The 72,089-nt window shown below is 37.2% G+C and overlaps 5 protein-coding genes across 10 annotated transcripts; 2 read left to right on the forward strand and 3 right to left on the reverse strand.

Annotated features, from left to right (window-relative positions):
- Positions 1 to 3,296: 3,296 nt before the first annotated feature.
- LOC104213482 (uncharacterized) lies at positions 3,297 to 6,874 on the reverse strand. Of its 3 annotated transcripts, none has more exons than XR_707650.2 (4): positions 6,395 to 6,874; positions 5,526 to 5,590; positions 3,729 to 3,867; positions 3,297 to 3,487 (listed from the first exon to the last, which is right to left on the reverse strand). XR_707650.2 is itself a non-coding variant. In XM_009763002.2 (3 exons), the coding sequence occupies exons 1-3, from the start codon at positions 6,537 to 6,539 to the stop codon at positions 3,419 to 3,421; spliced, it is 279 nt and encodes a 92-aa protein (XP_009761304.1). In that variant the 5' UTR covers positions 6,540 to 6,870; the 3' UTR covers positions 3,297 to 3,418. The 3 variants fall into 3 exon arrangements, 1 of the variants encoding a protein (XP_009761304.1); XR_707651.2 differs by having other exon boundaries at positions 3,729 to 3,872; positions 6,395 to 6,871; XM_009763002.2 differs by lacking the exon at positions 3,729 to 3,867 and having other exon boundaries at positions 6,395 to 6,870.
- A 2,496-nt stretch (positions 6,875 to 9,370) lies between these two features.
- LOC138874065 (uncharacterized) lies at positions 9,371 to 9,796 on the forward strand. Its single transcript, XM_070152569.1, has one exon. The coding sequence runs from the start codon at positions 9,371 to 9,373 to the stop codon at positions 9,794 to 9,796; it is 426 nt and encodes a 141-aa protein (XP_070008670.1).
- A 12,079-nt stretch (positions 9,797 to 21,875) lies between these two features.
- On the reverse strand, positions 21,876 to 27,249 carry LOC104248188 (UDP-glycosyltransferase 86A1). The gene is made up of 2 exons (XM_009804396.2): positions 26,626 to 27,249; positions 21,876 to 23,089 (listed from the first exon to the last, which is right to left on the reverse strand). Exons 1-2 carry the CDS (start codon positions 27,149 to 27,151, stop codon positions 22,125 to 22,127), a joined length of 1,491 nt encoding a protein of 496 aa, XP_009802698.1. The 5' UTR covers positions 27,152 to 27,249; the 3' UTR covers positions 21,876 to 22,124.
- Positions 27,250 to 34,783: 7,534 nt separating this feature from the next.
- LOC104248190 (uncharacterized) lies at positions 34,784 to 35,467 on the forward strand. The gene has a single exon (XM_009804397.2). It carries the CDS (start codon positions 34,784 to 34,786, stop codon positions 35,465 to 35,467), a length of 684 nt encoding a protein of 227 aa, XP_009802699.2.
- Positions 35,468 to 44,702: 9,235 nt separating this feature from the next.
- LOC104248187 (TSL-kinase interacting protein 1) lies at positions 44,703 to 56,024 on the reverse strand. Of its 4 annotated transcripts, none has more exons than XM_070150643.1 (14): positions 55,805 to 56,024; positions 51,317 to 51,652; positions 51,122 to 51,204; positions 50,974 to 51,021; positions 50,748 to 50,857; positions 50,232 to 50,316; positions 49,862 to 50,141; positions 49,026 to 49,160; positions 48,775 to 48,926; positions 48,438 to 48,676; positions 48,022 to 48,352; positions 45,997 to 46,404; positions 45,782 to 45,907; positions 44,703 to 45,608 (listed from the first exon to the last, which is right to left on the reverse strand). In XM_070150643.1, exons 2-14 carry the CDS (start codon positions 51,540 to 51,542, stop codon positions 45,378 to 45,380), a joined length of 2,454 nt encoding a protein of 817 aa, XP_070006744.1. In that variant the 5' UTR covers positions 51,543 to 51,652; positions 55,805 to 56,024; the 3' UTR covers positions 44,703 to 45,377. The 4 variants fall into 4 exon arrangements, with proteins under 4 accessions (XP_070006744.1, XP_009802697.1, XP_009802694.1 ...); XM_009804395.2 differs by having other exon boundaries at positions 45,997 to 46,416; positions 51,317 to 51,584; positions 55,805 to 56,023; XM_009804392.2 differs by having other exon boundaries at positions 45,997 to 46,416; positions 51,317 to 51,624; positions 55,805 to 56,023.
- Between the last annotated feature and the right edge of the window lie 16,065 nt (positions 56,025 to 72,089).

Here is a 72,089-nt window from a genome sequence, read left to right on the forward strand (position 1 = left end):
CTTTTTTATGTTTCCTTTTCTTTTTCCTTTACCAATTATAATTGATGTTGATTTATTTTTGGAATTATTTTCCTTGTTTTGATTTTATGTTAGAATTATTTTAATACGTTCTGAGGGAATAACCGACCAATTATATTATGCCATGTCAACATTTTGCTATCTTGGCATTCCCTTATTTGTTCACCAAACTAGTCACTCTAATAATTTAGTCTAAAAAAGAAATAGAAACGGAAAAGGATCATATTTATCCCTGTACTCTTTAAAAATTGTTATATTTGTCTTTCGTTATACTTTTTTGATATATTTATCCTTACCATTATACTTTAGGATCATATTTGTCCATGTACTCTTCAAAGAGAGTTACATTTGTCTTTCGTCATACTTTTTGACATATTTATCGTTACACTTATACTTTAGGATCATATTTGTCCCTCATCCATTAAATCCCCATGTCCCACCTTTCTTTTCCTACATGGTGCCTATGTGGATTTCTTTTTCCTCCAATTTAAATATGGTCAACTATTAATTTAATTTAACCATAAACCATAATTTGGTTGTTTGCATTTATTTGTGTCTTTGGGCAGCCAATATATAAATATAGTGGCTTCATTCTGATAATTCACATTACTCTAATATTATTCGTCATTGTAGGTTTATGTTAAACCAGATCGAAGATAAGGGTGGAGCTAGAGTATTAGGTATGGTTTGAATGAACTCTATAGCTTTTGTTTAGATTTGTGTTCTATTAGGAAATACATTAAATATGTATAAATATTTAATTACGAACTTAATAACTAAAATGAGCTATGAGCAAGATCAGAACCCATAAACTTTAAATCATGACTCTGCCATCCAAAAAGTTGAATTATTTAGATATACTTTTTTAAATATGTAATTTTATTTTATTTTTGAAAAACATGAAAATTATATACCCAAATCACAAAAAAAAACTAGATGTTTTGACCCTTGTAATCGAATTCTTTCATATAAAATGAGAGGAGGGAGCAATATTTTCTTTTCGAGAAAAAATATGTTTGAGGAAATCATCCTAGACAATATTAGGCTTCTGGCAGTGCTCTATTTTAAGCACAGACCTTTGTCATTAATTTCATTGTTGTGCAACTTCTCGTAATTTAATTTGGTTACTGCAATAATTGTAAGTTGTATCAGATTAGTGATTTTGATTTCAAAGTTCTTGTTTGCCAATATGTTGTCGCTGCTATCCGAAAAATATGGAGCTGAAAAAGAACATTATCTTAAATAGGTGACCATATTTAAATTGGAGGAAAAAGAAATCCACATAGGCACCATGTAGAAAAAGAAAGGTGGGACATGGGGATTTAATGGATGAGGGGCAAATATGATCCTAAAGTATAAGTGTAAGGATAAATATGTCAAAAAGTATGACGAAGGACAAATGTAACCCCCTTTGAAGAATATAGGGACAAATATGATCCTAAAGTATAATGGTAAGGATAAATATATCAAAAAAGTATAACGAAGGACAAATATAACCATTTTTAAAGAGCACAGGGATAAATATGACCCTTTTCCGAAATAGAAATATAGCCAAACTTAATACTCATACTAATAAATAGTTTTTCATTTACTTTTGAAGTAAACAGTCTTTAAATTTTCTTTTGTGGATGTAATATGTTAAGTAAATGAAAATTACCCGTTTGCTTGTAGTTTTGAAAGATTCATTTTTTTTTAGTTTTTCAAAAGGTGTTTATTTGAACTACTTTTTGCAAAACTAAGTTTTAAATATTTTATATACTCTTAAAATAATTTATTTCGGAAAAATTAAAACTAGTATTTGAGTTTCTGAAAAATTTTAAAATTTAGATTTTGAGAATTGTTAACAAAAAACTAATCCCTTTTTTATGCATAAACAGTTCGAACAACATATTTTATAAAAACTCAAAAACTGAATTTGCAATTTGCAAACAATAGTATCATCTCAATTAATCACCAAAGGGTTAACGTTTGGCTTTTAATAAAATAAACAATTCATAGGAATTAGAAACGTTTCCTTCAAATACAATATTCTAGAACGTTCCAACAAATTCTAGAATCTCATTTATCATAAATGGGCAAATATTGGTTGCATTTTTGCCTTTTAACGTATATGACAAAGCACCAACCGTTTGCAAGTAGATAGAAGTATGTATACCTTCAAACTCATTTTTTATCGTGGTCAGATGAGAAATTACCAAACGTCTAGCATTTTTTAACGGTGCCAATGAGAAGTTCAAATAAGAAAATGATTTCCCCAGCCATTAAAGGATAGGCTCGACGAAAGGAGGGAGGTGGGGCGGGGGAACGCAAACGCTTTGAGAAATCGAGAACTTTCTTTTATCGAAAACAAAGAAGACCGAGAATGAAATAATCTTTTTGGGTCCAACTAGTATTAATTTCTATTAGGTTCCGCATTTTTCTTTTCATACTGCCCCATCCTTATTAGTTGTCAATAGTTTTATATTGTTTTGCACATATGTAGTCTAAGAATTTAAGGCACCTTTGCTTGTTATGCGGTGCTTGGTAGATATTCCCTCGCTACTTTCAACAGTATTATCTTTTTGGAATCACATTACAAAGTCCACAACCACCAACTTTAACTATTTCCCAAGTTAGGCAGCTGAAACTCACATCCACTTCCTAATAGGTTCACAAGAAAGTAATTTAAAGAAGAAGAAAAAGACAACATCAAATAAATTAAAAAGAAACAGAGAAAAGTGCCGAGATGAAACTGCAACCCAAGAGGATGTGACGTATGCAGTCTACAAAGTCTACCCTTATACAAGCAGTGGTTGATTCCACGGCTTGAACCAGAGACCTATAAAGGCTTGAAACTTACAAAATGACAGAAGATTCATACAAATAGATGAACACCTTCACTAAATACATTAAAAGGCCTTTCTTCTACTAAGTCTACCCTTATACAAGCAGTGGTTGATTCCACGGCTTGAACCAGAGACCTATAAAGGCTTGAAACTTACAAAATGACAGAAGATTCATACAAATAGATGAACACCTTCACTAAATACATTAAAAGGCCTTTCTTCTACTAACTTTTTGTTCTTCCATTCATTCCCTGTGTGTTCTTCCCCCAATTGTTTCCATTTTAACAATGACTACTCTATTATAATTCATAAATCCAGATCGCCTAATTGTTCTCGCATAGCACCTGCGCCATTTCCAAGTACCAAATACATGCACAGAGAGTGTGGTCTAAGAAAAAGAACAAGGAGTTGGCTGATGACACCGTCTAAATGCAACACTTTGTGCAAAAGGAATGAGCTTATAAAACAGGAAATTGCATTTCGAAAACTAGGTGCACATTGAAAATCTGAAGCACAAAAGGAAGATTAGTAATAGTTGTTTGAGTAAGCACATCCCACTCAGCTTTTTGAAAGAATCATTTAGCAGCATCAGCAGCACCCATAGTTTGAGTTTCTCTAGCACACTGAGATACGTATGGCTTCAGCTGCAAACAAACATAACAAAGATAATTAACATGAGCACAAGCTATCGACATCACGAATAACTCTAATCCCAGTGTAAGGGGACGTAAACAGTAATAATTGATACGCCTCATAATCTCCTTTGAGAAACAATCTTAGTATCTTTCTCTTTTTTATCTTTTTTCTTTTTTCGTTTTTGAGCAGTAAGATATTAAGAAAAAGCTTCAATGTCTTAGTCATCCTTGAAGTGGAGCCTTGGCGTACCTGGTAAAGTTGCGGCCATGTGACCAAGAGATCACGGGTTCGAGCCGTGGAAACAACCTTTGTGGTCCTACGTACCATAGACCTTTGTGGTCCTACCCTTCCCCAAATCCCGCGCATAGCGGGAATCTAGTGCACCAAGCTGCCCTTTTAAGACATTGAGAAACAATCTTAGTTAAAGTTACTCTTCAAAATTTGGTCACCACCTCCATAATAACAAAGACGACCTCCAAAAATGTTGTTTGCTCATCTATATCCTGTACAACTTGTTTGGATAAAACAGATGTGCTATACGTCTTAAAGCATATCTTAACTCACCGAATATTATTAGGCATAGCCACCAAATTAAACTTGCCAGAGATTAAACAAGCAAAAAGGAAAAACAGCAAAACTTAATTTACAAATCCAACTTAACAATCCAAAACAAACCACAATGTTAAAAAGTGCAGCACCATACCCATCATAAGCGATTCATACCTCAAAAATCTCCTCAACCACTACCACTACGCATAGCAGTCAATTCAATTTTTTAATTAAGTTGAAAGTCCTTTTGAATAAAATTTTCTCATGATCGACAAACAACCTCTGAACGCTTAACTAGATGTCAATTGGCTGTTAACACGAAAGCGAACCAAATGTTCTTTTCCTCTTTTCTCTCCAAATCCTCCAAAATATACTCAAAGGCTTGACTTCCATGGGGAAGTGCCAGGGAGAATATGACCATCAGAGGAGAGTGAAAGTGCACTCAACGAGCTTATATGGCGGTAGTAGAAAGAATCTGGCACCAGACTGGACTCGCTAATGCAGTGTGACTCAAGCCCAGCAAGACGCGACCTATCGAAGATTTCACGCATCTGAAAACACCAGGAAGAGAGGCAGAATTTCCGGTGACTAATTTACACATGCCAGATCTTACACCTGGGTAAAAGCATTCAAGGGATCGATTCCCCTAGACTTCATCCATCTTGGTGCCACTCGACTCCGATGAGGCGATGACTGTAAAATGAGCAGATTCTCAAAAAAGCGATGGCTAGTGAGAAAGGCGCACACTCCGTTTTAGAATTAAGGAAGTTGTGCCCATGTCTTTCAAAGAAGTTCTTGCCTGGCCAGGAGCTGGAATGGACGCCAGAGACTCTACGCTGGCAAAGAACCTTCTTTCACACTCTCAATCCAAGACGGTCAAAAGAGGAAGAATTTCCCGAAAACTTGTTTGTAGGAAGCTTTAGGATTTTAGGTATCTTCTACACTCTCTCCAAGAGACTGACTCTAGATGAATAGGAATTGGCGTCTCATATTCTTTGTTCACAACTCCACCTATATGCTTGGGCATGTCTAATTAAAAGATCAAATACCAATACATCACTATCGCATTTCTCTAAGCCCCCAACCACATAGAGAGAAGAATAGTTCACAGATTTATTCTATTATTTTGAACTGTCAAAAATAAAAATGAAACAAGCGAAACCAACTCAAACTCGGACTATTTGCCTCTCTTTTAGCTCGTAACAAGCATATTGTGATCTCTTTTATCATTTTATTTTCTGATCCAAGAGAAACTTCAAGTCGGGAAATTAGCATTACTTCTGCCAATGCCAACATTAAGAGCACAAAAGAACAGTGGGCCAAAGGGCAATCGATTCCTTCTTAACTGAATGAAATCGCCTATATGCCATTCCATACTTAACAGGCTATTAGAGTTTCCACATCTTTTTTCTTTTTTCTTTTGGAACTTTCTGTTTTTAATCCAAAAAAGATAGCTAAAAACACAACTTTTTAAAAAAAAATTTAAAACTTCAGTACCTGAAAATCCCTCAAATTTGGAACTACATAATTTGGTAGTTTTCCTTGCACAAGAACATAACCACCTGCAGAAAGAGAAGTCCGCAAATTTCATAAACATCCAAATTTAGAACTTTAAAGCAAAAAAATATTAACGAAGGCAACTAAGCAAGCAAAATGATTTGGAAGAAAAATTTTCTAGTTACCAGCATTAATAAGGACTCACTAAACCAATTAATCAAAATCAAGAGTTTTATAGCTCAGTCAATGTAACAACCTAGTCCACTAGTGATATTGTCCGCTTTGGCCCAGCCTGCACGGCTTTAAAGTACGTTATTAGGGTCTACGGCTTGTTTACTTATATATCCAACCTACACCCTCTCTTAGGGACTCAACGTCCTAGCTGATGTTTGCCCCACCATCGTTCAAGGTTGCGCGTGGGGTGACTTTGATACCATATGTAACTGACCAGCCCACTAGTGATAGCTTTAAAACGCGTCACTAGGGTCTAAGGTTGTTTACTTATATACCCAGCATCTTTTCCGTGATTTGTCACATTCAATCAATCAAACTAGGGTATCCCTGCTGCTCTATTGTGATCCATTTCATTTCAATACCAAATAACTGTAAGCTCACATATCCCGTTCCAAGCCCAAACAAAGATCAAATATTAAAATAATCATAACATGAGAAATCCTCTCTAATAGCTCAGCAATAATCATAAATCAGCGGCCCTATAGCTCCCCTAAATCAATATAAAGGACAAAAGGGGTACTAAATCCAATCAAAAAGACTCAACATTTATAAGCTCAATTCCAATAACACTAAAGTGCTAGTCTCAAACGCTAAAAAGTTAGTATAAACCCAAAAAATAGGTGTCAAAAGAATACCTTTACGAGTATGAAAACCAGTGGGCTTGCAATTCTTTCCTTTATAGAAATTTCTTGGACCTGTTTTAGCAGTTAGAATGTCAAGAGACGCTGTGCTCTTCTTTCTGAAAGCTCTCCCTATACCCAGTAGCAAACCCAGTGCCATTTTCTCCCCTTTTCAACTTCAAGATGAAAATGTACGACAAAAATGAATGAATGGGATTTTAGAAGATTTATTTAGGACACAAAAGAGTGAAAAATTATAAGTATAATCTGCGTTTTGTAGGGGGTTTTAGGCGATTCCAAAGGGTTTTGGCTTCTCTTTTAGCTAAAAAAATGTCAACTGCATCAGAAGAAAATTGTATGTCACTAGTGCCCCCAACATGTTTTCATTTTTCACTTGTACCCCTGTAGTTTTTACTTTTTGGTTTACCCCTTGGTGTCCTGTACCCGTTTTTGGGTCGGAATACACCGTATCTCGCCGAAAAAATCTACTTCGAGGGCAAAGCCCCTTCATATCAAAGACACTTTCATTCTCAATGCCCGAGTCCGAGACTTCACTATAATCTTTGGTGGTGTAGTTTTGTATAGGATAAAATATGTTATGTCATGTGGCAGTCCAAAAGAGGAATATGTGGAACTCAAGACGGGAGATGTCCAAGATCGAAGGTAACTGTTCTGTCAGTCACCGGGAAGAATAACACTTATAAAGATGTAATAAATACTTTTTGTTCGGTAGCATTTAATAGAGAATATTTCATGGTATTAAGTACGATTGCCCGTTACAAGAAATTTGATATTTATGCTCAACATTACATCTTCATCAATTGCCCTCATAATTGACATTAAAGATTGGGCATGATCCTAGGACCTCCTTCCCTAGAGGTAGTTATAAATAATTAGCTCAGTTTCATTGTAAGGGACAAGAATTTTCTAGCAAATTGACGTTACACTCTATTCAAAGTTTAATACAATATTATCCTCTGGCTTTTGATTTCACTGTTGTTGTGCCTGAAATCCAGAACTACTATTTCTGCTATTTTGTCTCCATCCCAGGGCTAAGTATTGCATATTTCTTCAACTATTTTATTATTTCAGGATTAAATTAATTCACTTGTTTAGAAAATCACGTATAAATTCAATTGTACCGTTTAACGGGTAAACTATTTGGCGCCCATTGTAGGGCCTAGACAGCCGTTCACTTAAATTGATCCTTGCTTTTTTTACTAACGCGTTTGATTATTTTGTCTTAGAAAAATCATAAAAAATGGTAGATAACGGTGTTAACAACACGCACAATCTCAAGGTTCGAGGAGATCGGCCTCATTGCGAGGATTCAATCAGTGACACCCACAACGAGTGGAATGACGCCACGCTGGTGATTGACAGGAAATATCTTCAACATATTCGATAGACAACTCCCGATGATGTTGAGGAGGAACATGTCGTTGAAGAGATAAGAGTCTTGCAAGAACAACATGCGATCATTCTAGGACACCTTATGTGTCACGATAAGGTTATGATGAAGTTGAAGCACGCGCTGTCGGGGCTTTGAATAATGCGAATAGACGAGATCGGATTCTTTCTGGTGCTCCCACGAATCAAACAACACAGAGGGTCGACGACAACACCTTGAGGGGTAAAGTTGGCTCCGATAGGGCTGGGGGAGTGGATCCGGCCTCAATAACGAGAATGATCCTTTCAAGAATGAACTTTTAAGGTTTATGAGGGAAGTGAATGCCCACATGGACCAAATCTCGAATGCACCACCGGTGCTGAAAGGTCCAGACTCAAAGAAGTATACTCAATTGCCATACAAGCTAATTGCGGCACCAGAATTACTCCCGAAGCAGTTTAAAATGCCTTATGTGCCAAAGTATGACGGAACTTCAGACCCTCAAGATCATATTACCACCTACACAACGGGAAATAATTTAGCTCCTCACAAAATTAAATTTGTTTTGCTGAAGAAATTTGGAGAGACTCTCACGAGGGGAGCCTTGACGTGGTATTCATTGTTAGATGAGCATTCCATAAACTCCTTTGAGAAGCTCGTGGACTCTTTCATCAAGGCTCATGTCGGGTCCAGAAAAGTACTGACCCAAAAGGCCGACATATTCAGGATTGCGCAAGGAGAATTCGAGTTGCTACGGGAGTTGTTACCCGATTCCAGAAGGAGATAATGTTGCTCCCGGTTGTCCCGGATAAATGGGTGGCTGAAGCATTCACCAATGGACTAAATTTGAGAAGTTCAGATGCTTCCCAAAAATTGAAGGAAATCCTGCTTGAATTTCAAGCGACGACTTTAGCGAATGTCCACAATCAATATGAATCAAAGATAAGGATCGAAGATGATCAGGTTGGCTTTCCATCGTTGACAAAAGGATGAGAAAAGAACAAAGAAAAATCAAAAGACAATTACGACACGGACAGACGGGCTTTGAGAGGCTAGTTTCTACCCTACAAATGGACCGAAGGCCGTGGCAGAGGCTTCCAGACAGCAAACAAGTTCGTCGTTGACAGAATGACTGATCGCGGTCGGAACAATATATCACTGCAGGATAAAGAAGCGTCAGGGTCACGGGATCCTTCTTACCTCAAGCTATCGGAATACAACTTCAACGTCAGTGTAGTGCAGTTGGTGTCAGCCATGAGAAACATCAAAGAAGCACGGTTCCCGAAAGTAATGAGATCTGATCCCAGCTATAGGGATCCCAACTTATGGTATGAATATCACGGGATGAATGGCCACCAGACATGGGATTGTCGACACCTTCGGGAAGAAGTGGCAACATTATTAAAGAACGATCGTCTCAGAGAATTCTTGAGTGACCAAGCTTAGAACAATTATGGTCATAACTGGGACACTGTGGAACCGTCGAAAGCAGGAGAAGATCCCCCGTGCCAAATGATCAACATGATCTTCAGAAGGAACGAGATCAAGGTGGTCACTTTTCGGCAGCAAAGAAGATAAAAGTATGAATAACCCATAGCAAAATGCTCCTAGAAGACGATATCACTTTTACAGAGGAGGACGCATACAGATTGTTGCTACTATACAACGACGCACTGGTAATTTCTTTAAATGTGCTAGATTTTAAGATTAAACGTGTTTTAGTGGATCCAGGAAGTTTGGCTAATATAATACAATGGAGAGTATTGGAGCAAGTTAAACTCACCAGAAGCATTATTCCGGCCACAAAGCTCCTCGTCGAATTCAACCTCGCGAGCGTGATTACCCAAGGAGAAATTTTATTACCCACAAACGCTGAAGGAGTGATGAAAACAACTCTCTTCGAAGTGGTAGACGGTGATATTGGATATAACATCATTCTAGGAAGGCCATGGTTACACGAGATGAAAGTTGTACCATTAACATATCATCAATTGCTGAAGTTTCCAATGCCCAAAGGAGCTAAGTAGATAAGGGTGACCAACCGGTGGCAAGGGAGATAAATGCAATTTAGGTCTCCAATATCAAAGGAAAGGAACACGCAGCATAGCAATTACAGGAACCGACGCCTACTCCTGAACTAGATGAAGTTAGCCCGGCGGCATAGCCGTGGTGACCACTTTCCCTTTGCGGAACATCCTTTACAAAAACCCGAGCTCTCAGGTAGATTGACCAAATGGGCCGTCGAAATGAATGAGTTAGACATAGAATATAAACTAAGGACTGCCATTAAGTCACAAGTCTTGGCTGACTTTGTGGCCGATTTCAGTCCGAGATTACTGCCTCTGGCAACCAAAGAGGCAGTAATGGTGTCGGAATAGGCATCAGGGTTTTGGACCTTTTTATGGATGGACGTTCCAACGTAAAAGGGTCTGGGCTTGGTATAGTCTTAATCACGCCTTCGGGAGGAAACCATAAAGCAAGCCATCAGAACGGTCCTTTTAACTAACAATGAAGTAGAGTATGAAGCTTTGATTGCAGGGCTCGAACTAGCCTGGGGGCTTGACTCTGAGGTCATTGAAATCAAATGCGACTCACAACTGGTGAAAAATCAGGTCTACAAAATATTCGAAACCAAAGAAGAGTGCACGCAACAATACATGGTAAAGGTCCAAGCTTTGTTGGCACAATTTCGGGAGTGGTCGAATACTCATATCCCAAGGGAAGATAATGCGGAAGCAGACGCATTGGCTAACCTTGGATCATTAACGGAAGTAAAAGGATCGGAGTCCGGGATGGTAGTACAATTGATGAACTCAGTCTTGGATACATATGGTTAAAATGAGGTTAATGCGACCAATTTGGTATGGGACTGGAGGAATGAAATCATCGATGATCTCGAGCACGAGAAGCTACACAGACCCAAAGTGTCCAGGGCGCTGCGCACCAAAGCGGCGAGATATAGCTTCAAGATAGGCCAATTGTATAGAAAAGCTTTCCAAGGCCCGTTGGCCCGATGTTTAGGGGTATTCGAAGCTAACTATGTCATGTGAGAAGTCCACAAAGGGATATGCAGCAACCATTCAGGCGCAGATTCCTTAGTGCTGAAGTTGGTAAGGCTAGGATATTATTGGCCCCGCATGGAACAAGATGCCAAAGACCTCGTACGAAAAAGTGATAAGTGCCAATACTGCGCACCACTGGTGCAGCAACCGGCATAACCATTACATTTGGGTATGTCCCCCGGGCCATTCATGAAATGGGGGATGGACATCGTTGGACCACTGCCACCGACTCCCGAAAAGGTAAGATTTCTTTTAATTTTGACTAACTATTTCTCTAAATGGGTGAAAGCAGGTCCTTATTAGAATATCGACGAGTGCGAAGCGGTGGATTTCTTGTGGGACAATATAATTTGCAGGTTTGGAATACCCAAAGAGATAGCATGTGATAATGGGCCACAATTTATCGGTGCAAAAGTCACAAAGTTCCTCGAAGATTTAAAAATAAAGAGGATTACATCTTTACCCTATCATCTGAGCAAAAACAGTCAGGCGGAGTCAGCGAACAAAGTGATTATAATAAACCTCAAGAAAAGGTTAGAAGCGTCTAAAGGTAATTGGGCCGAGGAATTACCTGAAATTTTATGGGCATACCAAACAACGGCCAAATCGAGCATAGGAGAAACTTATTTTTCCCTTGTGTATGTAAGCACGTGATTTTTGCCCTATATGAGAATTATCCCAAAAAATTCAAAATAAAATGATTTTTTCTTGGTGTGCAATTTTTTGAATTTTTGTGGTATTTTTGTGTAATTATTTGCATATTTGTTTGTGCACGTTTATTTGTTAAATTAATAAAAATACAAAAATATGTCGCATTTTGCATTAGGATTTAATTCTACAATTTTTAGTAATTAAGTTTGTTTTCCAAAAATTAAAAATTACAAAAATAGGCATCTTTTGCATTTTAGCATTTAATGTCCAATTGTACAATTTCATGCTTAATTATTACTTAATTGTGTGTTAATTGTTATTGGGAGTTAATTTGCGCTTTTATAAATTAATTTAGTTCTATATGATAGTTTAAGGATTTTTAGAATTTAGTTTTAGAAAAATAAAAGAAGAAAAGAGAACAAAAATAAAGAAAATCGGAATTGGGCCTCTTCTTCAATATTGAACCACAAGCCCAAATATACCCAACATTCCCCTATGACTCGGTCCATTCCAAACCGGGTCGATCCAGTCCTGTACCAACAACCCAACTCCCCCTCTTCATTTTTCATTTTTTCAATTTTTTACCAAAAACAAAACAAAACAAAACCCTAAAAAAACACTACCTACCCGCCCCCCTCTCTATCTTCTTCTCCAAAAAAGCTCCAAACAAACCCATCAATGGCTGCCCTTCCCCCGCCTCTTCTCCTTCACATACACACACACACACACAACCACGGCAACGCAACACACACACACACCCGCTGCCCGTGTTTCTTCTTCTTCTTCTTCTTCAAAGATCGCGAGGGTTTCTTCTTCTTCAAGTTCACGTTGATCGTTGCTTCTTCTTCTCCGACGCTGCTGCTGCTGCGTTCTTCGTCCGACGTCATCCATGGCTGCTGCCCGTCACTGCGTTCCAGCTCATTTCTGTTGCTTCTGCTACGTCCAAATGGAAAATATAATAGCTGCTTCTGCTTTCTTCTTCCTCAACCTCACGTCCAAACGACCAGCTGCTTCTGTCTTCTGCTTCATCGACCTCCATCGCCATCACTGCTTCAGCTGTGTTGCTGCTGTATCGTCTGCTTCTTCTGCTCCTTCTGCGTCGTCCATGGCTTACCCTACTGTGCGTCGTCGAGCAGCTGAGTCTAAAACAAACCTCCACTGCTGCGTCGTCTGCTTCATCTTCTTCGTTTCGTCTGAGCTCAAGTTGAGTGGTCGAGTTCCCGAGCTCCAGCCATGGACGTGGGGCTTCGCTTCATTTGTCTCCATCCAAACGACCAGCTGCTACTGCTTCTTCTTCGCTACGTCCAAACAGACCCCATCGTTGTTGCTTCACGTTTGCTTCACCTCTTTCAGTTGCTTCTTAGGATCGTCTCCGTCGTTTGTTCGAGTTCGTCGTTGGTCAGTCGTTGTTCGTCGTTTCGATCCGGTTAGTGGATTTTGAGTTTTACATTTTGTCCGTATTTTATTTTTGATATTCTCAAATCTAAAATCGGGAAATTTTTGTTTTGTTTCGTGTTCATTGTTTTGTTAATTTTTCAGTTTGTTTCATGTTTGTTTTATTGTTCTTGTTTATTGTTTAGGTAGAAATTGTTAGTTTAATGTTTGTTAGATTCATATTGAAATTTAATTAATTATTTCTTCAATTTGTTTCATGTGTTTTATGTATTTTTCAGAAATTGTTAATGTTGTTAGATTCAAGTTTAATTTCATAATTGTTTCTTCTTCGGTTTTGTTTTTATTTTTCTAAAAGAATTTAGTTGTAATAGGGAAATATGTTGGTTTAATCATTTGAATCCGTCATGTTTTGTTGTTTAAAATAGATTTAATTCATGTTCATCTTTGTTTGAAGTTCGTTTTTAATCCAGTGATTTAATGTGAGTTTGTTTTTGTTTTTGATTTGTGGATTTAATTTGAATCATGTATTGTGTTGTTAATATTGTTGTTTCCTTGCTCATCCATTTTTGGTCTAAGTTAACCAGGATTGGTTCCCAATATGGTTAATTTATTTTCATTAATTTGAAGTTGAATGATTCATCTGTGTTCATATGGTTTGTTGTTGAGTTTGTTTAAGAAATTGGTCATATTGGCTATATTTTGGTTAAGATTGATTAGTTGAATTGGTTATAGCTGATGGGGTAGTTTGGTACATTGCAGTACGTTCAGGGGTAAAATAGTAATTGCAATAAGGTCGGAGGGGTATTTGGTAATTGAACATTTTGAATAATTCTTTATGTTAGGCATGGGGAACAAAATGTAATGGGGTGTGAGTGATATAATTGTTTAATATAATGGGGGACAAGACATAATGTAGTGGAGGAGAATATGGTAATTGTTTATGTTAGGCATGAGGGACAAGATGTAATGGGGTGGGGTTGATATATTTGTTTAATGTAGTGGGGGATGAGTGGGAAGGTAGTGGGTTTGGTAGGAGAAAGTGGTTATTTTATTAATGGATTAAAGGGTTTGGGATGCGATATAAATAAAAGAACTTGATCAGATTTTTGGGGGACACAGAAGAGAGAGGACAGAATAAAAAGAGAGGAGAATACAGAACAGAGGAGAGAAGAGATAAAAATTGGAGAAATTTCAAAACTAAAGGAGGGAACAAAAACTGAAAAAAATCTTCTACTTTCCTTCATTGTTTGAAATCAGCATTAATTGTTGTTGTTTCATCGAAGCTTGAAGCTTTTTTTTGGGATTACTACTCCACCGGTTTGCAAACTCTGTTCCTGGGTTGTTACTGTTGCTGGGCTGTTGTTGTTGTGCTGTATTGTTATTATTGCTGCTGATTCTCATCTTCATCTTCTTTTGTTTCCAATACCAGGTACACGACTGTAATACTAGCTATTGCAAGCTAATAATGTGGAAGCATGAATACATATGAAGAATGAAATTTTGAAGTTTTAATTTCATATTTTTTTGTTCCTTTTATTGATTGTATTTAAGCTATTTCATGTATTACTGAATAATAATTGGAATAAGAAAAAAAATAACATAAGTTAGTCTTTCATGAATCGGTTTGGCAAAACGGGTTAATTCACTAGTTATGAAGGTTTCAAGATTATCAACAGTAGGTTAATCATGAACAAGTAGTTAAATTTAGCTAAGGCATGAATTTAAATTAAATTTCGTAAATTAGGCATTAAGGGATGATTTGAGTTCAAGCAAGATTAGAAGAACGTTTAAGTCTAATAAACTTTCTAGTAAGCTTTAGTAATTATGGTTAAATTTAGTTTCAAATGGTTGTGAATAATTAATCTCAATAGTTTTTTATAACAATGTTGAGTTTTAATCTAGTTGTATTTGATTCTTTTGAATATTAGTTGTCGAATTTTTATTTTATTTATAATTTCGAATTTTTTGAGTAAAATTCCTTTTCATCAATATTTGTATTAATCTACCAATTAGTATGTCATGCTTTCTTAAATAAATAAAATAAAAACTCGTAATTAATTAGGATTTTCTTTCTTTATTTTAGAGACTAATTTTAATAGGAAAAATGTAGTCGCTTTAGGATTTGTCCATCTAAAATAAATGAGACGAGCCTCGCTAAATAAAACACACAGATTGCGGGGCCCTCACAAATGCATGCGTTAATTACTTAGAATTCGTGATCGGCCGCTTAGCAAACTCCACGGCCTTATCCAAAATAATAAATACGCTAATTGTTTTAGGCGCACATGTTAATAATCTTACCTTCTTAAACTCGGGTGTGCATTTCATGCGACCCAAATCCAAATCCCAAAACATTGAATAAAAATGTGTTCCGGATTGCGGGTGCATTTCATGTGACGCAATCCAAAGACATGTTTTTTAAACGATGTTCACATTCTTTCGAAATATAATAATAAAAGCGACTAAGGGATAAAATTTGCACATAAGTTTATAATATGTATTATATCAGATAATCAAGCCGAATATAACAGTTGAGCGACCGTGCTAGAACCACGGAACAAATGCAATGGTCCTAACACCTTCTCCTGGGTTAACAGAATTCCTTATCCGGATTTCTGGTTCGCAGACTGTAATACAGAGTCATTCTTTTCCTCGATTCGGGATTAAATGGTGACTTGGGACACCCTAAATCTCCCAAGTGGCGACTGTGAAATAAATAAACAAATCATGTTTCGATTGTCCTTTAATTGGAAAAAACTCCTTCACCCCTCGCGGGGCGGAAAAAGGAGGTGTGACAGTGTACGGTGCAGAAGCTTGAATCCCAGTGGAAGTAGGGGAACCCGCCTTGAGATATTTCCAAACAGTTGAAGAATCAAACAACGAAGCAATGTTAGTCAACTTGGAGCTACTCGATGAGCACAGGGACTTGGCGCATATAAGAATGATATCCCAAAAGCAGAGAATGAAGCGGTATTATAGTCGAATAACCTTCGTTATTTCAAAGTAGGGGACTTGGTCCTAAGGAAAGTAACTCAAAACATCCGGGAGCTCAATGCAGGAAAGCTAGGTCCAATATGGGAAGGACCCTACCGGGTTTCAGCTGTCACCGGTAAAGGCTCGTATGAATTGGAGAACCAAGATGCAGAAAAGTTGCCTAGCAATTGGAACGTGTCATACCTCAAAAGATATTATTGCTAATGAACATTATCCGAGCGGAAAGTATGTGTGTGCTCTTTTTCCCTTCGTCCAGTTTTTGTCCCAATTGGATTTTTCTGGCAAGGTTTTTATCGAGGCAGCAACAGAAAGCATACTACGAAGACAACATCAATAAGACCTTTAATAGTAAGGCATACAAGCAAAGATCCACTATAGGACGGTTAGATAATCTTTTGCTCTATAGTAAATTCCCACCGAGAAGTTAAGTTTGCTATTGAGCAAAGGTTACCCGACTGTTCACGAGCACAAACTAATAGAGGGTTGTTAGATAGTCCTCGCTCGATAGCATAAATTCCTGAGGAGAAGTAAAGTATGTAACCGAGTTAAGGATTATCTAGCAATTCATTAGTGGATTTTTCGAAGATACAACACTTCCAATGTTCCAATTCGCATTCTTCGGATTCGAACACTGAGGGACGATATGAGGATACGGCAAAAATGACTGCCAACAATGACTGCCACGTCGACCGAAAAATAAAAAATCTGAAAAGTAGTTGTATCATCGGGACCGGGGACTGCGCGGCCAGCCCCGTAGAAACAAGTTGTACAAGTTAGCCACAAGTAATGGAAATTGCTTTTAAGCATAGCAAATGCTTATGTACTTTTTGAAAATAGAAGGAATAAAATGAAATCCTTTTGTTTTTATATTGTTTCATGTCTGAACGATGAATTAACTTTGTCATTTGAAAGTTAAACAAGTACTTCAAATGTTAGTGCCATAATGAACATGAGACGTCCTCTTCAAGAGCATCGTAAACATAAGAGACCCCTTCAAGTTTAAGGGTTGGTTTCGAAAGAATTTATGCCCGGAATCAAAATGCCTTCGGGGGAAAATATACACGAAGCCGTATACGAAAGGACACAAAAGGTAAACTTGGGCAAATACTTATAGAAGCCCTCATGTAAATGGGTTGATGCCCAGAATCAAAATGCTTTCGAGAAGAATACACCCAAAGCTTCACATAATAAAACGTAGACGGAAAAACTTGCGCAAAACTCTTAAGAAAAAGGAAGAGAATGCAAAGATTAAAAACTTACATGAATATTCAAACGAAAGATAGACTCAAATGATACTTGAGCAAAAAGATATTTTTATTTACAATAACATGCCAAAACAGCACAAATACAAGAATTGGAAGAAGAAAAAAGGCAAAACTGCAGTATCTCCGGAACCCGGAGGAAGAGAAGTGTTCGCGCCCCTGGGAGAAGTAGATGGATCCACTGATGGCTCAACATTTTGGTCTTCACCAGTTGGCATTCAGCATCATTATTCTCCGATTCTTCTTCAGTTCCTGAGAACTCAGAACCGTAACCAGAAGGACCAGGAGCATCAGACCCTGCTGGGAGACCAATTTTAGCAGCTAACTCAAGCTCACGGACCTTAAGAATTTCGGCATCAAAATCAATGATACCAGCTTTGGCCTCTTCCAAGGTTTTTATCCTCATGTTGTACATAGCGTAAGTTTTCTTAATAATGAGGGAAGTCGCTCGGTGATTGAGTTCTTCTTTGAGTTGGGTGACCTCAGACAAAAGATTTTCCTGGGCGTATCTAACGGATTTGAGACTAACATCGATTTGCGGACAGTAAAGCTAAAAATTCTATTATGCTCAATGGTCCTCTTGTGCTTCTCCTCCATCTGGGCATATTTCGCCCTCGCAACAGCAAGCTCTTTATCCTTGAGATCCAAGGCTCCCTCTAAGTTGTTCAATCTTTCAGCAGCGTCAGCCTCACGATCGGATATAACAATAATGGCATTATGGACTTTAATCTATTTGGCCCTAGCCTCTTCAAATTGGGCTCTCAATGGGGTGATTCTTGGCTAAGGGTCTCCACTTCCTGCTCACTTTGCTGCAAACGAGTTTCCAATGCAACATCCTCGGCATCTTTAGTTTCCAATTTCGAGAGGCGAATAATGGCTTGGTCCCGTTCAACCAAAAGTTGATCCCGGCTCAAAGGTAAGTTCCCCCTTTTCTCTAATCAACCTTTGAAGTCCCTCAGAAGCAAGAAAGTTGGCCTACAAAGTGAATAAAGCAGACTTAGGATATGTTTAGGCAAAAATAGAAGAAACAAGAAAAGAATTAAAGAATATACCGTTGCAGCGTTGTGCATGGAGTTGTTCAACAAGCACTCTCCCGAGAGAGCCTGAATCTTTTCTCAATCCTTCTCTGAAGCCAAAGGCTTCTGGTAATTAGCAAGCTCCACCGGCCGAGATAGTAAGTTGCATCCGGTAGAGACTGAAAGAGTAACATTCCTCCTCCCTTGCGGATCTCCGGAGGGGGGAGCGTAATTTTGCCCAAATCCCCATGAACTGGGGACTAGGGAAGAGGAACACCTCCTTCATGATCAAGTGCGGCCATTGGAGATAATGTAGCAGTTGCTGGTGGAAGAGTAGGTGCAGATGGAAATGATGTTGCAGCTGCTGGTGTTGGCGAAGGTGGATATGAAGTTAATGGGGTTGAAGAGTGAGAAGCAGCTGCAACAAATGCAGTGCTGGTTTTTGGATGCTCGCCAACCAAAAACGACAGGGACCCGGTACTCAGTCCTCCAGTACCGGGCACAACAATTGAGGCCCGGAAACGGGAGTTGGCACTATCTACCAAATCAAACTCTCCTCAAAGTGCCGAGACATCATTCTCGGTTGGTGTAACTATCTCAACAGGTCGAGCATCCTATTGAGATAATGAGGATCGTCGTCTTATATGTAGAGAAGCTCCCTCATCACTAGCTTCTTCATCATCGTCGATCATTACGGTGTCTACGACCGGCCTGGAAAGAGGGTTAGTTACCACCACTACCTGAGATGACTTAGGGGCAACAATCTTCGCCCTCTTATTCTTCTCCCTATCTGCAGAGAAGGAATTTTTTTTGGTCGTTTGTCCTCTGGCCGAGGACTACGTAATGAAACAATTGTACTGAAGCAGGCCTAGAGATACCTGTTCGAGTAAGCTCCCCCTGAAGCAACCTCGCTGTATCAGTAGGATCAACCAAGATGTCCTCCTCGGGGACAACAATAGAACCCCACGGGTAGACCTGATTTCATAGACAAGGTAGAAGTGATCAATCAAGTTCTTCACATGAAAAATTGAAACAAGGTGAGTTTGAGTTACCATGATTTTTGTCTTTCCACCCATATTTAGGGGTCAGTTCTTTCTACAAGCGGGTTTCAAGCATCGTGACGTCCAAGATCTTCTAGACCCACCAGTCCAAACCTTCAACAACCGATGAGATCCATTGAGTTGCTGAAACAGGCGAAGGATGGAGGATCAATGCTGGTATAGAAGAATATTTAATAAAAGAAATATCAAATAAAGAGCTTACGAGTGCGGTTCTAAGCGTCCAGAAAGGATGAAGCCCTTGTCGGAATGATATCGTTTGTGGCAACTGCAATAAGTTGTTCCATTTATCCATGGTCGTTGTCATCATCCATGCTAGATAACGGAGCATGGTGTCCACGCTTGCATAGGGTTACCATTCCCCCGCGAAAGATCTTGGAAGAATAGAGATTCATCACATGAGCTAAGGTTAGCTCTTCTCCCTTCTCCTGGCACAAACGCCGAAGTCAAGCGATTATCCTCCACACAGAAGGACTTACTCGTGCCAAGCACACTTGATAGCAGAGACAAAACTCCGTAATAACAGAGTCAAGCTCTCAACTCAAAGAGAATGCACCCAAAGTAAAGGGATACATGTAGAAATATGTAAAACCCTTCTTGGGTAGGTCACTCACTCTGATAAATCAGGAGCAACAATATCCAAATAATGACAGCGACAGTCTTCCTTCACAATAGGAAGGACGGATAGAATAAGGGTACCTACTGACGGCCCATGTACGAGGGTTATCAGAAGGAAATTTCTCTTCGAAGTCTTTTGTGGTAACAAGACTTCTAGGAATGATGGAGCTTACTATTGGAGGAGCAGAGTCCTCGGCCTTGTTCTTGTTTTTTGAAGAACTAGTATTCTTTGAGGAAGAAGCCATTGTATGGAAGAAGGAAAAGGTTTTTCGCTTGAAGAGAATTAGAGAAAAATTGAAGAGTAGGATGCAAGTCGTATAAGGAAAGCTTGAAAAATTGTGGAATATAAAGGGAGAAGGTTGATGCGTATAAATAAAAGTTTTGGCGGCTAAATTCATGGCTACGATCACCTCGATAATCGGCAAAAGCTGTACTGAATTATGAGATGACGCGTATTCGGGGCATTAAATGCGGAGAGACGTGCATTTAACCAACCATTAGAAGCCTTCAGAGGGAGTTATAGTAATCCCCGCCAAAAGAGTATTTCTACCAACTTTCCGGTAACACAAAGTTATATCACCGGAAAGTAGGGGGACTATCTGTATAAGGTAAAATATGCTATGCCACGTGGCAGTCCAAAAGAAGGACACGTGGAACTCAAGACGGGGGGATGTCCAAGACCGAAGGCAACTGTTCCGCCAGTCACCGAGAAGAATAACGCTCATAAGGATGTAATAAATACTCTTCGCCCAGTAGCATTTAATAGAGAATATTTCATGGCATTAAGTACGATTTCCCGTTACAAAGAATTTGACATTTATACTCGATGTTACATCTTTATCAATGGCCCTCATAATTGGCATTAAAAAAGGGCATGATCCTAGGACCTCCTTCCCTAGACGTAGCTATAAATAGTGATCTCAATTATCATTGTAAGGGACATGAATTTTCTAGTAAATTGACGCTATACTCTATTCAAAGCTTAATACAATTTTATCTTCCGGCTTTTTGATTTCACTTTTGTTGTGCCCGGAAGCCTTGATCCTGGAACTACTGTTTCTGCTATTTCGTCTCCATTTCAAGGCTAAGTATTGCGTATTTCTTTAATTATTTTATTATTTCAGGATCAAATTAATTCACTTATCTAGAAATCACGTATAAATTCAATTATACCGTTTTACGGATAAACAAGTTCCTAACTTTCTATATATGTCGTTCAAAACTAGCTGATGGGTACCGTGGGCTAATATTGTCATACCACACAAGACAAAACGATGATAAAAAATAAATAAATAAAAACATTTTACACCACGTTAATCCCATATTCAATAGTCAAACGGTTTATATTTCACCAAATTGAGTAGGAAAGTTTAAGTTGTTTGCCTGCAAAATCTATTCTGGAAACCATTCCTATAGCTAAACCAAATAGAAAAGTAATCATTAATGCTTAAAATCTAATGATTTAAGATATACTTGTATTTCTTCATTTTTAAATTTACATATTTTGACAGATCATTTTGAAGAAATTAATATTTTATGATTTTTTATGCCGAGCAAGTAAAAATGTCACTGTCGATACACTGAAAAGAGCATTTAGAATCTGAAGTCAATTATAAAAATCGCATACCATAAAACAGATAGTGCAATTGTTCTGCAACTAATAAATACATTTCTTCATAACATCGAAATTATATCTTTAAGTAACAGGAATTCTTTTAGCAGCTTTGCAATAGATTTTATTAATAATTGTGAGTACGATTCTATTTGTTTTCTTGGTTTTTCTTTTCGTATTGTTTATTGTAGTTAGAGTGTTAAAGCAATATATTTCTTGAATGTAGGATGATATGCACCTTCTTGGAATATATTTGATATCCACAAAAGTCGAGTATTTTATAGATCTTATAGTATTTGATTTTCAAGAAATATCCGGTTATACTTCATTTCAAGTTGAGCTTGGAGAAGAACATCATTCTATCACTTCGGCTTTGAGAAATGTCTTGATCTTTTTGTAAATATTTTATGAAAATTTCGAGATAACAACTTTACGATGTATTCACTGTATCATCTCGAAATTTTGAAATAAACTCAATCTAAAATATTTATTGAACAAACAATATTTATACTCAGTGGCTTGAATTTTCCTAAACCAAAATAAAATTCAAAGATAAGAAAATAACGCAGCACAGCATTGCCGAAAAAGAAAAGAGAGAACCACAACCCAAATGCAATGGTCCTAACTCCTACACCTAACTTGGGCCTTTTGGCCCAATGTTTACAGTTAACATTAGATTTCAAAGATTCAATGGGCCAGCCCATTACCATTTTGGTGTAATGGACTAACATGTCCATTGGAAAGCCCAGCCCGTTTACGAATATTGACCTTAATATCTTCCATAAATTGATGAAAATTCTTCTCAGATGATCCATCTTGTCCTAATGCATTCTCTAATGTCTTCCTCACTTCCTTCATTGCCTTTCTCAACTCTTGAGTACTATCTCCACACATAAAATTACTAACCTTTTCGGCGACTTCCTCGTGCGTGACACGTTTTTTGTCGCAGAGATTAATCCCGATCTTCCAATCATTAACGACTAATTTTCGATTAGTAAATTGATCGGTCAACAAGGGAAAACATATCAACGGTATACCGCACCATATGCTTTCCAACGTCGAGTTCCATCCACAGTGAGTCAAGAATCCACCTATCGCAGGGTGTGAGATCACTTCAATCTGTTTACACCATGGCACGATCAACCCTCGATCTTTTATACATTCCTCGAATCCAACGGGCAAGAAATCGGTCTCGTCCGAGCTGACGATATCGGGCCTTAGGACCCAAATGAAGTTCACCCCACTAAGTTGAAGCCCATGGGCTATTTCCAAAATGTCTTCTTTACTAGTATGAGCATAGCTACCAAATGAGACATATAAAACTGAAGTATTGGGCTTGTTATTGAGCCATTGAGAGCAATCAGACTCAGACCATAGGCTAATACTAAATGGGGCCTTAGTAAGCCCAGATGGGAAAATGGGCCCAATAGCATAAGTGGGCTGTTTCTTGTTTAGGGCTGAAAGAGTATCAAATTCAAGTTCTTGGACTGTATTACAAATGATAATATCAGCCTTTTTAATATCTGTAAAAGCTTTGTAAATTACCCTGTGGACTACAGTCCAAATATCAGTTGCTTGAAGATATGACATTAAATCCCTTGGTTCAATTGCTTCAACTCCTGGTATATAATCTATAGTGTCCTTGCGATTATCTGATAAATAAAAATATAATTTAATCAAATTATAAAATTATAGCAATAGAAAGTGAAACGAAAGAATACAACAACAACAACAAATCCAATTTATTGCACGAGTGGGATCTGGAGGGGATAGCGGGTACGCAGACCTTACTCCTACATTATGAAAATAGAAAGATTTTTTCCAATAGACTATCAGCTCACGAAGGTCATTTACAGTCATTTATTTTCTATTCGTCTATGAAAATATTGACGTATCTATCATTCACCCTCACTTTTCTCAAGAGTTTACCTAGATCAGAAGTAAAAAAGGGCAGCCAAATACACAAAGTATTCCATATTTATGCAGGATTGGGAGAAGAGTCGCCTAATAATATCATGTAGACAGTTTACCCTAGTGCAAGTATTTGTAGTTGTTTCACGGTTCAAACTCATTATCTGTAGGTCACACGAAGACAACTTTATCGTTGCTCCAAAACTTCCCTTCTAGTAGGAAGTCCGAAAAAAACAAATATTTATGTGACCCTCTCTAACCATATACTTAGACAAATGAAAAGAAAAAACAAAATATCCAAATTGTATTGGGTTGGTGATGTAATCATAAGCTGAAATGGCTAATCATTAACATCAAATAATTTTCAAATACACTCACCAATACCATTCAATACCATAGCATTATTAGAATAAATGCTAGATTCTAAATATAAGAATGATTAGTCACCTTTTTAATATTTTTCTTCTTAGAAAATTTATAATTTTTTGTTCTAATCCTATAGTCCGAATTCAAAAGAAAAAAATATATTAAATGAACCAAGTGGGTCAACTCTCAAGGCTATGCTAGGAGGTCAAAGAAGGCAGCTATTAAACAGTAAAATGAAAAGTTAAGATAATGATCTCTGATTAAAATAATTTTTAGCCCAAGTTTATTTTCGAGAAATATGCAAAAGGATAAATGTTCAATTAACAGAAAGGTGTTCGGTCTATAAACATGGGATAATGCATAATAAATAATTTGTTTAAATAGTACTAAATTTCATATGAAAGAGATAAGCAATTACACGAACAAAGATTTGGATAAGAAGTTGACATGTATTAGAAAATCGAAACTTTAAATCTAATATTCTATTTTATTTAATTTAATTTTAAGGAATTCACAGAGTAGGTACTATTTATTACTTATAAAAAATATCTCCAAGTGTGAACACCTATCTTATTATAATCTCAAAGTAAATACTAACAGACAAGAGGAGGAAAAAAAAGGACTAACAAGAAAAATAATTAAAGACACGAATTGACTCACGATAACTGATTTTTTTTTAGCTGTTTTCACATAAATTAAAAAATTCATATTTTAATATTAATTAGCAATAAAATTGATCATAAATATTCCAGCACTATTTACTCCAAGGGTAACGTAGGAAAAAAATAATTAATTCATTTTTTGAAATCTGGAAAAATCTGATATTTTGGACCACAAAAAAAAGGACAAAAAATCACTTATTGTGGATCGGAGGGAGTATGTTTCACACAAAAACTTTTGTATTTGCATCTCAATCAGTATTGGCATCTCAATCAACTGAAGGGAGTCTTGGAGTAACAGTAAAAGTTGGGGGCATTTGCATTTATACCTGCTTTTAGGTCACGTTTTAACTTGTGTCCGCTTTGTAAAAAAATTGCAACCGTACCCACTTTTTCGCATATTTCAGCATATGAGGCTGAAGTAACAAAGGCAATCACGCAAAACTTCGGCATTCTAGTAGACGGGACTGAATAGCAAGTGTGTTGAACCAAGTGTGCTGAAGTTTTTATTTGTAATTGCTGAATTTAAGCATAATAGCTGAAGTTTTTTTCTCTATTTGCTGAAGTTTTTGTTTGTAATTGCTGAAGTTTTTGTTTTTGTAACTGGCGGAGCTGAAGTTTTTGTTTTGTAACGGACAAACTTCAACTCTAGAGCTGAAATTTTTGTTTGTAACTGGCGAACTTCAGCCTTCTATTGGTTCAACAAAAAGGACTCATAACTGTTGCTCCAGGCGTCATGAAACTAATACCGGACTTGAACTCAACGCCTTCGTTGGTGTAATGTTGTAAAGAAGGCAGACCAAGTACAACAGCTAAATGATCAGAAGTAGAAGCAGAGTCACTGTCTCCAAAGCTGTAAATGGAATAAAATGGGGAAGATTTTTTCTGTGCCTTAGCGGAAGAAGCAGCAAAAAAGACTAATAGCGAAATAGTGGTTGGAAGAAACAGCTCTTAAATCGAGCCATTACATTGTTAAACAGTTCCGGAGAGATATGGAGATCATTGGGAGAAGGGGAGGAGAAAGGAGGCTTATGTTGTTTAAAAAGTGGGTACAAGTTAAAATATTTTTAAAAAATGGGTATAGGTTAAATGGGGGCGACCAAATAGGACGCCCCGTGCAATTTTTACTAAAAGTTGTCTCTGTATGGCCTATAGGTCACGGGTTTAAGCTGTCAAAGCAGCCACTAATGCTTGTATGAGGATAGATTGTCTATATCACCATCCCTTGGATTCCGGTCCTTTCCCAAACTCTATGTGAATACGAAATACACTGCCACTTATCTCAACTAAGTGCCATGACTGTATTCTGAAAACAAAACAACAAAATGTCTACTCTTTAAGAAGAAATTATTTTTAGAAAATACAAGTTGTCTGTTCTGAAATCAAATGGAGGTTGGTGTCTCAACCAACCACCATTATTATTTATTACCACCAAACTTTCATGGGATCCCACAATGCCCACCACCTAAAAACAGGACAAAAACAATAAAAAATAAGGGAAGACCCACAAATTGTGTTGGTCCATTAATACAATTCGTGTTTGTAAGTAAATTTTAATCTAAAATAAGAAAAAGAAAATCTAACACCATGTTGATTGATTTTAAAATTTTAGTTTTTGATTGATACTTACTCCGTGTTATTTTTAATAGCAGTGTAGACCTATTGTATAAATTAATATTATTTCTTAGAAAAATACACATATATATATATTTTCCGAAGCAATATCGAATGACACTTTCAAAAGATAGGCAATTGCATATCTGGGAGTATAACACAATTTCAGTGTGGGCCCCGAAAGCGATATTAATGGGCTTCAAACTCAAAATTACTAGATGTGACCTCAAAATAGTAGGGAACAAGATCGTCCAGTGAAAGACCTCTAACAAGGTGAGATAAGCTTCATAATCTAGAGCAAAAGAGCGTAAATTACCACCTAAGTCCTCTAAATAATCGCTCCATGATAAAAGAGGTAGGGTTGCAGACAGAGGCAGACCTACGTTATAAAGAGAAGCGTCACCGACACCCAGAAGTTCAACACAAATTTCATATATACATTGTATATATGTTTAGAAAATATTGATATACTAATAGTGGCACTCCACATACAAAGCAGAGATTGGTTGAACGTAAAGGTATACCCGACCTTCAACTCCTAGGTCCGCCTCTGATTGCAGAGATAACCGAGCCAATCCACTCATAAATTTATTAAAAAAAAAGTAAAAAAGAAAGTTGAAAGTAAAGGGGCACTATACCTTGAGAAGCAAAATGGCCATTTTTCTTGAGAAGTTCCATATGATAATAAAGAGTTAAAACCAAAGCAGGCTCTGTCCAAAACGAAACATACACCAAATTATACTTCTCAGCAATCATCAATGGCCAAACATAGAAAGTATCAGCAATCAAACACGTCACAGGTGGATCAGACTTAACCAAATTCCCAACAACTTCATCAAAATGTGCTGAAAATACATGTAAAAGTCCTTCAACAAATTGGTCATGATTTAAAGACCTATCAAATCCCAAAGGAAAACCGTCGTTGACCGTTGCATAACGTATGTCAAGCCCATTTTCACGAGCCTTAGCAAAAAGATCATCTTTATTACTATGTCGTTGTGTTTGTGAATTCGAAATCTTGGAATGAATATAATGTGTGTTTACAAAAGTAATTGTAAAGCCATGAGAAGCAAGTTTTATGGCTAAATATACAAAAGGGGTAATGTGACCTTGATATGGATATGGAATCAAAATAGCATGAGGTTTTTGGTAATGACTTGCCATTTGATAATTTTTTCTAGTTTTAATTTGTTCTAATTGTGGAGAGGAGCTTTTGAAAGAAAGAAGAAGAAGATAATGATGATCAATTTGCCTAGTTTTTTGGGGGTCCTATGAGTTTTCAAGTGGCATTTATTTGTGCTCCATAATTGAAGGGAAATGGAGGGGAAATGAATTAAAGTGGAAAAGAATTTCTAGGAAAGGAATCAACTTTTTAAAAATTGTAATTTGAGCAAGTAAATAAAGTCCATTTTGTTTTTCTTTTCCATAGGTTAGACTAGTGGTGAAAAAATAGATTAAAAAAATAATTATCCATTTATATTATCCGTTTTAGATAATTGACTTTTTAAAAATGGATCAAATATGGATGATATCCATATTATTCACTTAAGAAATAGATATTCACTGAATAACCAATGAGTTTAATTATTACAATTGCAAAGATCAAAGTAGAGGTTCCTTAAATTTAGAAGCCTAGAAATTCTCCCATAAGTTATCCTATTCAAGAAAATTGGATAATATGAGCATTCATATTATCCGCAAATTAACCTATTTTCTATCCATATTAAATATAAAAGTATCAAATATTTTATCCGTTTTGTATAATCCTTTTTCGACCTGATTCATATACGATATGTTTTGCCCAGTTGCCACACCAAGGTATATAAGACTGTTCTTTTTTCTGGTTTAGCCATCTAAAATATAGGTCATCGGCTGCGGAGCCACATGTCTTAAGGGGTGTTTATCGACACCTTTTTATTGGAAAATTACATTGTATACTAGGTAACTTTTATTGTTATGTATATATAATATATATTGACACATCTTGGCTTCGTGGATTTATATTTTGACCCCCTCTTTAGTAAAAATTCTAATTCCGCCATCGGATAGCCATTAAAGGGGAAAGAACTTCCTATCGTAAGTTTCTTAATTACCCCAAAAATTAAAACCTTTAATTATGGATTAAAATATATCCTAATCATCCTACAATATTTCTCGGTGATGGTAAGGCCTAATTGGACCATAATGTATTTTAAATGTGATACTATCTGTTTATTAGTATGATTATCTCATCTTCGTTATTCTTTCATTTTCCGCTTTACCAAATCATAAATTTATAACATAGTTGCACTTGCACATAATAGATAATTAGATATTGAGTAATGAGTATACTGCTTAAAAGTCTACTTGGTCAACTAGTGAAGGAAACATAGTCTTTGTAGTAATTGAAGGTGAAGTGTGTGTTTAGCTGGATTTCAGGAATGGCAAAAAGTAGTTTCACGGGCGTAGATATCTTGATTGAAGTTTTGTCACGTGATACTATTTCGTTGAATTTTTTTCGTAATTTGTATGTACAAATAATAAATAAAAAATAATACCACTTGCCGTTACAATAATTTATTTATTTATTTACTTTTTTAAATATTGACATCGCTTACGGAAATTTGTGTACGCCACTCTGGGAAATGTGGAATTTTTACTTTGCTGAAAACATATAAAAAAGGGTTTTCTCACGATAGAATTTTAGAAGTTCTGATACCCTTTTTGAAATTACACAGAAAATGTAAAGGTTGTTGCACTTTAGTTTTAGTGTGTGTTAAAAACTTTATTGGATTTTAGTGGTTTAGAATTGGCATCTCAGAATATGCATATAAAGCATTAATGGAAATTGGAAAAGTAATTAAATTAAAATTTTGAAGTGACCAAACTCCAAAGAAAGAAAGGAATTGGTGGCTTAGAGGAAGTGGACCATTTGAGGTTTGGTGAGGGAGTACATAATAATATTTAAAAAAATAGGAAATTCTGCAAATAAATTATTGCATGATCGTACAGTTAACAATAAAAGAAATTGATTATATTTAATGGAATTTTTTATTTTGTGTCTCACACAATTGACATTAGTTGTGTGAGGTCTTTTTTTTGTCTCACAACTGTGTGAGTCCCAAAATTTTATAAACCTAAATATATAAGATATGGATCCACAAATATGTGTGAGAGACACACTTTATATGCTAATTCAAATTGTACTACTACTTCTTTCACTTTTAACTTTATTGTTTGACCTTATCATCATGTCCCCTTTGAATAAGGGGATAGAGTATTTGTAGTCAGTTCTCGTACTAATCCCATCGTCTGATATTATCAGTGTGATTATTAAAAATAATTATCTCAAATTATTTATTATTTTAGAAGTTCAATACAAAATTAATTATTTTTTTCCTTTTTTACCCTTATTAGTAATTATTCTTGAATAAATATCCAATGAATGAAGATTTTATCTTAAGACATAAATAAGGGTAAAATAGTCGAATCTATTTCCTAACTAATATTTCTTAAGGGGCGTGTAAAAGAGAAACACGACAGATAATTTTGTTAGGACCGAAAAAAAGGTGTCATGCAGAAACTAGTAAAGCAACACTTGAACGACGATAAATCACACAATAAAAGAGAAATATACCAAAAGAGACAAATATTTAACATAGTTCGGTCAATTGACCTACGTCCACTAGCGGAGATAAGCAATCCATTATAATAAAAGAGAGTAGAAATATCGAGAGAACAACCTCATGAAGAGGCAAACACAAGTGACACGCTAACACTTGTCTTGTAAAGTTCTCCCTCCTAAACACGACTTTCAAACCTCAATATGACTACATTGTAGATGCTACTGAATGAGAAGGAAGGATCCTTAATTTATAGAAGTCCAAACTTTTTCCTACCAAAAAAAGGACTAGCCAAATATGGGGGAGATTTATAGTTTCCTTCTAAAAGAAGGAAAACTCAATTATGGTAAATATATTGTCCTTTCCTTCTAGAGATAGGAAAATCAAATATGATAAGAAAATCAGGACAAACACATAACAATTCTCCCCCTTGGCTTGAATTTTCTGACAAAACAAACTTGATCCACCTTCTTCACATAATCTTCAACAGGTCGCATCTCCAAATCTATACCACAAAGTTTGTCTCAATGTGTGTAGCACATCGGTCAAAATTTTCAGACAAAAATCATGATTATCGTCAAATATGTTGCTGCTAGAACCGAACCCGCCAAGATGAACCTGTTTTAAATATCGCTCTAATACCACTGTTATGTCGAGGAAGAGGCAAACCCGAGAATAAAGAAAGAAGATAAAGAACACCAAATTTTAACATGGAAAACCCTTCAAATCGAAGGTAAAAACCAGGGGATCACAAAAATCCAAAAAGTTGCATTATAACAATAAAAAAAGTTACAAAAGTTTTCCAAATTGGCTAAACAACAAGTGCAAAACACGAGGCAATAAGAGCAACAACTAATCAATTGAAGAAAAAGGAGAATCCACCAAAAAAAACAAAGCTGCTATTCGAGGCTCGAAATCAGATGCTACGGGCCTCCAAATCCGATCTTCATCGTTCAAGTCAAAGACCAAGATGTTACGAACACTCAGTCAAAATTTCAGCTCGATACAACAATTAACGAATCGAAAAATGTGATTTGAAGTTGGCTGGTCGGAACAAAAAATCTGCAGCAAAAACAAATATTTTTCTTCTCTCTTCTCTCTTGATGAAAGTTCTCTCAAATGTCCCTCTTATGTGTTTAAGTCTTTCAAAAACTTGTATCAATGAGCATAGAACAATTTTCCAAGGTTGTCCTATTTATAGATCATGAGTTGTGCTTTCTCGTAAAGCCAAAACTCACTCAAAATAGGAATAAACACCGAATCCAATTCCGAATAGGAATGAAAACCAAAAGAGAATAGGATTAGGCCATTGGGCCTTTGGCTGGACAATATAGGCATGGGCCCAACAAACTCCTCCTCCATCCAGCTACGAAATCTTCAGGCTGCTCCATATAAATCTCCTCATCTAAATCACCATGAAGAAAAACAATCTTGACATTTATCTGCTCAACCTCTAAATCTAGACTTGTGGCTAAGCTTAGAACCACACGAATAGAAGATATCTTCACAACAGGAGAGAAAATTTTATCAAAGTTAACTCCCTTCTTCTGGCCAAAACCTTTAACAACTAATTTCGTCGTGTACCTAGGTGCAGAGGTATGGTTATCTTGCTTTATTCTGAATATTCATTTGTTAGATAAAGCTCTCTTACGACAATTTCACTAACTCATATGTGACATTCTCATGGAGTGACTTCATCTCATCTTCCATGACTTCGATCCACTGATCTTTGTGAGTATCTTGCATGGCTTCATCATAATTCTCAGGTTCTCCCATGTCAGTCAAAAGTACATACTCATCAGGAGGATAACACATGGATTTTTGCTTCTCCCTTGTAGATCTTCTAAGAGAGGTTTCAGGAGCATTCGAAGTAGTTACCTGAGCAGGAATTGGTTGATTATCAACCACAACTTCATCAAATGGAGCATCCATAACATCTACACCATGATGATAATTTTGATCTTGATCACTATCTCCATCATTGTCTTAAGTTCCTTCATGTGCAATAGGTGTCTTAGCAATAGAAACTGGACAATATCAACTAAACTCTCATTACTCTGAGAATCTATCTTCTCAGCTTTGTCAATATCTTCAATAGTCTAGTCTTCAAAGAATATTGCATCACAACTTCTAATAAGTTTATTGTCAACTGGATCATAAAAACGATACTCAAACTCATCTTGACCATAACCGATAAAGATGCACTGCTTAGTTTTGACATCCAGTTTCGATCTTTCATCTTTAAGAACATACACAAAAGCTTTACACCCAAAAACTCTCAGTTGATCATAAGAAACATCTTTGGTAAACCAAACTCTGTCTAGGACATCACCATCCAAAGCAACAGTAGGAAACAAATTGATAACATAGACAACAGTGATAAGTGCTTCCGCCCAAAATGTATTTGGAAGTTTAGCCTCTGAAAGCAGACATCTTCAACTAGAGTTCTATTCATCTTCTCTACCAAACCATTCATTAAGGTATTTTGGGCGGAGTTTTCTAATGACGAATTCCTTGTTCCTTACAATAGTTATCAAAAGGACCACAATATTCACCTCCATTGTCAGTGTGAATACATTTTAATTTTTTCCCCGTATGTCTCTCAGCTAAGGCCTGAAATTCTTTAAATATGCCAAGTGCTTGATCTTTAGATTTCAAAGAATACACCCAGAGCTTACAAGAATGATCATCATTGAAGATCACAAAGTAAAGTGCGCCACCTTTTGACTTTACTTTAAAAGAACCACACAAATCAGAGTGTACTAGCTCCAATAAATCGGGTTTTCTTGAGTGAGGATGGCAATAAAAGGAAACACTTTTCTGTTTGCCAGCTAAATAATGGATACACCTTTTCAGCTTTGCTTGTTTCACTCTAGAAAGAAAACTTTTCTTAGCCAAACACGTAATCCCCCTCTCACTCATATGACTCAATCTTCTGTGCCACAATTCTGATAAAGTGTCACTTTTTACCAGATTTATGGAGTTATTAAGAATAAAACCCCATGTCACATATAAATGACCAGACTTGACTCCTCGAGCCACTACTAACGAGCTCTTGATGAGCTTCCATTGGACATTAAAGAGGGCATTATGGTAACCTTCATCCTCTAATCTTCCTGCGGAGATCGAATTGAAAGGAAAGCCTAGAGCATGCTTGACATCTTGAAGAACTAACGTTGAACTATTATTAGTTTTCAAACAAACTGTGTCAACGCCAAACACCTTAACTTTACTGGCATTGCCCATCTTTAACACTCCAGAATCAACAGGAGTATAAGATGAGAAAAAGTCTTTTCTTGGTCTGACATGTGAGGTAGCTCCAGAATCTACTATCCAGCTCGTCTCATGGGATACCAAATTGATGACGTTTTCATCATAAGCAAAAAGAAGGTCATCTCGAACAATGGCAGCAACATTGTTCTCGTTATCAACTTTCTTTCCTTCTCTAGTGTCTTGCTTCAACTTGTGGCAAAACCTTTTAATGTGTCCTTTCTTGCCATAATGGTTGCATGTAATATTATGGTATTTGGACCTTGACTTACTTCTACTTTTACCTCTATTCCTCGAGCATCTTGTTCTATCTCTCCCTCGGTCTTCTGTAACAAAGATATCTGCTTGTGAGAACTAACCCTGAGATTTTCTACTTACTTCCTCATTGAACACACCACTCTTGGCATATTCCATGGTCACCTTACCTCCAAGAGATGAATTTGTTAAAGAAACACGAAGAGTTTTCCAAGAGTCTGGCAGAATATTAAGAAGCCAAAGTCCTTGTATCTCATCATCAAAATTAACTACCATTCTATACAGCTGATCAAGGACGCCCTGAAAATCATTTATGTGATCAAGGATAGGGCTATTTTCCTTGTATTTAAAGGACATCAATTGCTTTAGCAGGAACAACTTGTTGTTCCCAGTTTTTGAAGCATAAAGAGTCTCTAGCTTTTCCCACAATGATCTCGCATGTGTCTCATTCATAATATGGTTGCGAACATTATCTTCAACCCATTATCATATACATACACATACTTGTTGTTGCTCGAAATTCCAATTTTCATCAGATATACTCTCGGGTTTATGAGCTGCAAAAATGGGTAGATGCATTTTCTTCACGAATAACAAATCTTTCATCTTGCTTCTCCAAATATTATAATTTCTCTCATTTAAACATACCATCTTGATCATATTCTCCTCCATTCTGTAACAATCCGGATAAATAACCAAGACTCTGATACCACTTGTTAGGAACGAAAAAAATCAGGTGTCATGCGGAAGCTAGTAAAGCAACACTTGAACGACGATAAATCAGATAACAAAAGAGAAATATACCAAAAGAGACAAACATTTAACATGGTTAGGTCAATTGACCTACGTCCACAAGCGGAGATGAGCAATCTACTATAATAAAAGAGAGTACAAATATCGAGAGAACAACCTCACGAAGAGGCAAATACAAGTGACACACTAACACTTGTCCCATAAAGTTCTCCCCCTAAACACGACTCTCAAACCCTATATGACTACATTGTGGATGCTATTGAATAAGAAGGAAGGATCCTCAATTTATAGAAGTCCAAACTTTTTCCTACCAAAAAAAGGATTAGCCAAATATGGGAGATTTATAGTTTCCTTCTAAAAGAAGGAAAACTCAATTATGGTAAATATATTGTCCTTTCCTTCTAGAGATAGGAAAACAAATATGATAAGAAAATCAGGACAAACACATAACAAATTTGAGATAGAGGGAGTAGTAGATAACGACAATTAAATTACACAAGAAATATTACGGCAAAATACAAAATTGGCTGGTTGGTCAAAATTAATTTTATTTTTTAGTCAAAATGTGTGTGTGTGTGTATTCATATAGAAGAGGGGTCATCGAACCTCGTTAACTTTGGCAAAATTCTGAATATATAAGCGTATATATATTGAAAATGGGTATATTTTGCTTGGAACCCTAAAGAGTAAAGGTCCCATGGGGACACTGGTTGAATACATATATGTTTTATGTATATAATACACATATACACAAAAACAAATTGTCATCTACTATTTTTGAAAAAAGCTAGAAATACATATTTTTCAAACATTTCTAAAGACACGAAAGCTAGAAGGTTAAAACTATGTGGGGAATAAATTCACTTGGTGCAATAATAGAGGGGCACCTGATACTATTTGGAAAAGGCTCGATAGAATGGTATTCAATTCTAAATGGTTTGACTTATATAATGGAACTATTGTTAATCATTTAGCTAGTGCATGTTTTGATCATGTTCCTCTATTAGCACATTTTAAATCTACTTCTGACCAGTTTGTGAGGTATTTTAAATTCCTCAATTTCTTGACTGATCATGAAGGATTCATGGAAGTCATTAACAATATTTGGGATGATGCATGCTTTGGTAATCCCATGTGGAATCTGCACCATAAGCTAAAGTTAACTGCCTCCAAACTTAGCACATGGTCCAGAGAAACATTTGGAGATATCCATGAAGAGCATAAAAGACTAGAAAGTGAGTTGATTAGGCTTGAAGGTTTAATGATCTCTGATAATGATGGAGCTGGAAGATCCAATCTCAACAAAACTAGAGCGGACTATATAAAGTATCTTAAAATCCAAGATGCTATTCTTAGACAGAAAGCAAGGGTGAAGTGGTTCACTGAAGGTGATTCTAACTCAGCTTACTTTCATAATGTCATTAAGGACATGCGAAAAAGATTGAGCATCAACAAGATTCAGGATGAGAATTATCAATGGGTAGAAGGGACTAAAGAGGTATCTGAAGCCGCTATTAGATACTTTCAGGGTATCTTCTGTGAAGAACCTGAAGTTAATAATTACTCCGACCTTCATGACATTGACCCCATAATCACATAGGAGGTCAACAATGATTTGATTGCACTCCCAAATGAAGAGAAGATAAGAATTGCGTCTTCTCCATGGATCCAGATAGTGCTCCTGGGCCTGATGGTTTTACTGTTAAATTTTTTCAAGTAGCCTGGACAAAAGTTGCACCTACCGTCACGATGGCATTGAAATCTATTTTCTGTGGGGCTAATCTTCCTAAGTGGTTTACCCACACATGTATTGTTCTGTTACCCAAGGTTGCCTCACCTCAGCACTTTAATGACATTAGACCCATTAGTCTATGCAATGTTGTTAGCAAGATTTTTGCTAAACTTCTTAATGGCAGACTATCTAAAATACTACCTAACATCATTAGTAGGAACCAAAATGGCTTTGTTAAAGGGAAATCTTTAATTGAGAACATACTCCTTGCCCAAGAAATCATCCGAGATATTGACAAGCCTAATCGAGACGGTAATGTGGTGCTCAAACTTGATATGGCCAAAGCCTATGATAGAGTTTCATGGCCATACTTATGCAATCTGATGAGAAGAATGGGTTTTAATGAAGTATGGATAGATATCATATTCAGACATGTCTCTAGTAATTGGTATTCCTTACTTGTCAATGGTAATAGACAAGGCTTCTTTCAGTCCAAGAGAGGACTTAGGCAAGGAGATCCCATTTCCCCCCTCCCTTTTTATAATTTGTGCTGAATTTCTTTCAAGAAAATTACAAAAGGTCGCTATTCATAATGAGTTCATTGGATTCAGTATGAATAAGAGGGGGCCTCAAATTAATTACTTAGCTTTTGCTGATGATATTATTCTTTTTTCCAATGGATGCAGGAAATCATTGGAGTTACTAATGGAAGCCCTAACAACATATGAAAAAGTTTCAGGACAACTAGTGAATAAACAAAAATCTTGTGTTGTTTTGGCACCAAATTCATCTTTAGATTCAGTTCAGAGAATTAAGGAGATTACTGGAATGGAGCATAAGGAATTTCCTATAAAATATCTTGGTTGCCCCTTGTATATTGGTAGGAAAAAATAGCCATCTTCTCTGAGTTGGTCACTAAAGTGTTGCAGAAAATTTCAGGTTGACATGCCAAATTTTTATCCACTGGTGGCAGAGCTATTCTGATCAGACATGTTTTGTTAGCCTTTCCAGTCCATCTTCTAGCAACCATTCACCCTCCTAAAGGAGTCTTGAACCAAATAGAAAGAATGTTGGCCAAGTTCTTCTTGGGATATTCAGAAGAGAAGAAAAGATTTCATTGGGCTTCATGGGACAAGCTTTGCATGCCATACGCTGAAGGAGGAGCTAATTTTAGGAAGTTGCAGGATACTTGTAACGCATTCACAGCAAAGCAACGGTGGAATTTAAGGATTAGTGATTCTCTGTGGAAGAATTTCCTAATGGTCAAATATTGTCAGAGGTCACACCCTTTAATTAAGCAATGGTATTCTGGGAACTCACATTAGTGGAATGCTATGTGCAAGATTAAGAGGGAAGTAGATATGCACATATTATGGAAGATTGGCAAAGGAGACATTGCGTTTTGGTTTGACAATTGGACCAACTTAGGTCCATTGTGTAATTTTCTTCCAGAAGGTAGCAATCCGAGGAATATTATGCTCTCTGATGTTATAGTTAATGATCAGTAGTGGTGGGGTGGTTGGGATTGTCTATTACCTGACCATGTTATGGGTACAATTGAAGCTATGCATATTAGGTTGAGGCCATCAGTTCAAGATACTCCTGTGTGGACTGCCAATGAGAAAGGAGTATTCTCCGTAGCCGCAGCTTGGAATATATTCAGGAAAGTAAAAAGACAATCTTGGATTGATTCCAAGACATGGCAAAAACAGGTGCCCTTCAAGATGTGTTTTACTGTCTGGAGAGCATTGAGAGAGAGATTGTTGACTGACGCTAGGGTTCTTAGGATGGGTTTCTCTAGCACTTCTCGGTGTTGTTGTTGCATAAATCCTGTAAATGAAACTATAGATCATCTTTTTTGTTCGGGATCCTTTGCACAGAATATATGGAGGATTATGTGTGGTGCTAATTGAATTCCCTTTACAGGGGTGTCTTTTCGAATGTTACTAGTCAATTGGTGGAAAGCAAAGACAAAGAATCCCGTTGAAGCGTGCTTGATAAACTGTTTACCAATCGTCACAGCATGGAAACTTTGGAAAGCTAGATGTGGAGTTAAATATGGCTCTGAAAAACTCAATGTGAGGAGGACCATGTCCCTTATTTTTTTCTCCATTTCATAGATAGTTAACACCCAGTTCCCAAAATTCGATACCAAACCTATTTGGAGCAGTATATGGCATCTATTCAACATTAATATTGGATTCAAGAAGACCATCATTACCAAGTGGAACAAACCTCCAGCATTTTTTGTGAAATTAAACTCAGATAGAAGCTGTAAGAATGGTTTATGTGGTGAAAGAGGAGTTATAAGGGACAATTTGGGATGCTTGATTGCTGCGTTCACTATTAATTTAGGCCCTGGAACTAGCAATTGGGCAGAAGCACAATCACTGTTGTTTGGCATCAAATGGTGTATTAACAATGCTTTATATTGTATCTTGGCAGAGACCGATTCAAAGCTATTGGTGGATTGCCTTAATGGGAACAATTGTGTCCCATGGAAGATTTCAGATGAGATTAATGAGCATAGAAGTATAAGGGAACAAACAGTTTTTAATTTGAATCACTACTTCAGGGAAAGCAACCAAGATGCGGATAAATTAGCTTCTTTAAGCCACGAGTCTTTACAAAATCAACTGTTCCATAATTTTGATGAACTACCAAGGCAGGTCAGGGGCATAATGAACATGGACAAGTGGAGCTTACCGGCTTTTCGAATTGTTGATAAAAGAAGAACAAATATTACCTTTGAGCCACCATGAGTTTTAGATTCATGGATAGAATGTTATTTTTATTTTTATTGGTATGTTTTTGTTAGAGTTGGAAACTTTATTTGATAACTCATACAAACTAAAGTATCCAATACCCATGAGTTTTCTTCTACTCAGCTCTCACAACATTGCATGCTTTATCTTCGTGTTAGATAAGGGTGTTTGTGGATTATACACTCCACCCTCAAATCAATGTACTCTGTTTTGGATGGATGAATAAGAAATGCCAGTTATTCCAAAAAAAAAAAAACTATGAAAAATGTGCTTTTCTTAAATCCAAAGGAAACCATTACATTGCAGGAAAGAGATAAGGGATAGTATGCTTTGAACCCTTTACTTACAATGTGGAAGGCAAGGTGTTCACCAATTGAACTGCCTTCAACTTCTAAAAATTGAGCTTAAATAATAGAAAATCATTTTTATATATGCGTACACAATCTTTTTGTCCCATTTAAACATTTCGTTTTATCTTAACAAGACGATTTACAATCATATAAATATCTATAACTTGTTTTAAATTAAATTTTCTCTAAAAAGAATTTCATATGTAAAAGTATGGTTCGTAGTTTGCTGGGAATGACGCATTATTTTGATGCTAAAATCAACTTGTTTTGTTAATTACAATTTTTTAAATATTAAAAAATTGTAATAATTTTCACTATTTTAAAATTTTACCTAAGTAAATCGCATTTTTTATAAATCTAATTTATTGAAATGACATACAAATCCATTGTGCGAGATGCGACTTATAACTCGCATTTATCGGTTGCAATATATAAATCACAATTGGTAAATGCGACTTACACAATAACATTTGGTGATTGCGACTTACAACTCGTATTCATATTGCAACTTATTAGAGCTGTCAAAATGAACCAGCCTAGCCTAGCCCACCTCAAGCCTCACGGGCTTTAAAATTTAGTGGGCTAGGACGGGCTGACCCACTACATGAATGGGCCTTAAAATGGTCAGTCCAACTCAGCCCTAAGCAGAGGCGGATCTAGGATTTAAAGGTGGCAGGTGCCAAAATTTTCTCTAATGTACACCTTATAATACCTACTAATATATAGTTTGTTCGGAACGTTTGTCCGTTTCATTTTTTTAGTTTATTCGGACAATTTAATAAGCACTTTATTTGCAAATATAAAAATTACATCAATTTTTCAGACCCTATATATGGAATTTTATTGGATATATATGTTATTATTGTCGTATGAAAATGACATCTCAGACATTAAGAAGAAAATATAATTAGCATTTTAAAGAAGGAATCACACTTTTATTATTAATAATACAAGTAAATCAATATTTTTACTAGGGAACTATATTTTTTTTGTATGCTAAAAATAAATTTGCAAAAGTAAAATAAAATCTTTAATAAGGGAACTCCACCAATCAGAATAAGGAAAAAAAACATCTTCAATAAATAAATTATACCCCATAAAATGCAGAATTAGATAAACTACAAGATCTCAAAACTTAAAATCATAAATATAATTCTTGCGAAATATTTATCATAATTTAATACTAAAAGATTTAAATTATATTTAACAATCATAGAATAACACAATATCTATGTTATAATAAAAAAAGAAATTATAAATTAATTTTGATCTCAATCTAAATATCAAGACCCAAGTTTTTTTTATTTTGAAAGAAGAAAACTAAAAGATTTGAGATTAAGAGAAATGCTTATATTATAAAATTTTTAAAATTTGTTTAATGCTTAATAATAATCAACGCCCCTAGGCGCCTCTATCAAAAAAAAAAAATTAAAATTTTGGAGGCTCTTTTTTAAGTGTTCTTGCTAAATATCAAAGATAAAGTAATAGAATAGAAGAAAAAATCCAAAAATAATAAACGACAAATAGAAAATTGGGAGGTGGCCAAAAAGGAAAATGACCGGGACAAAAGAAATAAAAAGCACAACGAAATGGAAAAATCAGACAAGGTTCAAGATAAATTCGAACTTGAATTTTACACATTAGAAAAACTTCAAAAAGCTCTACCAGTCATGGCACCTTTGTCTAGTTTACGAATGGGGGTGACAGGATTATATATTTAACCTAGTTTAAATTTTTTTTACATAAATATATGATAATTTTACTAACTGAGCGGGTGCCATACCACCCCCACCCATAAGCGTGGATATGTTCCTGGCCCTAAGAGGGCCGCGGGCTAGGGCGGGTCGGCCCTTCAAAAATTTTTTAGAAAAAAAGAATTTGTTTAAATCCTTAAATATTTTTTCGTGACATAGTCGATTAATCATGTAAACAACTTATGTTTGCTTAGAACATATAAAAAACTTGATATTTGACGAGAAATCTCATAATTGAACTGCAAATTTTCTATAGCTCTAGCTCTTCTTTTGAAAAAAGATTATTATTGGTCACCTAAAACTTTTCGAGTTCGGTATTAATTAAGCAAAAGAAAAACTAATTTTGTCATATTACATGCATGTCAAAAATATAAATTGTAGTTGATATGGAAGGGTAAATGAGCAATCTAGGGGTGGAGAATGGAGATTATAGTTAATAGTTTTTTTAGTTTTTACTTTTTTTAAATATTAGATATTTAATAGTTAATTAATTTGGATTTAATTTAATTTTTGGCCCACGGGTTGGCCCAAACCCAGCCTCGATGAAGCCTCAAGGGTCAGCGGGCTAACTCTACTCAAATAGCAGGCTGGGTTGAGCTGACCTCACGGGCCAAGTCCATTTTAACGGCTCTACGACTTATATTGACATTTCTGCTTAGAAGTCCATTTATCATTTGTTTTGGGGCAAGAATTCTTTATTTCGTTGGAAGGTAGTGAAATCTAATAAAAGAAGAAAAAAGCCAAATACCAACACAGTTTGCTCCTCTCTTTCAACCAGTTATGATCTCAACCAGAGAACAACAACAACAATCCAGTAAAATTTCACAAGTGAGGGGTCTGGGGAAGGTAGTGTGTACACGGATCTTATTTCTATCCCGGTGAAGTAGAGAGACTGTTTCCGATAGACCCTCGACTCAAAAAAACGAAAAAGATGAAAAGAGACAATATATCAATACTATTAACAGAAACCATAGAAATAATAATAGCATTATAAGAACCAGAAAATAGTTGAAACGCAATAACCATAACAAGTAAATAAGTCTCGGTGCTATGAAAAAACGGAAGAATAGTGTGAACACAATATTAACCATTAGCAGTCTAAGAAAAACCCTATCAGACTAGCCTCACATCCGGAACGAAGTAGGATCTTAAACAGAGAAAGTTTGTAAAACTACCCGTTCAGATTATCAAATGATGTGGTCGGATGAACGGAATTCTGAGCTATTAATTAGAGATTTCGAGTTCGAATCACAAGAATAGAGTAATTCTTAAAATTGATCGAGTCACTGAGTTGCTAACACCCGATGATTAAGAAAAAGATGTTGAACAATATAAAATAGTTGAAATATAACAAGTTGAAGGATGAAAATCTTTGAGGCTTGGATTGTGTGACCTATGATAGTGGCCAAACAGATGAGTATGGAGTTTTCTTTATCAATATTTTCCACTTGCAGAATTTTAGACCTAGTATCTATTTGTTTTTAATTTCCAAGACATCATGGAACCAGCTGCCCTGTGGCAGAATATTCATCTATGACCATCTTCATCATGAGCATATTCCATTAAAATGATTAAGGAAAAGGGTCAAATTTGCCTCTCAATTGTGCGAAAAGGATTAAATTTATCCTTTGTTATACTATCGGTCTAAAAATGGCCCTAATATTATACAATTGGCTTAAATATATCCCTATTCCGGTAAAAAAGGACGAATACACCTTGCGACAAGTGGCGTAACGTGACATCGCTTCGTCACAATTTTTATCAAATATGTATATATAGATAGTATATAAAATGAAAATATTTGGTATAAATAAAAAAAATGACACCGCTTGCCATTATAGTGATTGTTGATTCGTTCATTTCTTCAAATATTGACATTGCTTAGCGAAAATCATGTGTATACCCCTGCCAGTAGAGCTGACCAAGGTAGACACTCAATCTCACGTGGCACTGACAACTTGGTAAGGTGGATATCACGTGGAATGCCATCTCACTTCCCCAGCCTATTTTAGGGGGAAGTGCACGGTTAGCCACTAATAATATATGTATTTACTTTTAAGTCACTATTTAAAATGTCTTTAGTCTTTAACCACTGCTTTAATAAACTTTATCTGCCCGGACGAAAACACCCTTCTGCTCATAAAGTTCAGGACCAAGTGTCCTTAACTTTTGAACTTGCAACTCTAATTTCAGGACTTCAGGACTAAATGTCCTTAACTTTTGAACTTACAACTCTAAGTTCAGGACTACATGTCCTTAACTTTTGAACTTAGAACTCGAAGTTCAGGACCACCTGTCCTTAATTGCTGTGCTTGTAACTCTAAGTTAAGGATTACTTGTCTTTAACTTTTGAACTTGTAAGTCTAAGTTCAGGACCTATTGTCCTTAACTTTTGAGCTTGTTGTTCTAAGTTCAGGACCAACTGTCTTAACTTTTGAGCTTGTAACTGTAAGTTCTGGACCAAGTGTCCTTAACTTTTAAGCTTGTTAGTCTAAGTTCAGGACTAAGTGTCCTTAACTTTTGAGCTTGTTAGTCTAAGTTCAGGACCTATTGTCCTTAATTTTTGGGCTTCTTAGCCTAAGTTCAGGACCTATTGTCCTTAATTTTTGAGCTTGTTAGTCTAAGTTCATGACCAAATGTCCTTAACTTTTGAACTTGTAATTGTACCAAGTGTCCTTGACACAAACAAAAACAGTGAGTCTTTCTTTCAATTGTACCCCAGTTAGCAGTTGCCCTGACTATATTATTTATGCTTCTGCGTTATAGTGTCCAAACTACACTAGCATCCAATTTGCCTTCTGCAGTTTGTTCAATTTTCATCCGTCCACTCTTCTTTTCTTCTTTTAGAGCAAACTGTCAAATTTCATGAGTGTTGCCAGTTAAAATTTGGTCGTCTGGCCATTTGCCTTGACTTCAATTATAGTATTAGTATCAGCTATCACGTTTTACAGACCGGCGGCACAGCTTCTCCCTAACATGAAAGAGATAGAAGAAAGGATAACACAGTTTTTTCATATTAATTTGAATAGACTAGTGGCTGCTATTGCTAAGCATTGAAAATGTTGGATAAAAAATAAATACTACTTTATAAAGTGGCTACCCCACACAATTTTTACCCTATTTTATCCCTCCCCACCACCACCAGCCCACCATCAAGGCGTGATTTTTGAGGAATAAAGAAGTCTTCTTAGAAATCAACCCAGTACTAAATTTCTTTGCAAAGATCCATGAGGTCTGCAATAATTTTGAGGTATTATCACTTTTAGCTCATGTCAGAAAATATTTATATTCGGTAGTCAAAAAATTGTATAATTTTTTTGTGTATATATATATATATATATATTCGGCTATTATTTTGAGAGCGGTTATACAGTGTCAATTTTTCAATAATTAATAATAATTTTCTCATCCTCAAGCAAAAAATCGAAAGTACAATTTTAAGCCTATGAAGAAGAAAAAATTAGGCTTTATTATTCGTGGAGCTTGATGGTTGCGGAAGGAATGATGTTATGATTAAGCTTCTTTTGGTGCGACGTTGTTCTTGTTTTGAAGGAAAGGAATTACTGTATGAGAGCAGATCTCTTCAAATTCCCCCTTAAACTGACATGCCGAATGAGTCCGATGCACAAAGTATTTCGCGTTCACGCAGGGAAGAGAAAGGACCGCACTCCAAAGTGTATGATGCAGACAGTTTACCGTACTGCAAGCATTAATGGCTGCTGACTTAAAACCGTGACCCATAGGTAACACAGAAACAACATTACCTTTGCTCCAAGACCTATTGGCCGGTATGCTACAAGCGGCTATCTGGTGTCATTTCTACCCTCTTGTAAAGTTGATGAATAAAGGGGAAGCCTTGGCGTAACTGGTAAAGTTGCTGTCATGTGACCAGGAGGTCACGTGTTCGAGCCGTGAAAATAACCTATTTCTGCAAGGTAATGCTGCATACAATAGACCCTTTATGGTCCGACTTTTCCCCGCACATAATGAGAGCTTAGTGCACCAAAGCAGCCAGTAAAGTTGATGAATGGTTTCTGATTCATGTTCTTGCTGTGTTACAAATGATAAAAGCCAGCTTCCTTACCGTCAATGGATGCTTTACTGATTATCCGACCTACCACCGTTAATGTATTCAATAGCCAGAATATAGGAAGGAAAATAAATCGGCTGGCGTTGCTGATCCATAATCTATAATGTTCCTGTTGTTTATCTAGCAAAGAGAGACAATGTAAACTTAAACAGAATATAAGGTTTTATACACATAATATTACAGCAGGATGGACCATGGAGTACATTTTGACAAAATTTCCTGGCGATAATCTGATGCCTGGATTTTGGAGAGGAAATAGTGAATATTTTGAAGATTTGTTTCCCAATGTCTATTTCATACAAAGCACGGGCAAAGTAAGAAAAGGGAACGAAAGGTGGAGACTTTTAAATGTCCAAACGCAAGAACATTCTTTAGTTTGAAAGTTTAGGACGTTCTTTTCAACCCAATTTCCTTTCCCCTTCCTCCAAACATCAAATACCTTTTTCAAACAAGTGACTTATTTTTCTAAAATGCACATTGTTTTTGTAATCGAATATCTTGTATCAATATCAATTTTGTCATGCCAAAGTCCAGAATATCCAAGATCCATCAGTGCAAAAACCAAATGATTTGGCATTTTCACCCTCTGCACATAAATCTACACAATGTACAGATCCAGAGACACCTGAAATATTCTCAAAGTTAATGTTCTGTACATTAAGAACCTTTGTCCCATTCAACCCTTCTCTTTTTTCAAGAGCCATGCTTACTTGCGCATGCAGGAAGTTCTGGACTTGAGGTTGCTGTGACACCTCTATAAGTCAGCCAAACTAAATTTAACAATAAACCGCGCTTACTCTTGTTCCAATTTCAGGAAACTTAGACTTTAGCACCGATCTTGTAATCTGCTAATGAAGTAGTCTCTACAGCTTCAACAGTAGATCCAGGCTCTTTCTTGTCCAACCCAAAGAACGAGCAATTTTGAAATGCATCCAGACTGCTAGCTATGAGGCGGTTCAAGCCACCAAGACTATTATCACTTAAAATTAGGTCTTCACTATGATATCTACATGAAGGTGCGTCCAACTCTAGCGGTCCTAAAGAGTCTGGCTGCAAAGTTGAAAAAGAGGAATTAGGTAAATACACGCCTGAAGCTGACATACTAGGTGGTTGTATGTATAAAGTAAACAATGCCAACACAACTAATAGCAAAAAGGCAGACGTTAATTATCCAAAACATCTCCATTCAGATGTATAAGCAGGACAAGTAAGAAAATATTTACCCAATATATGTCAGAGAGCCCACTAAGATCCTTTGTAGAACCACCCAAAGCTTGTGCATGACACTCATCCACTGGATCTTCATGAGCAAGTTCATCAGTTAAAGGTTCCATTTTCCCAGGCAAATCCTGCAAAAGAAAATAAAGTTGATGTATAAGCTCCACCTGTAACTAGCCAAAACTGATGCATGCTTGAAAAGATTCTCTTTGACATAAACCTTTACTCCTGCATCCAACAATAGGGAAGATGACTGAGAAATGTGCTGGCGGTTCTCTGCACCAACATTGCTGGATGAATTGTTCGCTGTACGTCTGAAAGCAACATCTTTTTGAAATGCAAAAGCATCACATGTATCTTCAGCATTCCAAATGGAAGATGCTTGAGGTGGAAGAGCCATCTGAGATTCAGCTTTGCTCTGATGTTTATATATATGAGCAGCAATCGCTGCGTCAAACGAGTCACAGCTAAATGGCATCTGCTGGAGAAAGTGAGAGCTTCCAGGTAAAGTTGATTCAATGCAGTCTGTTTCCTCATCGTCAGGTGCATCAGAGAGAAGATCTCCAACACTTATGTTGGTAAGGCTATCTTCCCAGTCCCCTGCTGATAAAGCACTGTTCTTGCTTCCCTGCATATCATGCTAACAGAAAGCAAAGTAAATATTCAGGAATAGAATAATAAGCAATCAAAGAAAAATATCATAAGTTTGGCACATTTAGCTGTTAATGAGACACCTTTTCTTGAGAAAGTTTTTTGATTTCGTAGAGAGAGGTAGATTAGTTTAGATCGCTAAGTCGCAACTGATTCAATGATATGCAATCCAACCTTCTTTTAAAGCAAAAATGACTGCCCTTAACACACAACACAACCAGAATAAAATAGGGAGAACCTCAAAATTCATTTGCTTCAACTTGAACATCTGATGATAAAACTTCAGTTTCTTCCCAGTAAGTAAAAACATGGTTTACGCAATCATTATCTTGGCATGAACTGGAAACTGATAACTTCACTTACCAATCAGACAAAGTCCAGAGGCGGATCAAGGATTTAAATTCTATGGGTTCAACTTTTAAGGTTTTGAGCATTGAACCCATTATATTTTTAAAGCTCATTATATTTTTAAAGTTATGGGTTCATATCTACTATTTTTTCAATTTTAACAAATTTTTTACATATAAATTTTACTCTGTGTTCAAAAGCTATGGATTCAATTGAACCCGTCATTGGCACGCTGCATCTGCCCCTAAGACAAACAAGTGCTAAATGAAAAATGTGTTACGATTGTTAACTTCTTGTCACATAATACGTTTATACAGTATATTTTGAGTTTCCCTAGCTTAGTGACTGAGTACTCACTTTGGTAATAGCTGATCTAAAGGGGATATCTTTTATTGCCTAATTTTGTTCCTTCTGCATGTGGGTGATTTTACAGTCATGGTTTTACTGACCATTTTAGAAATATTGGATCAACTGCTCAGGCTTTTAGCCTTTGGACAATTTTCAAAAAAATTAGACTGACAAGAAATTAATACATAAAGATTTATCACACAACAAACTTCTCAAGACAGCGGGCACAGGATCCAAATTAGGAATAAGACTTAATCCCTAGATCCCCTCAATCACCCTCTCTCGAACATCAAGATTATAGCAAGGTTGTTTGCTACTTGGAACAATTCCGTTAGTATTTCCTTCCCTGATTCAAATGCACACATTTTCATGATCACTGTACTCCTGAAAAAATGATGTGTCCTGGGATGCTACTTAAAATAGGCGGTTTCTTTCTATGGGATCCTTATCCCGTTTGACATTTTACCAGCAGATTTTACTTTGTCTCTTATCTCAGACTAAAACCTAATGCTAACCATCTCGCAAAAAAATTGTATCTATAATTATTTCCTTAACAAACTATTGCATCATCAAGATAAGTTGGTCTTCAACACATCTGACATAGGATAAGCTCCCGCAACACCTCCAGAGCGTAATTCAAATACTAGAAGAATAGAATAGCCTCTATAAAACTGACCCAAGTTTACTGAAATCCATCATGTAATAGGATAACTAAGTTACAAAAAGGTGTGCTGTGACTTTAATCATCACACAAAAAGCAGACAATGGAAGCAAACATAACATCAGCTGATAGTAGAAGAACCAAAAAGAATTCAACTGAATTGTCAGTTTTCCTATTTTCTACAGAGCAAATCAAGCTAGACTGATAATGAGAGTGAAACTAAAGAAAAGAAAATACCATCTCAACTTGTTTCTCTGTGGTTATAGCTCCGTTATCCCGTCTATGCATTAGCAGAGTTTCATTATGATCCGAATTGTAGGTATTCACACCCATGGTAGCTTGCAAGTTTGACTCACCAGACAGCTCGGTTGAGGAGGATGTCACAGTCATTCTTGGGTTAGAAACTAGTGGTTCTTTAGAAAAACGTACAAGTTTACCATGGGATGATGCTAGTACTTCCTCATTCTTTTCTTCTGTTATGTTAGTGTTAGTATTTTGTGTAAAGGGAGTGGTAGATGACAATGGTGCTTGAAACGTTCCAAGCTCAGAATTTGGAAACCAACCATATCTAAAAGAAGGAAAAATAAGTCAGTTGCACAGCTACTGCAGAGATAAATTCTTAAGGATACAAAAAGAAAATGTAAAACACAGACCTGAGACGGAAAACTGGAGGGCTTCCAATCAGATTATATACATCTGCAGCACTTAGTGTAGTATCTTTGGTCCATCTCAGGGATTGCACCAGGTTTTCCATCTGAACATGGTAAGGAAAAAGCACCAGTTTTCCAGTTGCTATGCTCGAGCTTCCCCATTTACGATTGAGATGTTCCAAAATGGATGACATCTTTTTCCTATTACTTAGAGTGAGTTCCAAGTATGGGTTATGATTATCCTGACACAGAAAGGAAAGAGAAGTGATAGCAAATAAATTTGACGTCAAATGTAGTAACCAGTTAACCACAGGACAGCAAAGAGATTTACTTGACCTACCATTTCCAGGGCTCTTCTAGTTCCTTCATCAACAGGAAACAGCTGGAGCTTGAGTTTCATACAACTCTGTAAATTGGTCTCATTTAACAGATTTTGTGATAAAGTCGGCAAAGAAGGCACATCTTTCCCGACATGTTCAAATCCATTTATACCTGCAAATTATTCACAAAAAGGATGGCAAGAAGTTAGATACATTTGATGGAATCAGCAATCCTCAATGGCAACAGGAAAAGCTGCAGCTAACTGCTAACCCTGTGAATTCTGGACCAGTCCAACATCTTTATCGATAGTTGCCCGTTCCAAATGCTCGGCAGCATCAGCTACCAATGAAACTCCAGCAATTGCAGCCTTCTCCCACCTTTTATATGCAGCTGTTGATACAGAACCTGCCACCCAGAGACGATACAATCAAGAGTTGAACTCGGAGACGACTTTGTTATTTAGGAAAATCAAAAGCAAAAGAACACCAGAAGAAAAAAGACAAAGCAGTAGACAGACTATATCAGTGATAGGAATATCACTGTTAACGCTCCTCTGAACAATGTCAGTTAAGGTATGGAGGGTGGGATGAAGAGAACGTTTTAGCTTGCCACTGCCATGGTATGTGCAATGCAGTCAGATATTTTTGTGATCCCATCTGAAAGTAGTATGTAAGAGTGGAAGAAGACCAAAACACATATGTCCATGTAAAATGAAACACCTATACTCAAAACATATGGAATGGTAGGAGTAGCCCGAGATCTTTATAAACCAGTTATGCCCTTATATATCCAATATGGAGCAATCTATATCTATAACATATGATTTGCTAGAAGATGCAGGGAAAGCATAAAAGCCAAAGAAGCAAAAGGGCAGCCCGGTGCACAAAGCATCCTGCATCCACACAGGGTCCGGAGAAGGGCCTCACCCCAAGGGGTGTGATGTAGACAGCCTACCCTAATGCAAGAATTAGTGGCTGCTTCCACGGCTCGAACCTGTGACCTATAGGTCACACGGAGACAACTTTACTATTGCTCCAAGGCTCCCCTTTGTAAAAGCCAAAGAAGCAATAACTGCAATTCATTCATGAGCTTTATAACTAACAAACCTATCTTTCGTCGATGTCTAGCATTTTTCACTGGAGAAGAGTCTACTTTTGTGTTGCTTCTATTTACACCCATAGTCACATGGCGTTTTAGAGAAGAGCCTTTTCCAGATCCAAATTTCTGTACGTCCTGGTTGTCCAGAAGAACCACTTTAACTGTCCGACTATCATTAGTTGACACTCTGCTATGACTTGAAAGAGATGCAGCAGCTGTAGAACTACTTTCTCCTTGAGAAGGACGCCTTCTTACATTCTTTTTCCGGTCTTTCAACAGCTGACTCTCCTTTATGACAATAAATGTTTGTTTAGTCCAACTAAGAATAAAGAAATCATGCTGAAACATGGGGCACAAAAAGTTGATGTTCTGACTGACCAAAGTCTCGATAAATATTTTAAATCTCCGTGGTTTCAAGTGAAGCTTTGAAGCTTTACAGCTAGACTTTTCCAGTAAAGACCACCTACAGTCAAAGTCAAGGTAGCTATATTATTACAAGTAGCTATTTAACATGTACAAGTGTCAAAACTAAGCTGCATTTGCTCCAACTTCACATTATAAATTTGTAGCAGATAGACAGACAAAGTCACTGGTTTACTTCTCCAAACCAGCAAATATTTAACATATCATACAGCTGATTCACTTCACCACCGGGAGACATAAGTGTAGCATTCCTCACACATAATTTCCACAGTCATAATATAATATTTTAAAAGCTAAAAGGAAACTTTGAACCCATCCTTACATTAAACCATAGCAGCTTCTATGTCATAAAAATGGATTAAAAGAGGATCATGCTGCTAACGAAATGGCACAAAATCATTTCCGGCCAAACTTTCATTAGTTTGAAACAACCAGAGAGAGGTAAATGACTAGGTGATGCTTCCCACATACCATCGCAGCATTGCAGCATTAGTGTCCTTGGAATTTTTGGCATCAAGACTAAGTTCCGGACCCAACAACTTGTTCATACGCCTCACAAGACGATAATAATAATGTCTGACCTGACAAATCAAAGAAATAAAGGTGTCAAAAAAAAAAAGGAAAAGATAAGTGAAGCAATAACCATGGTAAAAAAGATATCTGGATAATTAAATAAATAAATGACACCATATATCACCTGATCCTTGTTTTTACTCTGCACACGACTAGTAATTTTCTCAAAGTTCTGAAAAAGTAAGTGTCACATCCACAGTCATTATTGATCCCACAAGAAAAACAAAAACTAAAAAGGAAGCCAGCTATATATACACAAACACAGTGAATACCTTGCCAACTTGTCGCAGTGCAGAGAAAAAGCTTTCTTCCTCCTGACGTGTCCATGCAGCCCATTGACGTGTCTGCCTTTTGGCTGGCATTGGTAATAAATATCCCAGCAGCAGAAATGACAAGTTAGCCATCAGCAACTAGAGAACAATTAAGTCTAAGACAGATAAGATAAAGCACATATTTTGATGACATACCTGGTTTCTGCAGCATAACCTGGTCTTGGGACAATGATACCTGCTGTGTCACTGCATGATCATATATCAGCACGGACAGCTGTGCAGCAGGATGATCTTCTGAGGTTATCACTGGCTGTGCTGCTGCAGGATGTTGTGTATCATCAGAAACTCCATCCTTGCACATAAGTGTCTCAGGATGGAGGCATCTGTCACACTCTAAGGAGACCTGTGGCTCCATTTGCATGTTGAAGTCATCCGAAGTACTAGCTTTGCATTCTACTTTCAACTACAAACACCCGAAGATACTTCTCAGACCTCCAATCCAACTGATAATATGTGCAGATAAAAAGGTACCTATCAGAGCAAATAAAAGACCACTCAACATTCAAACAGAGAAATTCAAGATTGAATAAGACACATACAGTCAGACTTGCAGACTCAGGAAATAACATTGCTCTCTGTATATATCAACATACTACACCATATAAATCCATGCATATGCACATGCTCAGAATATGTACCCTTCAAGATCCATTATCCTGGTAAGAGATCAGGTATGCACTAATTTCAAGGTGGAAAAAGGACGAGACAAAAAAAAAGGACTAAAAAAGAAAAAAGACGTAAAAGAACTAACGGGTCATTTGGTTTGAAGACAAGTTATGCTGGGATTAGTTATCTGGGTTTAGTTATGCTGGTATTATTTCTTATTGACTGCTTGGTATGTTGTATTAATTTTGGAATTATCAATTTTACTGCTTTAACCTGGGATAACTATTCCACTCTCTAGCAGGTATAAGTTATCCCGGTACTGTTTCTAATTCTGAGATAACTTATCTCAGAATTAGTAACCAAACAAGGGATAGGTGATACTAAATATTTATCCCAGGGTTACTTTTGCTTATCCATCATACCAAACAACCCCTAAATGTTACAATAGCTTCAGTATACCTCATGTGTTAAAGCAACCAGGAATAAATGTGGAAGAACTGACAGTTCAACTCAGTCTCAAACCATACTTGGTAGAGAGGATCTTATCGAAAAACCTTAGACGAAACTGGTTTCAGCGAATCATAAGATTCATCAATGGAACTTAAAAGCTATAGCCGAAGTATGGGTGTTTTCTAAATGATAATAAGTCGTAGAAACCATAATCCCCATGAAAGTAGGATACAATATTGTTAGTCAACCTACTAATAACTCTAAAAGAAAACCAAGATATTTAATATGCTAAAGCAACAACATATAAATATCTCCAAAACTATTTGAGTGAATGTTATACTGAAAAGAATAAGTTTGGCAAACCATAGTCTTGGTCAACGAGGAATCTGGAGAAGTAAATATTTAAGAACCTGAAGCAACTAAAAGTAATTAGGTAAATACAGTACTCCCTGCGTCCAATTTATGTGGCACCGTTCGAATTTCGAGAGTCAAACAAGTTTTTCTTTGACAGCGATATTTTCTTACGCGTTTTAAATATTTTGAATTGTTAATTATTGTGACTTATAATTTTATGTAGTTCCCAAATATGTAAATTTTATTTCAATTTTTTTTTTAAATTCTATGTCCAAATTCATGGCCAAAAGGGCAACCCGGTGCACTAAGCTCCTGCTATGCGCGGGGTCCAGGGAAGGGCCGGACCACAAGGTTTATTGTATGCAGCCTTACCCAGCATTTCTACAAGAGCCTGTTTCTACGGCTCGAACCCGTGACCTCCTGGTCACATGGCAACAACTTTATCAGCTATGCCAAGGCTCCCATTCTCCAAATTCACGATCCAAATTAAGAAATTTGACACTCGAAATCCAAATGGTGTCACATAAATTGGGATGGCGGGAGTATTATAGAGAGCCTAGAAAAGTTTATCATGCATGGATAAAGAGTATCAACTGAAAATTACCCACACGCGAATCATTTTTCTTTTTTAATTGTTCTCCATCATACATATTGAATACTTCGGACAACCTTTCATATATTTTTCTTAAAACATTCAACCCAAAGGTTTTCAAAACAGTAAATTGAAAACTAAATATTTAGAAATCTACAATGCAAACTGAGACAGCTTTCCAAAAGTTTAAATCATGTTGGTTGATGTCCTAAATTTTACGCATATGTATCATGCATATACATATGTGTCCCTATCAAAATATATATACGTATATGTGTGTGTGGCGCCTGCACATGCACATAGAAAAATATCTCTAAAGTAGATCAATTAAAGGTAAATTGGAATTGCTTTTATTTAGAAAACTAGTTCATTATGCAAATAGAAGCTCGAATGGATAAAGGATGAAAAGGAATGATTGCAGTAAACTCACATATTGCTGTTGATTTTTTTATTTTTTTGCTTTAGTAAAGTCACAAATTAGTTATAGAAACTATGGAATTATACACAGAGGTGCCATTCAAATTAAATACATGAATGTTCTAAAGCTTGCAGAATTCATGTCTTCTACTTACATCATAATTCTTCTGTGCACAAACTAGTTGTTTTCTTTTAGGAATAAAGTAAGCATGTAACGAAATAAGTACATGCAGTAGGTCACTGGTTCAACAAAATTGGGAATTAATACGGTCCATCTACATTGTTAACATATTTACAACGACAGCAAAATGAAAGAGTCAGTAAACACGTTGAGGTTAATATGAATAGGAACCGATACTCCATCAAAATATCTCTGATTTTTCTCCCTCTCCGAAATCCACCAAATGACATTGGGAATAGTATACATTTCGTGTTTTCCTCCAAACTAGCTCAGATATGCATTTGTAAATGATCTGGGCATTGCCCAACCCCTAACAGGTTTCGGAATATATCCCACAGCTCCCTTGCTACCCACAGTGTAGGAACACATTTTTTTCTTTTCACTATTCGAATATATCATCTTAGTGCCATGTTGTTTATTATTAATATTATTACAACCATTATTTACTTGTTAAAAATCAAAATATACAAGTGGAAAAGAGATGAATTAATTGTTAATTAATGAACTTGTTACTTTTTAGGAAAAGGAATTTAGAGATTAATACTAGTCACTTGATTGCAGTTTTGAATCTAAATCAAAATTTTAATTGGTGTTTGAACTTAATTGGTGTTTGCATAGTCTTTAATTTGCATAGTATTTACTTCATCTATCTCCCTTAATTATAGTTTTCAGTTACTCTTTTTTTATAAAGACCTTTTGGTACTTTATTCATATAATTGCTTTTAGTGTTTATGGTTATTTTTCTGGCCTTACATATTTTTCTTGCTTCATTGCACCTTCTTTTACTAAAGCTCATGCTTCTATTGTGCTTTGAGCTTAAAGCTCCAAAAATCTGAGACTCTTTTCTACGCTTCTCGTCTTTGACAACACCAGCAAGAACTCTACAGGTAAATCGATATAATATACATTTTTCAATTCATCCAAAAAGTCATAAAATGAAAGAGTTTGTGCTTTAAGCTGTGTATTGATGACAGTTTGCTCTCAAAATGTCCGCTATCCTATTTGATATAAGTCACCGAAAGGATGCAGGGCGGCACTGTGATTGATAAGGCTTTAAGCGTCTCACAACTAGTTCCTCAGTTATGCACTCCCTCCATTTCCTTTTATGCGACGACACCGAGTATAGGGTTTAAGAAAGAAAAAAAGCTTTTTGAGACCTGTGGTCTTGAACATGTCATGACATCTATTTTAAAAAAAGACATGTCATGACATTTATGTGGCTATAAAATCATGTCATTAAGGGTAAAATGAGACGTTTAAAGTTAAAAATTAAAAGGTATAGACCATTTTGGAACAAACCAAAAAAGAAATAATGTCACATAAAACGGAACAGAGAGAGTACTTACTTTTAGCCTGCCATGTTACAATATAAAGATACAATTCCTTTATCGGTCTTGATTATACTCAATTAGGCAAGATCTCAATCCCGCTAGGCATTATAAAGGGATCAATAGCGAAGGAATCCAGGGCAAAAGGGTGGTGGAGTTAGAACTCCAAGAACCCAAGTTTAATTCATGAGATTCAAGGAGACATATCACATAGCTATTATTTCTCGTGCTCGATTTTAGATGAAACTAAAGTTCATGTTGTTCTCATCCATATATCATGTTCATAGCTCTCTAATTGCACATTGTTCTACTATGTTTTGGTCCAAAAAATTAAAGCTTGCTACGAAAGCAACATACTTCGTTTAATTTAGTTCAAGCTTATTATAACTAGATATTTTGGTTTCCTATCACCTATAGCCTAAGTTATATCCATCATAAATTAAACTAGAAATCAATCAAATTCTACCAAAATTGAATACGGGAAAAGCCTAAAATCAGCAATTGCGAATTTCTATAGACCACAGATAAGTTCCTGAGGAATAATGTACTATATAATTCCATACCAACACTAATCAGCAACAGATAATGAAATTAAAGCTTTGAATCTAATAATTAAACAAATAAAACAGGAAAATTAGGGCAAAATTCACGTAATTCAGGTCGGTTTCGGAGTAGGAAGAGTTAAAAACAGTTACCGGAAAAATCACCGGAGAAGTTGAATGAAGAACGCCGTCAGGAACCCAAGCGGCAAGGCGGCACCGGCAGAAAGAAGCAAAGTGGAAAAAAGGAAAGTAGATTCGAATTAGGAATGGATCGATTGGTCACAGGGGAAATTGAAAAGGAAAGGAAAGGAAAGGAAAGGAGAGGAACAAAAGTTTACAATATGATGAAAATTACACACACATGAGGAAAAAAAATAAGAGAATTAAGATATTTCCCCTTCAAATTTTCCTTTTAAACTAATTAACCTCTTATGTTCAAATTTTCCTTTTAAACTAATTAACCTCTTATGTTCAAATTTAAGTTTTAACTTCAACCCTTTGAACTCCATACACATGGGGGCAAAATTGTCATTTACATTTACCTTAATAGTATCACAATTTAATGACTTATATTGATTCATACTTTGTTAGGGAGGAATAAGAATGTGTATCATGATAAAGAAAAGGGATTGTTACACAAATACCCGACCAGATTCAATGTTTATATTTTCTAGACGATATATATAGATTTTATATATATATATTATGTTTGTTGATTATTTTAATTTATGAAATTAGGTAGACGGCCATTTGAGTTAAATCTTCTAAAGAAAAACAAAAGATGGGAAGGATTATGGTGGAATTTACAATCAATAAATCATGACCCTAATCTCTATTTGGAATAATAGATTTTTTATCATTTTGGTAACGATAATTTATTGGTTTTGGTATATTAATTAAAAATTAATTTTGGTTATAGTTACATTAAAAGTCGAGGAAACTTGCACCTCTTAAGATTGAGTAACGCAACCCTACAATGCCGGAACAAAACTCATTCAAGTGCTCACCTTAATTCTTTACCCCAAGTCCCCAACCCTAGCCCCCTCCTCATTCCTCTCTCTATTTTCACTTATTTTTTATTTAATCATTTGATATTGAAGTTCTTGCTCAACTATTCTTAATCCGTATTGGATCCGTCCATTAAAAGGATTAAAGCATTCTCTACTAAAAGATTCTTTATTCTCAAAGCTCAAACATCTTTTTGTTTAGCAACTTTAAGTTAGTTACTACACCATTTGGGATATATCGCAATTATTTGTCAATTCTGTCATATTTAAGATATGTTGCAACTACTTATCGACTCTGTCATCCCCCTTTGTGACAACAAAGGATTCAAAATAATATGTCTAAGTCTGGGACTTTTTGTTTTGAGTTTTTCTCCCTCAAAAGAAGTTAATTGTTAAAATATAAAATAACGAACTTTTCAGTGATTGTTTATACCATATCCACTTCATGATAACAAGTACAAGATTTGGTGAATTTTCCTTTTAAATTAACATGTATGTGTCACGCCTCCTTTTTACCTACACCCCCGGAAGGGTATATAAGAGAGTTTTTTCCAACTTAAAGTGACAATCGAAACGGGATTATTTATTTATAGAAATTCAAAGTCGCCACTTGGGATAATTTAGGGTGTCCCAAGTCACCTGTTCAAGTCCCGAATCGAGGAAAGAGTGACTCTGTTTTACAGTCCGTGAACCAGAAATTTGGGTAAGGAATTCTGTTAACCCGAGAGAAGGTGTTAGGCATTCCCGGGTTCCGTGGTTCTAGCACGGTCGCTCAACTGTTATAATTGGCCTATTATCTGATTTTAATACATATTTTAGCCTATGGTTCAAATTTAACTTTTAAACCGCTTTTATTTAATTAAGAAAAATTCAAGGTTATGTACACATTGCAATCCACGCTACATGAAATGCACCCGTAAGTCATGACATATTCTATTTAACCTTGTTGGAAATTAGAACGGGGTCACATGAAATGCACACCCGAATTGAGAATTAGACATCGTAACTATGTCACGGGAACCGTACCTATGGTCATGATAGTTTATTTATTAATCGCGCCTAAAACATGCTCCTATCGATCCGAACAATTAAGAAAAATAGAACAAGAACAAGAGAGACTTTCTTAAGTTTAAAATCTTTCTCATATTTATCCGGGATCTGTAATGACCATTGTTAGGAGTTCAAAATGATGAAATCACATTACATATACCAAAATTCCCTTAAAGAGTAAAAATAGTCATTTCCAGTAATTCACAAGCTAAGGTAAGCTTTGCTTTAAAGTGAAGCTCTAATTTTGGACAATTCATGAATCAAAGCTCACTGAATATGGCAGTTAATTGACCTTAATCGAGCAAACAAAAAATGACAAACATAAACATGAATCTTTAACTTAGATGAAGGAGAATCAAAGAATGTTGTATCATTTATTGAATAGGTCATTCATAGGCTTTAAAACCGTGCATGAACAGAGTATTCAATAAAAGCAACTCATAACATGAAGCTTCACTAAGAAAAATGAACCAATACGTACATTAATACCATATGCGAACACAAAGATTAAACAGATAAAAGAGAGGAGTTTAGATGAACCAACAATATTTGCTCTGGCAATTCCAGTAAAATTTAAACCAAGACATGCTAGAAACAGTAAGCTAATATCTCAATATTCATCAAACACATAACACAAAATCACAAGACATCGAGAAATTGAGAAGAAATGAACCTGAAATTAGAAAATGGGTCGACTGATTCAGATATTAACTTCCAAATTTGAGAGAAAGAACATCAGCAAAGTCGAGCAAGAATCGCAGGCAAAATCGAAACCTCGAACCGGAAACCTCGTCAAATTCGAAACAAACTACCTTCAACCGAGCTTAATATTGAATTTGAAACTCGTACGCTTGGACTGTTTTGAAACTCCTAAGCAACAAGATCAAACAAAACCTCTAATCGACAACACTGGTAGCCCAAAATATTCAATAATGAAGAAACAATTAAAAGGTACAGCAGTTCCGATTCCAAAATTCGACTGAAATAGTCTTTCAACTGATGAGTACTCCCAACTATTACAAGGATTTCAGCTCTGAAATACAATTGAATGAACAACAGGAACTTGTTCCACAAAAACAAAATGTCAAACAACAACAACACTCGAACAACGCCGGAAACATCAAACTCAACTAGACATAACCGTACTCCATATTTGAGACCGAAGATCGGAATCTAAGAAAAAGGCAGATGTGTATTTCGGGGGTTGGGTTGTTGTTAATGGGAAGAAGCAGAAGCAGCGATGGCTATGGTGTTCGCAGGTTCTCTGTCCAGCGGCGACTGTGTGTATGTTTATCAACGAGCTCGTCGCTGGCTTCTGGGTGTTCTGTGTGTTGTATTGATTTTAGGGGTGTGGTGAAGAAGATCCGTTCAGAAGGGGGGTCGTCCTTGGTGTTATCGGCGCTTAGCTTTTTTCAGATGCCTCTTTCTTTTTATTTTTTTCAGGCGTCTTTATTTTTATTTGTGTATTTTCAGCTTATTGCTCTTAGGTCCTTAGGGTATTTTTATTTATTTTTTGTTCCAAAGAAGAGTCTAGAAGGGTCTCTAAGATTAGCTTAATGGGTATTAGATATTGAACTTAAGGAATTGGCTAGAAACTTGGTCCTTTATGACTAGCTATGTTCAAAATTAGCTTAATTAACTAAAAGTATTATCGAAAATATTAATTAGCTCTACTTAAGTAAAAATAATTATCAAAATAAGACTGACCATTAAAACAAAACTATTTTTTGGTATTTTTTCAAGATTAAAAATGACTACAAAACATTAATGAACCTATTTTTTGTAATTTTCGTTTTCTTGTAATAACATAAAAGTAAAAGAGTAAAAATGAGTTGAAATAGCTATATTAGGCCTAAATTAAATATTTACGTGCTAAAATATGAAAAATCTTGGGAGGGTCAAAAATCACATGTCTACAACTACCCCTTTTTTACTGGAAAGACGAAGTATTTTTCAGACAAAGAACGACTAGACATGTTTTTTGACCCGACCCTTATTTGGAGAGACTAAAACTAAGAGAGAGGGGAATGTGATCGAGCTTTGGTATCTGAGCTGCCTACATATCCTTGGCTATAAAGGAATCAAGCCACGTGTAGTTTAGAGGTGAGTGAGATAATGGAGTGTGCCGAGGTGGAGAGCTGGTCGAGGTGCCGTTCCGCCGAGGTTCCGGTCCGCAGTCCTGATATTACATCAAAATCAAAACATGAAAAAGACTAGATAAGCCTATCAACTACGAGTTACACGATTCCTATCTATAAGTCTTCCGAAGCTTGATCTTGAGTCTTGAATGGTTCTTCATGCAGACTTTGGATTTGAACCTTGACGCCTGCTAGTTGCAGGTGCTAGCTCGTTCTTCTTCAGCTTTTCAAATCAAAACCGGGCATGAAGTGCTTGTGACCTCGGGCATGTCTTGAGCAGCCCACGTCTTTCATCAACTTCTGCATTTGGATTAACTTTATGCCTTTCCCTCTTTTTTCTTTATTGCGTTTAACTTCTGTTGATCCCCTTGGACTGTTGAATCGCATTCTTACCACGAGCTTCTTTTGTTGCTGACTTGAATTGTAATCTGAGATGCTTTCCCTTTTCTCCAGGTGGACGCCTGATTGTTGAACTCGAATTGTACTCTGAGATGCTTTCCCTTTCTCCAGGTGGATGCCTGATTGCTGAACTTGAATTGTATTCCCATGCTCTCTAGGTGGGCGCCTGACTGCTGAACTTGAACTGTATTCCTGTGCTCACCAGGTGGGCGCCTGACTGCTGGACTTGAATTGTATTCCCGTATTCTCCAGGTGGGCGCCTGACTGCTGAACTTGAATTGTGTTCCCGTGTTCTCCAGGTGGGCGCCTGACTGCTGAACTTGAATTGTATTCCCGTGCTCTCCAAGTGGACTCCTCATTGCTGAGCTTGAATTGTTTTCCCGTGCTCTCCAGGTGGGCTCCTGACTGCTGAACTTGAATTGTATTCCCGTGCTCTCCATGTGGGCGCCTGACTGCTGAACTTGAATTGTATTCTCGTGCTCTCCAGGTGGGCGCCTGACTGCTGAACTTGAATTGTTTCTCCCTGTTCTCTAAGTGAGTACCTGATTTCAACAAAAATAGACAAAATAAAGAAAATTTTCTGCCCCAGTTTGATAGTTGGGCACATATGTGAGTGTTAAACTGAATCATATTACCAAATATTAGTAAGAGTTTGAAAGCTAGGTCCCATTATCCAGGAGGGTCCTGACAACTCCTAGTTAATGACAGTTCTTTTAAAAGCTGAATTATGTTTTCTAAAGGTATGACTTCCGCTAAATCTGGTTATTTAAGAAGGTCTTAAAACTACACCCTATTATCCAAGAGGGTCCTGAAGACTTTTTAAAATTAAATCTCATTATCTAGAAGGGTTCTGAAAATTTTTAAAATTAAATCTCATTATCCAGGAGGGTCCTGAAGACTTTTTAAAATTAAATCCCATTATCCGGGAGGGTCATGAAAATTTTAAAATAAATCACATTATCCATGAGGGTCCAGAGAATTTTAAATTAAATCTCATTATCCAGTAGGGTCCTGAAGACTTTTTAAAATTAAATCCCATTATCTAGGAGGGTCCCGAAGACTTTTTAAAATTAAATCCCATTATCTAGAAGGGTCCTGAAGACATTTCAAAATTAAATCCCATTATCAAGGAGGGTCCTGAAAATTTTTAAAATTAAATCCCATTATCCATGAGGGTCCTGAAAATTTTAAAATAAATCCCATTATCCAGGAGGGTCCTGAAAATTTTAAATTAAATTTCATTATCCATGAGGGTCCTAAAAACTTTTTAAAATTAAATCCCATTATCTAGGAGGGTCCTGAAAATTTTAACATAAATTCCATTATCTAGGAGGGTTCTGAAAATTTTAAATTAAATCCCATTATCCAGGAGGGTCTTGAGAATTTACGGTCAAACCTGTCTGGTGCTTGATTTTCCTTACGGAGGGTTTCTCTAAAACAAACGAAATTTTCTGCCCATGTTTTAATCAAAGAAAAATCTTGTCAGTTTAAAATGTGGTGGTTAGTTGATGGCATTCTTGTTGAAGGTCTCTCCGCTGTCGTGCTTTGTTTTGACTGGCTTCCCCGAACTGTCCCTGAACCGCTTGGCTTTCTGACTGAATTTCAACCCACATGACCTCGGATGACCCGAGTGTTCTATACCCGAACCGTTGTTTCACACCTCTGACCCCTTTAACTAAACCTCTACATCTCCCATGAAATTACTAAATCATTCCGCCGATGGAACTTTCGCTGGTACTTTATATCCCACTTTACATCATGACATCTTTGGTATGTTCTGGCTACACTATGCTTTGCAATTTTTGAAGATGGTAGTGAGCTTTGAAATTCTTTCTTATTTGCTTGACCAAGACTGACATTGAAACATCTTAGAGAATGAAGTCCAAAAGAACTGAAATGCAATGACCGTGAGAGTTAAAAATAAAGAAAATCTAAAACTGGATGACTTGCTAAAAAGGAAAGAGACTTATCTGAGTGGAACAGCTGGTACCAATGATCATGACATGCATTTTGGATTAATCAGCCCAATCTGTCCAACCACTCAACTTTCAGTTGCCATACTTTGTTGCCCCCGAGTTTCCATAACCTGACTTCTTCGCCAAAACCTTGACCTTGTTCGGCCTGCGGTGCCCTGAAGGGTTTTCACCACAAGCCTCTCTCATTTGTTCATCTCTCAACTCACTTTTGCCTTACGGTTCCCGTGAGGGTTTTTACCAATAAGACTCAGCTCTCGTCACCTTATGGTGACCGTGAGAGTTTTCACCAATAAGACTCTCTCATTTTTATTATTTTTCCCTGCTTGGACCAGAGTGTTGCCCCTGATATGAATCACCTCCACTTGCTTGACTTGACATTTCTCGAAGACTGATCGGAAGGTCTTTCTTTGGATCGTAATGTGGACTTTTGGATAGGGTTAGAAAGAAAGGGTATCAAAGGCTCAAAACAATTCAAATGGGTTCAAAATTACAACTTTTGGAATCAAATTTCTTGCAACAACCACAACTTTTGTCCCAACTTCTTTGCTTGGGGACTTTTGGAATTTTATTTTGATGGGACCGAACCGTGAGGCTGCCTACATATCCTTAAAAGGAATCAGGTCGAACGTAGTTCATGTCGTAGAAATTGCTTTGTTGTTGTGATTTTTCTTTTATGTTCCTCCTCTTTCTTTTCTTTCTTTTCTTTCTTCTTTTTTTCTCTTTTTGTTGTTTTGTTGTTTTGTTTTTTTTTTTCTTTTTCTTTTCTTTTTATTCATTTCTTTCTATTTTTCTTCTTTTTTTTTCTTTCCCTCTTTATTTTTCTTCTTCTCTCTCTTTTCATTCTTTTCTTTTCTCTTTTTTCCTTTACTCATCTTTCGCACTTGCGCTTTTGATCTTTGCTACTGATTCCAAAAGAGGGGTATAAAAGGAAATAAATAAGGCTCATGGGGGTAACAAAGGATAAACTGTTTAGATAGCAGAACAAAATGCCTTCGTCATTCCAATCTTCAAAACATGCCAAGTACAAACAAATACAATTTAAACAAAGAAATCATACATTATATCTCTTGACCGCATTGGAATTGATGGCCATTTCTACACACTTGCCTTCTATGTCTGTTAAATATAAAGTACCATTGGACAACACTCTAGTTACGATGAACGGCCCCTGCCAATTTAGGGCGAACTTGCCTTTAGCCTCGGCCCGATATGGAAGGATACGTCTCAACACCTGCTAACCCATTTCAAACTTCCGCGGATGCACCTTCTAATTAAATGCTCTTGCCATTCTCTGTTGATACAACTGGCCATGACACACTGCTGCCAACCTTTTCTCATCGATCAAACTTAATTGTTCCAAGCAGGTTTTAACCCATTCATCATCGTCAATTTCGGCTTTTACGACAATCCGAAGGGATGGGATTTCGATTTCCGCGGGTATCACTACTTCCATGTCATATACCAACAAATAAGGAGTTGCCCCTACTGAAGTACGAATAGTAGTGTGATAACCCAACAATGCAAAAGGCAGCTTCTCATGCCATTGCTTGGACCCTTCCACCATTTTCCGAAGTATCTTCTTTATATTCTTGTTAGCTGCCTCGACTGCTCCATTCGCCTTGGGGCGGTATGAGGTGGAATTGTGATGTGTAATCTTAAACTGTTGACATACCTCTTTCATAAGATGACTATTGAGATTAGCACTGTTATCTGTGATGATCACCTTTGGGATCCCGAACCGACAAATGATATTTGAGGGCACAAAATCGACCAGTACTTTCTTGGTCACAGACTTGAAAGTTTTAGCTTCAACCCACTTGGTGAAATAATCAATGGCCACCAGAATAAACCTGTGCCCATTGGACACTACTGGCTCGATTGGTCCAATGACATCCATGCCTCAAGCAACAAAGGGCCATAGTGCAGACATTGTATGTAATTCAGATGGTGGAGAATGAATCAAATCTCCGTGCACTTGCCACTGATGACACTTGCGCACAAAACTGATACAATCTCGCTCCATAGTGAGCCAATAATAACCTGCTCGGAAAATCTTCTTTGCCAGCACGTACCCACTCATATGCGGTCCGCAGACCCCAAAATGTACTTTGATCATGATAGTTGTGGCCTGTCTAGCATCTATGCATCTCAACAATCCAAGATCCGGAGTCCTTTTGTACAAAACCCCTTCGCTGAAGAAAAATCCGGTTGCCAATCGCCGAATTGTTCTCTTTTGATCACTTGTGGCTTGTACTGGATACACCCCCATCCTGATATATTCCTTGATATCATGAAATCAAGGCTCACCATCAAGTTCTTCTTCCACTACATTATAGTAAGCATGCTGATCATGGACCTAAATATGCAAAGGGTCCACATAAGCCTTATCTGGATGATGTAGCATTGATGCCAAGGTAGCCAAAGCATCAACAACCTCGTTATGGATCCTTGGAATATGCCTAAACTCTACTGATCGAAAACGTTGACAAAGATCATGCAAACATTGCCGAATCCGAGTCTTCCAAGACCATTGGGTCCCGTGTTTCCCATTCCCCTTGAATCTGGTGCACCAGAAGGTCCGAGTCTCCCAAGACCAAGACTTCCTGGACCCATGTCTACAACCAACCTCAAACCCAAAATGCACGCCTCGTACTCACCCATGTTGTTAGTACAGTAGAAACAAAGTTGAGCCGTAACAGGGTAGTGATGCCATGTTTCACAAATAAGTATAGCCCCTATCCCGACGCTTTTCATGTTAGCAGCTCCATCAAAGAAAAGTTTCCAACCTGGCTCTCCAACTGGTTCCAACTCATCAATATGCATTACCTCTTCATCAGGGAAGTAAGTCTTCAAAGGCTCATATTCTTCATCCATTGGGTTCTCAGCCAAATGGTCGGCCAATGCCTGGGCTTTCATTGCAGTTCTAGTCACATAGACGATGTCAAATTCTGTGAGCAAGATCTGCCACTTTGCGAGCCTCCCTGTAGGCATAGGCTTCTGAAAGATATACTTTAACGGATCCAAACGAGAGATGAGGTAAGTAGTGTAAGATGACAAATAATGCTTCAACTTTTGTGCCACCCAAGTTAACATGTCCTTTCTAGGTGAGTGTACTTAACCTCATAAGATGTGAACTTCTTGCTGAGATAATAGATGGTCTGCTTCTTCCTGCCGGTGATGTCATGCTAACCCAACACACAACCGAATGAATTGTCCAGGACCGTCAAATACAGAATCAAAGGTCTCCCCGGTTCTGGTGGCACCAACACAGGTGAGTTTGATAAGTACCCCTTTATCTTATCAAATGCTTCTTGAACTCATCTGTCCATTTGATCGCATCATCCTTCTTCAACAGTTTGAAGATAGGCTTACAAGTTGTCGTAAGCTGAGCAATAAACCTGCTGATGTAATTCAACCTCCCTAATAAACTCATCACCTCAGTTTTGTTCCTTGGGGGTGGCAGTTCTTGGATAGCTTTGATCTTTGACGGGTCCAACTCAATACCTCGTCTGCTGACTATGAATCCCAACAATTTTCCAAATGGCACACCAAATGCGCATTTTGTAGGATTGAACTTAAGACTGTACATGCGAAGCCTTTGGAAGAATTTTCTTAGATCTCTGACATGATCAGACTGCTTTCTAGACTTTATGATTACATCATCCACATAAACCTCGATCTCCTTATGTATCATGTCATGGAATATAGTTGTCATTGCCCTCATGTAAGTTGCCCCAGCATTTTTCAAACCAAAAGGCATGACCCTATAGCAATATGTTCCCCATGGCGTGATGAATGCTATCTTCTCTGCATCTTCCTCATCTATTAGGATTTGATGATAGCCCGCATAACAATCTACAAAAGACCCAATCTCATGTTTGGCACAATTATCAATCAGAATGTGGATATTTGGCAGTGGAAAGTTGTCCTTGGGACTCGCCTTGTTGAGATCACGGTAATCAACACACACCCTGGTCTTGCTATCCTTCTTTGGCACAAGTACTACATTGGCTAACTAAGTGGGATACCGAGTGACCCGAATGACTTTTGCATCGAACTGCTTGGTGACCTCTTCTTTGATCTTCACACTCATATCAGTTTTAAATTTCCTCAACTTCTGCTTGACAGGAGGGAATGCCGGGTCAGTGGGCAATTTATGAACCACCAAGTCAGTGCTTAGACCCGACATGTCGTCATATGACCATGAAAAAATATCTTTGTACTCAAACAATGCTTTAATTATCTCCTCCCTGAGTTGAGGTTCAAGATGGACACTTATCTTAGTTTCTCTGACATTATTTGGGTCCCCTAAATTGATTGTTTCTGTATCACTCAGGTTAGGCTTGGGTTTTTCTTCAAAATGGCTTAATTCTTTACTAATCTCTTCAAAGGCCTCATCCTCATCATATTCCGATTCATCATCACACTCTATTTCTTGAATTACTATTTCAGAATTAGATTGACTTTTAAGACTGGGCCGGAGATTCCTCATGCATGTCATGCCATTGAAACTAGCATAAAAAGAACTGTACAAGGAGGAAAAGAAAAACAAAAATAAAATTATCAGGAAGGAAGAAAAGGGGAAATTGCATTTCATTAAAATTAAAGATAATAACGTTTATACATCCAAACGGACAGAACATAAAATTTGAATTACAACCCTGGAATAATCCAGACAAACTGAAAGAAAATCAAAGCAAACTACCAAAACTCCCTCCGAGTAGGAAGAGGAGTAGCTTCCTAATTGTTAATCTTTGCACTAGGCCCAACAAATTGCACATCCGCCTTGCTAGAACCCTCTCCAGCTTCCACCATGTTCACATCATCAAATAACTTCTCGAACCTTTCAGTCAATTCTTTATCAGGACCAACCACAGAACTGGGAACTGTTGTTACTGGGCGTTTCTTAGTGCCAGGCCTGACAAATGATCTGGAGAGGCTTGGGATGGGCTTTGGGAGGACCTATGCCCTCTGTTTCAACTTCCTGGCTCTTTTCACGTCCGCAACTGTGGGCTTGAACCCCAATCCAAATGTATCCAAGTTTTTGGGGAGAGACACCGGCTATATGATACCTTGCAGAGATGCACCCAAACCCTTGCCCCGTACAAAACCATTTTTCAACATTTCAACGGCTACTATGACTGATGCAACAGCTACCCTCGGAGTTGGAACACACTTCCCTTCTGGAATTTTCTCTACCGTTACAGTGTCAAAAACCTGATAAACCCATGGCCCCTTGTCGTTTTCAAATTCTATGAACGGAACAATGGCATCACTGGGAACACACAAATTATCTTCGCCGTGCACAACAATTTCCTGTCTATCCCATTCAAACTTGACCATTTGATGCAGAGTAGACGGGATCGCTTTGGCAGCATGAATCCAGGGTTGACCTAACAGCAGATTATAAGAAACAGCCACATCGAGCACTTGGAACTCCATGGTAAATTCAAATGGCCCTATTGTAAGCTCAAGTACTATGTCCCCGACTGAATCTTTCCCTCCACCGTCAAATCCCCGAACGCAGATATTGTTCTTGTGAATTCTTTCATCATCCACCTTCAACTTGTTCAGAGTGGAGAGAGGGCAAATGTTCGCTCTAGAACCATTGTCGACCAGTACCCGAGTAACCACGGAATCTTCGCATTTCACTGTAAGATAGAGGGCTTTATTGTGCTCAGTACCCTTCACGGGAAACTCATCATCAGAAAAAGTGACTCTGTTTACCTCAAATATCTTGTTAACTATCTTTTCCAAGTGGTTTACTGAGATTTTGTCAGGAACGTGGGCCTCATTCAGGATCTTCATCAAAGCCCAACGGTGCTCGTCTGAATGGATCAATAATGACAATAGTAAAATCAGAGTCGGTGTTTTCCTTAACTGCTCCACAATAGAATAGTCCTGCACTTTCATTTTTCTCACGAATTCCTCTACTTCTTCCTCGGTCACAACTTTCTTCACCAACACTGGGTTATCTTTGGAGATCTTAGCTTTTCTCAACTCTTCGGGGGCAAAGCATCTCCCCGATCGAGTCAAACCATGGGTCTCACAAACTTCTTCTTTAACCTCTTTCCCCTTGTAAGTCACTGTCATTCGTTCATAATTCCACGGGACCGCCTTGCTATTGATTATCGGTAATTGGGTTACCGGCTTGATAATGACAGGATCTGTGTGGGCACCCTCCACAATTACAACAAGCTTGTTCGCCACTCTGGAACAACCACTTTTGCTCTTTCTTGTTTTACTGCCACATCACTTGGGCCCCCCTTCTTGACTACTGCAGATGGTTCACTGTTTGCCCCGCTCAACCTGATCACTAATTTCTCACTTGTTGGCTTTTCAACCGGCCTGACTTCACTGGACCGAATCATTATGACGGTCTGTGAAGGCTTCTTAGGCTCCCCTCCCCTATGCACTATCTCGATCATATTTGTCTCATGATGGGCCGACAACGGATTCTGGTTGATATTGGGTGCCTCCGGAGCTTGGAATTCAATCCAATTAGTATCAATGAGCTTTTGGGGTGCCACAAAAATAGGAGTGAATGGTGGAGGATGGTACGAGATTTGTTTAAGTGGTGGAGCTTGTGATGTATGGGAAGTGGTGTCGTGGCATTGTTGGTAGAGGGGAAAGGCCGGAGATGAGTTCACAGTGGGAGGTTCCTGTGGCTGAGCCAATGGCAGAATAAAAGCAGGGTTGGCGGGGTAAACTGGCGGTGGGTGCCCTTTGCCCATGCTTGGTACATTTCAGCCATCTGCTAATTCAGTTTATACAACTCATATTTCAGATTAACCTTCGATTCTTCCACCTCTTTTGACGGATCGACAATACTTGCCTCAAGTTCCTGGTGGGCCATGAGCTTGTTTTTGGACTGGGTGTTGTAGGAGTGAGTTGCCAAAATGCCAATCAAACTAACCACCTACCTGAACTGGGATTTCATTAATAACAAACTTGTTAGCGATTAGGACTTTAACAGATAGGCAATCACACATTTGAGGAGTGAATGTACCTAAGCAGTTAACCGTTTCTATTATGCATTTGATCGGTTGCTTGCGTCATCCCGACTTTTCCTTATTTCCACTTGAAACTTCTCTTTTCTCTTTTTTTTCTCTTTTTCATTCTTGCCTTTCCTTGCTTGATCTCTCTTTGTTTTTATTCACTCATGTCTCTTTCTTGCTTTGTCATTGTTTCCTTCTCATTGTTTCTTATTTTCTCTCTCTTTTCCTTTTCTTTTCTCTCTTATTTTTCCTCTCTCTCTTTTTCTTCTTTTCTTTTGGTTATGGTCGAATCCTATGGAGATTGCCTACGTATCATGACCCCGCATGAATTAGACCGAGCGTAGTTCTGGGGGATAAGTGCAGAAAATAAATAACAAAACATATTTGGGATTTCAAATTTTTCCATAAAAATAAAACAGTTTTGATTACAACCACTCGTTCTACCAAATAATAAAACTAACAGGCTCGAAAAGGGAAATTAACAGACTCCGACTCAAAACAAGACCAACAGACTCTGACAGAAAGGTGAAAACAACAGACTCGAAAACCTACTAACAGACTCCAAGAAAAAACAAACTCACAAACAGACTAACAGACTCCACCGAAAATCACAATTACATCAACGCCTCAACTGCTCCTGGGGCCCGCGGGACATCATTTGGTCTCGCCACGGGCCTACGCGCTAAATCCCCTTGGAGGTGGTAGAGATCTTCCATTATCCGACGGACAAAGGTCATCACGGTGGCAAATAACATGGATCTAGTCATATCCTCACAACTACTACACTTCATCGCGATGTAGTCGGCGATATTTCTGACTCTCTCTCTTATGACACCCTTTTCTTGCAACAAACGCCAATATGCTGGACCCTGGCCTTCAAAGTTTGCTCGGCTACATGATTTTATTCTTAAAGTTGTTGCAAATCTGTTTCTAACTGTGCCATCGCTGCGTAATAGTGTTCCCTTTCTACCTTAAAGTCTTTTGCTTGCCTGATCATTTTGTTCTCAAAGATGGTGACCTTTTTCTTCAACCCCACAACCTCATTGTCATATTTTTCTTTTAATTGCTTAACCAAGCGTGCTCGTTCCTCCGCATTCTTAGCCAATTTTGTTCGAGCCCTTACTAATTCGCCCTCTGCTTTGTTCAAATCGAAGAAATACTCACTCACCTTCTGCCTAAGGTTCTTTATAAGTTTTTCATATTTTGCACTTCTGGCGGGATTTTCTGCTGCTATTTTCATTTTCTGAATCTGGGCTCGAAGGGCCTCATTTTCTTTGGCTAGCTTTGTTTTTTCACCCTCATCCGCCGCAGCTTGCAAACCATTCTCGAACTGAAGATCCTTGACTTGCTTCTCTAGATTGCTTATGGTAGCCCTGTACTCATTCTCTTTGGCCAACCAAGCCCACTGTTCTTGTGACGCCTTGACATCCTGAATATGGGGTTTTTTAGCCGGCTTTCCAAACTCAATTTACTTTTTATACCAAGCAAGGTACCCTGGTGAAACTTCACGTTTAGATCGATCATTTACACAAGTATTTTCCGTCAAGTATTGACACTCGCTCCAAATCTGGCAGACTGCTGCTTCATGGAATTGGCCATCAGGACCAATCCCAACTGCCTAAGCACTAAGATCTTCATCTTTTGGAACTATTTGACATCTCCCTAACTGTCTTAAAACCCGGTATGGGGTATAAGGCTGGATACTTTTGAGACCCATCAGAAGGAAGTGAGGTCCGGTAGCTGGCATGTATACGATTTCATCTATAGGAAGCCACTCGAATGTCCATTCTATTTCGTCTGCAGTGATGGAACGGAGATGTGATATCCATTCTGTGACCCCTTCTGGCAAGCTGATCCCATCAACCCTTGTATAGAATTCCTCTATGCATGTTTTCTCTGTCGACCCATAACTCATGAATTGAGGACGATGGCAAAGGTGTTCAATCATCCACATCTATAGCAACAAGTTGCACCCCTCAAAAAAGTCTCCTTCGGCTTTGCAGGCTGTGAGAGCGCGGAAGATTTCAGCTACTATCATGGGTGCGAGGGTGTTTTTGACCTGAGTAAGCAAAGTGCTGATGACGCCAGCTATCCGTATATCGATATTTCCATCTTTCTTAGGAAACACCAGAAGACCCAAGAATACCACCATAAAAGCAAAGCACATGTGTTATTCCCATTTGAGGCAATTCCCTTTGCTACAAATTTTGTTTTCTGGATTGTTAAACCCTTTTATGTGACTGTATCTCTGGTATATAAACCGTGGAGTGGAAAATCCCGCGGCCAAATCTGGGTTATGGAACCCCCTGCTTATCTTTAAGGAATATAGGAATATGTGTACAACGACGACTCCTGGAGCAACCAGATACTTGTGTCTTAGAAGGAACCTCGACGCTCCTAATATATCCGACTATTTCTTCCAAAGTTGGGGTGAGTTCAAAATCTGAGAAATGAAACACGTTGTGGGCCGGGTCCCAGAATGTAACCAACGCCTTTATAATGTCTCCTCTAGGCCTAATCTTCAACAACCCGGTGGGACCTCCCAAATATTGATTGACCATATCTTGCCCTGATTTACCCAGATCATCCCACCACATATGCAGCTCCAAAGGGATTTTGTTCATGACTGTTATTGGCAAATTTTGACTCGTGCTCATTCTGCACATTTATTAAGGTGATTAAGCATTATCATGACTCATTTGACTCAAGAAAAGTTAATTTTTTTCAAATTGTTGTTTCAAAAATAAAACCCGGCTTTGAAAATACGGCCTTTCAGCACTTCCGGGGAGAAGATTTTAAAGTTATGCTTGCCAACCGGCCAAAAATTCAAAAAGGAGACCAAAGGTGGTTGTACTTGCTAAAACAGCCTT

The sequence above is a fragment of the Nicotiana sylvestris genome, chromosome 7 (genome assembly GCF_000393655.2).
Source record: "Nicotiana sylvestris chromosome 7, ASM39365v2, whole genome shotgun sequence".
NCBI lineage: Eukaryota > Viridiplantae > Streptophyta > Magnoliopsida > Solanales > Solanaceae > Nicotiana > Nicotiana sylvestris.

Coding starts and splice junctions, on each gene's coding strand:
- LOC104213482 (XM_009763002.2), bottom strand. CDS start 6,539: ATGGCACTGGGTTTGCTACTGGGTATAGGGAGAGCTTTCAGAAAGAAG. Junction 5,591..6,394: donor TGGTTTTCATACTCGTAAAG/GTATTCTTTTGA, acceptor CTCTTTCTGCAG/GTGGTTATGTTCTTGTGCAA. Junction 3,488..5,525: donor CAAATTTGAGGGATTTTCAG/GTACTGAAGTTT, acceptor GTTTGTTTGCAG/CTGAAGCCATACGTATCTCA.
- LOC138874065 (XM_070152569.1), top strand. CDS start 9,371: ATGCTCCTAGAAGACGATATCACTTTTACAGAGGAGGACGCATACAGA.
- LOC104248188 (XM_009804396.2), bottom strand. CDS start 27,151: ATGGCAAGTCATTACCAAAAACCTCATGCTATTTTGATTCCATATCCA. Junction 23,090..26,625: donor TGGCCATTTTGCTTCTCAAG/GTATAGTGCCCC, acceptor TTTATTTATCAG/ATAATCGCAAGGACACTATA.
- LOC104248190 (XM_009804397.2), top strand. CDS start 34,784: ATGGTATTCAATTCTAAATGGTTTGACTTATATAATGGAACTATTGTT.
- LOC104248187 (XM_009804395.2), bottom strand. CDS start 51,542: ATGCAAATGGAGCCACAGGTCTCCTTAGAGTGTGACAGATGCCTCCAT. Junction 50,317..50,747: donor AATGCTGCAATGCTGCGATG/GTATGTGGGAAG, acceptor CTTTGACTGTAG/GTGGTCTTTACTGGAAAAGT. Junction 50,142..50,231: donor AAATATTTATCGAGACTTTG/GTCAGTCAGAAC, acceptor ATTGTCATAAAG/GAGAGTCAGCTGTTGAAAGA.